This window comes from Sciurus vulgaris (genome assembly GCF_902686455.1).
Source record: "Sciurus vulgaris genome assembly, chromosome: 15".
NCBI classification, from domain to species: domain Eukaryota; kingdom Metazoa; phylum Chordata; class Mammalia; order Rodentia; family Sciuridae; genus Sciurus; species Sciurus vulgaris.
This window is the reverse complement of record NC_136476.1, coordinates 64788161-64860249: the sequence shown is the minus strand read 5'-3', so window position 1 is coordinate 64860249 and position 72089 is coordinate 64788161. Positions and strand designations below refer to the sequence as shown.

Genomic DNA, 72089 nt, shown 5'->3' with positions numbered 1-72089 from the left:
GTTCTAATTAGCTATACGTGATGGCAGAATGCATTTTGACGCATTGTACACAAATGGAACACAACTTTTTCTTTTCTGATTGTGTACCATTCATGCAATCATACATATACATAGGGTAATAATGACCATCTCATTCTATAAAAACTTATTTTCAGCTCCAGTTCTGCCTTTGCTTCTGGCAGGTAGAGGCCTAGACTCACAGATTTTTGGGTTTGGGGCTGTGTTTTGCACAGAACAGTTCACATCTGAGCTGAGGCCTGCAGGGTAAGCAGTCAAAGCAGCAGAGGCAGCCAAGACTGGCGAGAGCAAAGGACTGCAGGTATGAGCACACCTGGGGCTTTCCCCAGATGATGACTTCTCCCAGGAGCAGGTGTGGGGAGAGATAACTCTAGAGAGATAAAGAGGAACCAGACCTTTACAGAGGGTTAAATTGATAACATGATTGGCTCCTGGCTTGGAGGGGGGTAGAGTGCAGGCCTTGATGGGAATCAAACCAGAACCCCAAGTCTGAGGCTATTTTAGGCAGAATGGAGAGACACAGAATCTCCTTGGTATCTCCAGCTACCTCACAATGGACTGACAGCAAGAACTCAGTTGTTGCTTTGTCGTTGGATGAACTCATCTGTTTCTCTTCCCAGTTGTAAGTTTTCCTTATGGCTGATTCTGTTTTCCCTCCATTTACCAGTCTACCCTTCCCACTGCCAGGGCAACTTCAGATGAAGACAATCTCTTATGCATTTAAAGCGGGAGGCACTTCGGAATGTTGGATGGTAAAACCAGAAGAGTTCCAATTTGGGAAATAAAGGGGATCAGACAACAGTTAAAAACAAGGAAGCCATGAAAAGTCACCTCTTAGACTCTCTGCAGTATAGCAAAACATATTTCCTACCAGAACAGTGCGGAGGATAATTCTCTAAAGCCCATGTCAAACAAGACATGGTGGTACATAGAAAGTGACGAAGTGGCCCATGATTTCCAAATTCGTGTATGACATCACCAGCCCTGGCTTTGTTTGATATGCTTTCCTTTTTTTTTTTTTTTTTTAATTTTCATGAGACTAAAAATATTTCCAAGCATAACCTAGTTTCACCTCAATTCTTGTAGCCTTGGGTAGCACTGAACAGTGCTAACTTATTTTTTTTTTTTTTTTAGTCTATGCTTATGATAGGCAGAATAATGGATCACCAAAGATGTCCGTATCTCAATCCCTGTCACCTGCAAATCTGTTAGTCTATGGGGTAAAGGAGACTTCAGGTTGCTGCCCAGTGGACCCTGAAACAAGATTATCCTGGATTATGCGGGCAGGCCCAAATGTAAGCAGTCATGAAGGTCCTTAAAAGAGGGAGACGTGCCACACTGACGGAGATGTGGTGATGGATGCTGAGTGATGAAGCCACCAGTCGAGAAATGCAGGTGGCCTCTGGAGATGAGAAGATGCAAGGAAACGGGTCCTTCCCTGGAGGCTTCGGGAAGGAACCCAGCTCCACTGACACCTCGATTTTAGCCCAGTGAACCCATGTGGGACTTCTGACCTCCAGAACTACCAGTTATATTGGGGTTGGTTTGAGCCACTAAGTGTGCTTGTCTGCTGTAGAGGAAGTGGGAAGCCAGTCCAGTGCCCTGACTGGCTATGGGAATGTGGCCCTTCCTGCCCCCACCCTGCCCCCGTCTCGCTGTTCCTTCTGGACAGATGTCTCAAGGCTGCACCATGAAGACTCTCAAACACTCCTTCCATGTTCTGGCTCACTTCCATGTGAGGCCCACGTGGCCACAGCCCTTGCTTGGCCCTGCGACCCGTCGGGGAGGTCATCCTGCAGGACACACAGAGCTTCAAGTTCTGGGTTGCCATAGTCACCCTCGGGCCCTGCTGACCGCATCACTCCAAAGCCCACCCTCATTCACCAAGGAGCTGAGAGGAGCCGCCTTTGCCCACTTTGGGCTTCTGAGTCTCAAGGGAGTGCTGTCACATCCCTGATCCGTATCTTCAGGGCCCTCAGGGTACAGTGTCAGGAATGGATTAGGATCCATGCTTGAGACCCAGGCTGTCATCCCACCCCAGCCACCTGCCCCAGCTCTTCCCCGGGTCCTACCTGCAAGCTGCCTGCTCGTAACCAAATACCCTCGTGGAGATCAAGTGCTGTAGACAAGCCCATTCCTCCACCACATGCTCCCAGATCCATTTCTGCCCTGCCCTGACCACAGGGACTCCTTCTATGACTGCAAAAGAGCTTCAGAGCTTCCTGCTCCCTGACCCCTGCTTCTGGAATCTTGAGTTTCTCTACTGTGGCCTCATTTACTGCAGGGGTTTCCAGGACCTTAACTTGCCAGTAGGGAAGAGCCATAGAAATACCTCCCGCCCCCGACAAAAGTAAACAAATAAATAAGCAAATAAATATATCTCATCATCCCAGGGTCCCTGGAGGGCCACCAGCTGGGCAGTAGGCAAAGTGAAGTCATCACCTAAGCCAGGTTTGTGCCCTCAGAGACTTGTCAGGGCAACCTCTTTTGGAGAGAGATGAGGATGGAGGAGGAATTGAATTCAATTGCCTCTCCCCATTACTCCTCCTTCCCCTCCAGCTTTTTAATCTCTCACCACCTGCATGCATGTCAGTAGCAGGCAAGGTGACCCCCCGTCTTGTTCCAGCCCCAGGGTTGACCCAGCCTCTTTGGCAGGTCCTTGGCTGACAGATCAGCCAAAGCGAAGGGGAGGTCTCTTGCAAGCTGGGCCAGGGCCCACCAATCAGACCCTGTCTGTGCAGCTGAATCTCTTGTGAGAACTCATTTGCATAATTTGGTTCAATATTTACTGAGCCAACCTCATTTTCTGGGTTGTCTCCACGGCCGACAGCTGGCAAGGCTGCAATTATGGCATTACGTGCACGCGGGGAAGCCACTGGGAGCAGACACCCAGAGGCGGCTTCCAAACAAACCCAGCCTTAGGCAGCCCGGGCTGGGTCTCCCCGGGAATCTCCACAGCTGGAAGTCTGCCTGGGCCACGACTGCAAGCCAGGCGACACCCAGATGCAGCCAACAACAGCATGGGCAATAGTAATACCGCAGGAGCTGAGTTTTGTCAGGTGGATGTGCACAGGCACGAGACTAGGCACTCAGGAATTTCCAGCCCTCACAGCAGCTCTGGGAGGGAGGGAATCTGTTAGGACTGTTTTATCCAACTGTTTGAGGCAAAATGAAACTTTGTTAGCCAGGAAAATTCCTCGAGGGGCATTAGGTGAGCTTCAGGCAGCGCTAGATCGGGGACGTGAATGACGTCATCCAGAGTCCAGGGCGGACTTCACGCTCCAGCTCCGCGCAGAGTCTCCTGGCCAGGGCAGCTCAGGCTCCACGCTCACCTGGTTCTCGTGGTGGCAAGTCTGAGGCTGGTGCCAGAGACCTGAGGTTCACCTGAGTGGACGGTCTGGAGTGTCGCGATGGCTCCGCGCTGTAGCCAGGGACACAGTGATTGGCTTAGCTGACAGTTATGCGCCCTTCCCTCCCCCAGCGCCCAGACACCGCGGAAAGGGGAAGAGAAGACCCCTAGGGAAACAGTAGGAATTGATTTTGGATGAAGTGGAGGCAATGCACGTGCCTTACAGGTGGGGACTTGGTTGTCATGATTCCGAAGAGTAAACAGACCTAGAGCAGGAGGCTGTGTTCACTGAGAGAAAGCACAGGAGCCTCCTGCACCTGAGCCGGGATCCGTGTGACTGGGGAGGATGTGCCCTATTCCTAGAGTGCTACCTTGATCCCCCAAAACAGGAAGGAAGGCGATGTGGGTCCCCACACTTGGTGGGGCAGGGACAACTGAACTGGTCCCTACACTGGATTTAATGTTCCACTGTCTTGAACTTTGTTAGGTGTTTTTGGGGGGGTGGGGGATGGGTATCAGGGATTGAACTCAGGGGCACTCGACCACTGAGCCACATCCCCAGCCCTATCTTGTATTTTATTTAGAGACGGGGTCTCACTAAGTTGATGAGCACCTCACTGTTGCTGAGGCAGGCTTTGAACTCAAAATCCTCCTGCCTCAGCCTCCTGAGCCACTGGGATTATAGGCATGCACCACCTCACCTGGCTGGGATAGTTTTTGAGGAAAGGGACTCATGCTTTCATTGTGCACTGAGACCTACAAATTATGCATCTACTCCTGGGTGGGGTTAGGCAAAACTCTACTGCTCCTGAATAGACCTTGTCCCCGGGGTGCTGGAGTTTGGGAACCTTGCAGATTCCAGGTCAGGGCACTTGCTTTCCCTGGAGGTTGCATTGGGCTGGGCCTCTGATTTGTGTTCTTTGAGGAAATTTTCAGCTCCTCAGTCCAGATCCTGATTGAAACAGTGATCTTTTAATAGGCCTGCAGGGTCCAATTCTTGCCCCTGAGGACTGGGTCTCCTCCCGGTGACCTGATGCTTCTTAAGCAAGAATGAACCCTTCTGGCAATTTCCTAACTTCCCAGGATACCCCCTGGTTCTAGCTGCTGGCCACTGGCCTGTTTCAGGAATATCAGTGACTCAGAGCCCACTGCCTGGCTCTACCTGCCCTCACCTCCATCCACCTCTGGACTTCCAGTGTCTAGAGTTGTTTATCCTAATGCAACACATGACCACAGCCACAGTCACTGCATGGCACCTGCCATGTGCCACCTCTCCCCATGAGACCAGTGCTCTGCTACGCCCGATGAAATACTGTCCCAGGAATCCTAAGACCTTCTCCAAGAGCGCCACCTCACACTGTTTTTCAGATACCAGCAAAGAACCCTGTTCCACCCAGGGACATAAGGAAGTGCCTCTCCAGTGGTGTTAGGGTGTCTCCAGGCAGCTGCACTAGAGCTGAGTCCCCAAGAGTGCCTCTGAGACCACTCCCCTCGTTCTCTGCGAGCAATCATTGAGTTCCCAGCTATACCCAGGACCCTCGATAGTTTGGGGTCAAGGCACTTCCCAGATCTTTGATTTAGAAGTTGATATTCCTACTCAGTCCATTGCTCATTTACTCAACAACAGCTTGTTTTTCTGTTCCAGGCACTGAACTAGGTACCAATGTGCAAAGGATGCCATCTCAGAAAGAGGCTGACCATGGTCTTAGCTCAGGCTACAATTACAAAATACCAGGACTATGATGCTTAATTAAACCACAGATGCTCATTTCTCACGGTTCTGGAGGCTCCAAGATCAGTGTGCCAGCCCACTGGGGGCCCTACCCCTGAGCCACATCCCAAGGTTTCTCTTCCCTTTTCTGTAAGAACACTAAACCCATCACGTGACCTCCACCCTCGTGACCCCAGGAAAACCTAATCATATCCCCAATGCCCCACCTCCAAATACCAGCGCATTGGAGTAGGGCTTCAACACAGGAATGGTGGGGGACACCAACAGGCAGTCCAAAACAAGAACTTAGGGCACAGTCTCAAGTCAGACTTCCTGGATTCAAATGATGATCTGAAACTTAACAGCTCCATGACCTTGAGCGTTTGCATCTGAGTTTCATCACACGTAAAATGGGGGTGTACTTGTCAGTGTTCCCAAGGGAAACGAAACCAATAGAGTTGTGGGGGAAGGAATTGGCTCACACAGTCGAGAGGGCACAAGGACAGGCAGCAGGCTGGAGGCCCAGGGAAGACAGGGAGACGCAGTCGTCTGAGTCCAAACACTGCGGTTGGCTGCAGACTTCCCCCTTGCCTGCCTGGGGAGGTCAGTCATGGTTCCTGCCAGGTTTTCTACTGATTGGATAAGGCCCACCCACACTAGGGAGGGTAGTCTACTTACTCACAGTCCACCTTTTAAATGTGAATCTCATCCAAAAAACACCTTCACAGAAACATCCAGAACAATGCTTGACTAAATATGTGGTCATGTGGCCAGGCAAAGTCAACACACAATGAACCATCATGAGGTAAGAATAATACATCTTAAAGGATGTGGGCACTAAGTGGGTGAATAGAATAAAGATTTTAGGATATACCTAAATGAGTGCTAAGTCAGGGTTAGCAATTACTATTACTATTGAAAGGGTCAATTATACTTACAACAGGAACAGAATTTTTTTTAAATTTATTTTTATTGTAAACAAATGGGATACATGTTGTTTCTGTTTGTACATGGAGTAACAGCACACCATTTGCATATTCATACATTTACATGGGGTAATGATGTTTGATTCATTCCGTTATTTTTTCCTTCCCCCCACCCCTCCCACCTCTTTTCCCTCTATACAGTCCCTCCTTCCTCCATTCTTTCCTCCCTCCCACCCCCACCCCCCATTATGTGTCGTCATCCGCTAATCAGTGAGATCATTCGCCTTTTGGATTTTTGAGATTGGTTTATCTCACTTAACATGATATTCTCCAATTTCATCCATTTGCCTGCAAATGCCATAATTTTATTATTCTTTATAGCTGAGTAATATTCCATTGAGTATATATATCACAGTTTCTTTATCCATTCATCAATTGAAGGCCATCTAGGTTGGTTCCACAGTCTGGTTATTGTGAATTGAGCAGCTATGAACATTGATGTGGCTGTATCTCTGTAGTATGCTAATTTTAAGTCCTTTGGGTATAGGCTGAGGAGTGGGATAGCTGGGTCAAATGGTTGGTCCATTCCAAAGAATCTCCACACTGCTTTCCAGAGTGGCTGCACTAATTTGCAGCCCCACCAGCAATGTATGAGTGTACCTTTTTCCCCACATCCTCACCAACACCTTTTGTTGCTTGTATTCTTGATAATCGCCACTCTAATTGGAGTGAGATGGAATCTTAGGGTAGTTTTGATTTGCATTTCTCTTATTACTAGAGATGTTGAACATTTTTTCATGTTTGTTGATTGCTTGTAGATCTTCTGTGAAGCGTCCATTTCCTTAGCCCATTTGTTGATTGGGTTATTTGTATTCTTGGTGTAGTTTCTTGAGTTTTTTATATATTCTGGAAATTAGTGCTCTATCTGAAGCATGAGTGGCAAAGATATTTTCCCACTCTGTAGGCTCTCTCTTCCCATTGCTGATAGTTTCCTTTGCTGAGAGAAAGCTATTTAGTTTGAATCTATCCCAGTTATTGATTCTTGCTTTTGTTTCTTGTGCTATGGGAGTCCTGTTAAGGAAGTCTGATCCTAAGCCAACAAGGTGAAGATTTGGACCTACTTTTTCTTCTATAAGATGCAGGGTCTCTGGTCTGATTTCAAGGTCCTTGGTCCATTGTGAGTTGAGTTTTGTGCAGGGTGAGAGACAGGGGTTTAGTTTCATTCTGTTGCATATGGATTTCCAGTTTTCCCAGCACCATTTGTTGAAGAGGCCATCTTTTCTCCATTGCATATTTTTGGCCCCTTTGTCTAGTATTAGAAAATCGTATTTATTTGGGTTTGTGTCCGTGTCCTCTATTCTGTACCATTGATCTACCTGTCTATTTTGGTGCCAATACCATGCTGTTTTTGTTACTATTGCTTTGTAGTAGAGTTGAAGTTCTGGTATTGTGATACCCCCTGTTTCATTCTTCCTGCTAAGGATTGCTTTAGCTATTCTGGGTTTCTTATTCTTCCAGATGAATTTCATGATTGCTTGCTCTATTTCTGTAAGGTACATCATTGGGATTTTAATGGAATTGCATTGAATCTGTATAGCACTTTTGGTAGTATGGCCATTTTGACAATATTAATTCTTCCTATCCAAGAACATGGGAGATCTTTCCATCTTCTAAGGTCTTCCTTAATTTCTTTCTTCAATGTTTTGTAGTTTTCATTGTAGAGATCTTTTACCTCTTTGGTTAGATTGATACCCAAGTATTTTATTTTTTTGAGGCTATTGCAAATGGGGTTGTTTTCCTCATTTCCCTTTCAGCTGTTTCATCGCTTGTGTATAAAAATGCTGTAGATTTATGCATGTTGATTTTATAGCCTGCTATTTTGCTGAATTCATCGATGAGGTCTAGAAGTTTTCTGGAGGAGTTTTTTGGATCCTCTAAATATAGAATCATGTCATCCACAAATAGTGACAGCTTAAGTTCCTCTTTTCTTATTCGTATCCCTTTAATTTCTTTAGTCTGCCTAATTGCTCTGGCTAGAGTTTCGAGGACACTGTTGAATAGAAGTGGTGAAAGAGGACATCCCTGTCTTTGAACAGAATTTCTATATGGTTACACAAAGCAATTTTGAAGTCCCTTGGAATCACAGAAACTCAATAACCTTGGCGAAGACCTGATACTGTCAAATTCACCCAGAAAATCAATGCCAGCCTGGGCCCCTTTCCTTGGAGGAATGATCAGTCCAGCTCCTTCAGCCATGTGGCTGAGACGCCCAGGTAAGATCCTGTGCTCCAGGCCCAAGCTAAGCCAACCAGGGTTCTAGCTTGAGCTTTCAAACTAGAGGCACAGCAAGCCCCTACTCTCTGCTGGAAGATGGGACAAGTCAGGGCCAGGCTTTCAGGAGAAACCCAGGCAGAGCTGCTGGAACCAACAGTGAGAGGAGGGCGAGCTCTGGAGGCCAGCTGTACTGGTGGGCCTGTCTCCAGCAGGAGGCAGCTTTCTCTTGTTTGGTCACATGAACCAAAAAATTTCCTTTTGTCCAAGCAGGTCCCTGTTGGGCTTCTGTCTCTGCAGTCAGAAAGACAGACTCACCTGGTCTCCCTCTGCTGAATTTGGACTCTGCTTTGACTCTAAGTGGCCCATTCTGCTGGTGTGTGTAGCAGGGAAAGGAACTGCCAATCATTCAACATGTTTGATGGGAAGTCTATTCTGATTTGTCCCTGGATGGTCCCCCAAAAGCTCATGAAGACTCAGTCTCCAGTGCAACAGTGTTCAGAGATGGGGCTTTGGGGAAGTGATTAGATCATACTGAGATCTCTAACCTCATCAGTGGATTAATCCATTCATGGATTCATAGGTGAATTGGAGGTGGTGGAAACTGTAGAGGGTGGGACAATTTGAAGGGTGCGGGTCCCAGGGGTTGTGCCCTCGAGAGCCATACCTTGTTTCTAGCCTCATCCCCTTTCTTCCTCTCCTTCCTGGCTCCCATGAGCTGAGCAATCTCTCCACCACACCTGTCTGCCATGCTGTTCTGCCTCATCTCAGGCCTAAAGCAATGGAGCCAGCTGACCATAGACTAAAACCATGAGTCAAAACAAACCTTCCCTCCTTTAGGTAATTTTTCTCAGGTATTTTGTTATAGTGTCAGAAAGCTGATTAACTCAGGTGCCTAGACAATGCATGGTGCCAGCCTAACCAAAGTTCCATGCAATGAATGCAGAGTCCTTGCTTAGTGTCTCATGAGCTTTGTGAGGGAAAGCACATTTCCTAGTATGTTTTTCTCTGCTGCACAGTGTTTTCTTCACCCTCTGTGTGTGGTCAGCAGGTGGACTGTTTGCCTCACACAAGTTTGGAACAGGACTCGAAGGGCTGCAAGATCATTAGTGGTCATCTAGTCAACCTCTCCTTTCAGAGATGGGAAAAGTGATGCCCAAATAAAGGCAAGTGACCTCTCTTCTTGGGTAGGCTCTGGAAAAGTCCACCTCACTGGGGAGTTTCAGAGGTCTTGGATTGAAATAAACATGTAAAGGAAACTCAGGTGCTGCCCACAGACTACTGCAGAATAGATGACGTCATTAGAGAAAGCCTCATCAAATACGTTTCCTTATGAAAAAGGGAAGTTTGGACATTGAGATGCACACGGGGGAACCCTCATGAAGAAGAGGGCAGAGATCAGGGTGAACTGTTGAAGGCAGGGATCAAGGAACTCCACAGATCTCTGGCAAACCACCAGGAAATAGAGAAGAGGCATGCATGGGACATTCTTGCTCACTCTTTAAAAGCAATCAACCCTAGCTGGGCATGGTGGTACATACCTATAATTCTAGCTACTCAGGAGGCTGAGGCAGGAGGATTGGAAGTTCAAGGTCTGCCTCAGCATTTTAATGAGTCTCTAAGTAACTTAGTGAGGCCCTATCTCAAAATGAAAAATAAAATGGGTCAGGGATGTAGATGAAGCTCAGTGGTAAAACACCTCTAGGTTCAATCCTCAGTACCAAAAAAGGAGGAGGAGGAGGAGGAGGAGGAGAAAGAGAAGGAGAAGGAGGAGGAGGGGGAGGAAGGAAACAAACACTACTGACACCTTGACCTCAGACTTCTCATTTCCAGAACTGTGACAATAAATTTCTGTTGCTTGAGCCACTCACTTTGTGGCAACTCTAAGACATACTACACTTAAACTCTAGGGAGAAGCATATTCAGTAAAAGTTCAAAATCGAAACAGCTAGTTTTCTAGGACTTCTGTGGGCCCAGCTACCTGCAGGACAGCTCCAGTGTCATGAGCGTGCCCCCCCCCCCCCCCCCCCCCCGCCCAGAGATGGCCCAGCTTGGCATTGGCATATGTCCTGGAGAGGCTCCCAAAGGCACCAGCACCTCCAGAGCACCAGCAGCCAGCTCAGATTTATTGTGCTGTCACCAAAAAGGATACAGTACGCCAGAGAGCCAGTGGGGCATTGTCCTTCCTGGTTAGTGGAGGGAGAAACTGAGGCACTTGCGGCACCAGTAGATTGCCCCCAGACTCAGGCCCCTGCGCCTGGCTCTCCCTAGGCAGGCACTGCCTCTCCGGGCTCATCTCCTTCTGCTGACTCACACCCGCCCCTGGACGCTCACCAGCTGCTTCTCCTACTTCTGGTCTCACCTCTGCCCCAACTGTCTTGCTCGCTTACTGATCTGAACTCTTCTTCAGGGTCCAAGGGCACTTGGTGACCTTCCCCCCCCACCCCCGTTCCTGCTCCACCTGAGCCCTGTCTCCCCACCCCCACCCCGTTAGATGTAACAGCCCCCACCCATCCTTCCTTGGCAGGGGTACCCTGAACTTTCTCCAGCATTAGGTTCTCCTTGTATTAGAGTTGCTTAGTCACAAATTTTACCTCCCTGCCTTTTTTTCTGCCTCTTGAACGTACCCAGTTCACCCCCAGCTCAGTGCCTCTGTTCCTTCCACGTACAACACCCCTTCTACAGACCTTCATACATCTGCCTCCTCCTTCTCTTCCACAATCAAACAATCTTATTTTTCAGAGATGGATCCCCTTCCCCATTCTGTGATCTTCTTGTCACTGTCTGAGGTTACCTGATTCATCTGTGATATCAGTCAGGGTCCAGAGGGGACAAAAGCCCACTCCAAGTAATTCAACAGGAAGAATTTCATAAAGGGATTTAGTCATGGGGCATCAGAAGAGCAAACTGGGGAAGTGCACCCAACTGCCAGAGACCACCTCATCTGAAAGCTGGAGAAACAACAGAGGAGGCCAGGAGCCCCCTCTGTGATAGAGTGGAGCGAGGGGAGGGGAGGGGAGGATTCGAGGGCAAGCAGGCAGACAGCCCTAACCCTGACCCTCTCTCCCCTGGAAGGCAGGTTTCGCATGGGGCGGGGCCTGTCCTGTTTCCTCCCAGCACCTCCTCCTCTCTGAGCACAAGCGACTTTCAATAAATGAAGACTCTGGGGGATGGAAGCATACTTGAGCCTTAGACAGTCATGTGCAGATAAAAAGTCACCCTAAGTTGGACTGTGATGAGTAAATGAGAATATTTAGTAAGTACACACGCCTAAAATTTCAGGCAGCAACTGATAAGGACTCTGTAAAGGGCTGTGGAGTTGCTGGGCACGGTGGTGCACACCTGTGATCCCAGCAGCTTGGGAGGCTGAGGCAGGAGGATCTCTAGTTCAAAGCCAGCCTCAGCAATGGCGAGGTGCTAAGCTAATCAGTGAGATCCTGTCTCTAAATAAAATACAAAATAGGGCTGGAGATGAGGCTCAGTGGTTGAGTGCCCCTGAGTTCCATCCCTGATACCAAAACAATTAAATAAAATAAAAAATAAAAAGGATTGTAGACTTCATGAGCTCATCCACTTTCGGGTTGCACTTGGCCATGGCCATTAGACCCAGACAAGTAGTGAATTCCTGGGGGTCACTTGTGTCTCCTGATACAATAAAATGTCAGTTTTTTCATGTGACTTTCCACTTACAACCTTTACAAAAACGATTTCCAGGGATTCTCTAAACGTGAATTCAGTAATAATAGCTATTAATTACTGAGAGTTCATCACACCTGGCACTGTTCTAAAAACTTATCCCGTGGGTCACATAAACGCAAGCACGGGAACCTTTCCACACACTGGCAGGGAGACACTCAGGGGCTCCATAGTGACCCAGTCAGCAGGCTGCATTCTGGGGCTGCCCACACACACCTGGGGCAGCCAGCGGCACCTGAATGGTTTGTGGCCACCAAATTTTTGTGGGAACAGCAAGAGGTGAGGCAGACAGGTCAAAAGTTAACACTTGGGAGTCAAAAGCTCTGGAAGTCCAAATGCAAGATAGTATCTTGATTTGACGCTAGACCAGTAGAAGACATTAGTGGAGGAGCTGGGGATATAGCTCAGTTGGTAGAGTGCTTGCCTCACATGCACAAGACCCTGGGTTCAATCCCCAGCACCGCCAAAAAAAAAAAAAAAAAAAAGGCAAGACATTAGTGGAAATCCTCTGTTGTAAGCCCCAAAGCCAAAGCCATAGTGGCCAAACTTCAATGTTATCATCTCAGTTGTGATTAGTGGACCACGGCTCTGTCAAGTGTTAACGCTCCAGACACTGAAAGAGCAGGGGTACAGGAACGCTACCTTGCAACCTTTTCAGAAATCTTAAGTCATTCCAAGAGTGTTTTATTAATATATATTTTTTAAAATTCTCAGAGGGAATTCCAACTCCCTCATGTGCTATGTTCAGTCATAAAAACCCCTCTGTGCCTCAGCCCCAGGGCCTACCTATCCCTCTTCTCCCTTTGAGATTTCCTTTAAGAAATCTGTATGTACTCTGAGGGCAAAATAATATTCATATTTCATTTATGGGATTTTATAGTTTCATCTTTTACATGTAGGTCTTTAGTGAATAAACGATAACTAATGATACACATATAATGAAGTGATCTTCTTTTTGTGCAGATAGGAGCCGGTTTCCCCAACACCATTCAATTTTGTTTCCTTTTTGCAGTACTAGGGACGGAACCCAGGGGCACTCTACCACTAAGCTACATCCCAGCACCCCCCTCCCCCTTTTTATTTTTTGAGACAGGGTTTTGTTAAGTTGCTAAGATTGGCCACCATGACTGACTGTCCACTGAGGCTTGCCATCACTTCTACCCCACATCAAGCACTCGTGTATTTATAGGAGTGTTTTAGATGCACTATGTTGCTCCACATGTTTGCTTTGCCCTGTGTGGCTTCTTTGACTTCTTAACACACCAATAATTGGAAAGTGAGGTGGTTGAACCATAAATATCATCATTGCAGATGAGGACACGCAGGCTCAGAAAATTAAGGGAATGCTCTAAGACCGCACAACTTTAAGTGGGCAAAGCAGGATCTGAACTCAAGTCCTAGTTCCTTTAAAGACTGGGCTGTCCTGTGTCTGCTGTCTTTCCCAGGAAGGAAAAAGAAACAGGCTGACAAATTTGATTGCAGTGGCTTCTTTATCCAGTCTCAAAGAGGTCAGGTTTCTTTCCAGAAGAAACTTACATTTCCTTTCAATGCCTGGAACTAGACAGAGGAGCCACATGGTCAGCATTTCTAAGGAGCACCCAGCAGGGTAGAGAGAGCAGCACTAGCTCAGGACCCAGAGAGACAGCCCTGCTTTAGTGGGCTGCCTGCTTCCTGTTCGTGGCCATGGGAAGGGCTTGGAAGCCTCATAATCATCTTTATCTTTTGAAAACAGATCTAAACACATCTGCCCCCTACTAAAAGCAAAATAGACCACACTACCCACCTCTGGCGATAGTTCCCAACGAAGCAACAGGCTATAGACTTTTGCTTGTTTTGGTTTTAGTTTCTTTTTAGCCCATAAATCTCTTTTCCCCACAAGATTTATGTACAGAAGCCCAGATGTGAAATATTAGCTTGTAGCTTTGGAGGCCGATGGCCTGAAGCCCTCCTGTTCAATGTCTGTGCCAGGCGAATAGTAGGTCCTCAGCAGAATATTTGTAGAATCGATGAAGTAAGCCTTGGGCCTGTTCATGAATAAGTTGGCCAGTCACCAACCCAAGGGTGTAAACTGGGCCCCTGTTCTAACATAATCTTCCACCCCAATAACAATGCCCAAGCCACTCCAGTGATCTGTCTCTCTCCAGTGTGGTACTTTCTTGCATCTGTCCCTTACAAAGGCTGTAACCTCAGCCTGAAATGCCTTTCCTCCCACTTCTGTGAGCTCTTTCCAAACCCTCCCGCCCAGCTCACACATCTGTTCATGAGGCTTCCTCATTTCTTGCCAGTTCCCCTGTGGGCCCTGACTTCGTGCTGATTTTGCACCTGGTGGAGTATTCTTCAGGACATTGGAAAGGTCCATCTGTCATAGGACTCCTCAGGGTAGGGTCTGGGTCCCTTAGGCCTCGAGCTGGGCCTGGTACTTCGTGCTGTCACATAAACAACTCAATAAATGAATCAACAGCTCAACTCCAATACCTGCGCAGGGAGACAATGGCTGATGCAGTGGAAGTGTGTCATTGGAGGAGATGGCTCAGGACAGACTTCCTGGATGGAGCAGTGGTGGTGGACACCTGGCAACATCTGCACGTTGAAAGAAGGTGCCTTTATCTGTGTCAAAGTTGGGGAGGACTGAGTCTATGGGGTTGGGTTTCTGCCATCACAGCTGAGAACAGCAGTCAATCAACAGCCAGCTCCTGAAGTGAGGGCCTTCCTCCTGTCTGGGGACTCTTCTCATACCCAAGCCTCCCACTCTGCTCACTCACAGACCCAGGCCCTGGAGAAGTCTCTCCCACCTTCATGGCCCCTGCCAGGCTGGGGAAGAGCCCCTTACACATCCCAACTCCTGGGTTTCCTTTTGAATCCTGTAGCCAATTGTTCCACACCAAGAGCCCTGAATCCCTGAGAATTTTCCTGGGTTCCAGTCCCATATGGTGACCAGAGGGACCAAGGTCTGGAGGCCCAGACCTGTTTTCCTGACCCCGAAACAGGTAGACTGATGCTCATCTGTGTGTGTGTGTGTGTGTGTTCCAAGCTCACAGAGGGACACTGTGAGCTTTCCTGAGGGTGGTGTGAGTCCACCATTGCTCAGAATTGCATCGTGTAGCTTGAGATTCTGAGTTTGGTAAAGTTAAAAAGAAAGGAATACTGAAGAATGCAAAAGCAATCTGGGCCATAGAGAAAAAGGGCTCTCTGGAAACCTTCCCGGTTCACAACCCCCAGATGCCTCCCCGGCCCAGGGGCTGCAGAAACCACTCACTGAAGAATCCACGAGGGCAAGTGAGACCCGCTGCTGCGCCTGTACTGGGTCAGCAATGGATACTGGGGAGTAGGGAGCTACAGGAGGGGTTGCAGGCCAGACGGTGGATCCTGCAGTGACCCCGTGCATGCCTCACAGAGAGCTGGGAGACCCAGCCCTCTGGATGCAGGAGCTGCCTGCGTTCGGATGGCGTTTGAAGGTGAACAGGGCAATTCTCCTAAAGGGATGGATTTCTCTATCCCTGCGCCACTCTGGCTGCAGTAATATAAACCCTAGAGAGAAAATCCCATCTGAATCAGATCCTATCAGCTCTTCCTGTGCCCTCCCTCCAGGCTGGCCTTAGGAGGGCCAAGGGCCAAGACCATCCCTGAGATCTGTTGTCTTCTGGACCCCTGGCATGAAGCCAGGCCAGGGGAGACCTGGAGCCAGGTGTGAATCCCCACTTCCACCAGCCGTGTTCTAGTTCTGATAACGGGGGCCGACCGCTCAGTCCCTCTGAACCTCCGTCTCCTCATCTACACAGCAGTTCTTCCTGAGGATCGAGCGCACTACCTGCAGCCCTATAGGTTATTCCCTCTCTCCTTTCTCCTGTGGAGCCTGGGCAAGAGAGGTCACTATGGACTAGACTTTGTTACCCAGACACCCTCCCTTTCTCCTGCTCACCCGATTCTCCACGGGTGGCATCCACTCTCCCAATGTCCCAGAGAACCCAGCTCTTTCTCTCCTGCCTGGGACTTCTCACTTTGTGCTCCTTCCCGGGAGCCAACTCGGCGCTCCCTCACCACAAGGGGGCGCGTCAGGACACGGGGGGGCGGCGGCTTCCCTTGGCCTTTCCAGCCTGTTCTTGTCCAGTTCCGTATTTATCCCCCATCACTCACTTGGGTTTTCATTTTATTTTCTTTCTACAACGTCAGACGAGTCTCTCTCCTCCCCAACCTTGCGACCTCCGAAGACGTCAAAGCACAATTTCTCGCACTTGCCTGGTTAGCTCAGGCGCCGAGCTCCACGGGTGCAGCCCCAGAGAAATAACGGCGCGCACAGGTGGGCGCGGCCAGGCGAGCCCCGCCCTGCGCACGTGGAGCTCAGGGCGGAGCAAGGGGCGGGTCCTCTGCTGGCTGGCGGGAAGCCTCCGCCGCGTCTCGGGCTTGCAGGAGGGCAGGGCTGAGCGGGGGGTCGGTGGAGCGGAGGGGCCTGGAGGCTCTCTAGGCACAGGTGGGTAGCAGAGCCCTGGTCCGGGAAGAAGGTGTAGCCGGGAGCAGGTCCGCGAAGCGCTTTGAGCCAAGCCGGGGCGTTTAGAGGTTTATCCTGAAGGTGGGAACAGGGCGCAGCAGGGCAGAGGGGCTTCAGCCACCTCTCCAAACAGCGTCTCCCTTGTCACTCAACGAGTCGGGGGTGGGGAACCCATCACACAGCACGGGGACTCGCTAACCATTTTGGTTTAAGGACCTCTTTCCCCGCCTCTCAAGTATCATTAGGAAGAGTTTTGCTCCTGTGGATTTTACCTAACAACATTTACATGATAGAAATGGAGGCTGAGAAGTGATTGTTAGTAGTTCATGTATTTAAAGTAAACACGTTCCATTTTGGAATTTGTTTTGGTGGTGCCGAGGATTCGAACTCGGGGCCTTGTGCATGCTGGGCAAGCACTTCCCCTACTGAGCCACATCTTCACTTACCAACATCCTCAAGTTTAAAAAAAATCTTTTTTTCTTTTAATGAGAAGAATGGAATTGTATCTGAACTTGACTGGCTTCAATCCACCTGCTGGATTTCTGGCCCTGGGGACCTCTGGAAACCCACTGTGTCTACAGGTGGGCGTGAACGCCCCAGGGCATTTCCCCTATCTACAGCCATTCCCCGACCCGCCCAGTGTCATTTAAAGGCCCAGGGCTCAGCCTGAGGGAAGGCAGGAAGGGAAAACAGGAGAACACAGAACTCACACCTGACTGGCACTCACTCCCCACCTTGATGGATCAGCTGATCCCAATACAATAAACCCTAGAAACTTCCCTCCCTAGCCTCCTGTCCCGCCCTAATGGATCACCTGACCCTAGTAAACCGCAGGAACTACTTTCGAACTAAATGAAGGAACTAAATGAAGCCTATAAAACCCAGACCCTTGGCTTGGCCCTGGGTGGTTTTCTGCCCACCTCGGCTGTTTCATTGACTCATGGGCTGATCCCTGGTGGGCTCCCTACCTCAGTTCCCTACCTCGGTTCTTTGTGCTTATATTTTCGTATCCCTGACTGGGAACCCACTCTGTGCTTACAAACATGGCAAGAGGAATCCTGGTGTCACTGTGAAAGTAGTGTGGACCTTAGTGATTCCCTGAAGTGGTACTCGTGCCACACCCAAGGAACTGCTGGTGTGCAGCAGCTGGACATGGACCAGAGAAGCTAATGGCTGTCAAAGCAGCAGGAAGCACAGAGACCTCACAGGAGGGATGGAGACTGGGCTCAGGGAGTGTGAAGGGAGGCAGTGTCAGTAGTAGCTTTGCCCAATTGACCTCATTTTAACCTATCTGTAAGAATGGCAATAATGCCTTGTGTAAGGAAAGCCCTTAGCACAGGGTGAGGCACTGGACTTACACATTTCCTTGGGCCAGAATAGGACTTTACAAAAATAGTAGCATTTTAGTAGCTGGGAAGTGTGCATAAGCATGTGGTAGGCTGTGTCTGCTCTGTAACAAGGACCAGACATGAACCCCAAATGCATGAATGCCTTGCAAATTCTGGTACATTAGCACAACCACTTCATCTAAGTGTAATGTATCAAACCAGTGAGCTGAAATTGGGGAGGCATTAATAGAGGTACCATACACAGAACAAGGGAGGTGAGAGTTCCCCATCTTTCTAGCTTGTGTGTCAAGCTAGAAATACACAAGCTAGAAAGACATCTGCTGCCTCTGGGTACCGGAGGGTGCTGGAAATGACATCAGGGATGATGGGAGCCAGTTTTCTGAGAAACGGGGTTAGAAACATGTGAAGGGAGCCTGGCATAGTGGCACAGGCCTGTAATCCCAGTGGCTCAGGAGGCTGAGGCTGGAGGATTAAAGCTCAAAGCCAGCCTCAGCAAAAGCAAGGTGCTAAGCAACTCAGTAAGACCCTGTCTCCAAATAAAACACAAAATAGGGCTGGGGATGTGGCTTAGGGGTCAAGTACCCCTGAGTTCAATCCCCAGAAAAAAATATAGAAAGGGAGAAGTTAGAAAGCCTTGTGGTGCGGGATTAGAGTTAAAGGTACCAAAGTGAACTCTGAATTTTCACTACGTGTGTATGTGTCATTATTTTCTGCATCCACTGAGGGGCCTGGGAGCAGTGAACTCCAGCAGCAATGACTTCACCTAGCAAAATGTTTGGTTTCTTCCTTCCTGGGGATTGAACCCAGGGGTGCTCTACCACTGAACTATATCCCAGTCTTTCTGCTTTGAAACAGGGTCCTGCTAAGTTGCCTGGACTGACCTTGAACTTGTGATCCTCCTGCCTCAGCCTCCCAACTAGCTGGGATTATGGGTGTGTACCACGTTTTGGTTTCTAAATATAATGCCCAGGGAAGGGAAATGGAGCTGTTCCAGGGATTAAGGAAATACTCAGGCAAGGGCATGTCAAAATGAAGCGGCTTTAAGAAAGCACATGATGGCAAAACCTGGGCCAATTTGAGCAACAGAATAATTAGTTAAGGAATAAATATACCATCAAATAAAGTAGAAATCCAAGTCCACTCAGATACAAATAATGGGGAAAAAGAATGTAAGAATACGGAACATCAATACCTAGAGTGAAATTTGAAAATCATCACAGGCAACCATTATAGTAGTAATGAATGCCGAAAATCAGTGATGCTAAAATTAATGGGCGAAATTTTGATGAGGGCTGGGGATGTGGCTCAGTGGTTGAGCACCCCTGGGTTCATCACTGGTACCAGAAGGGGGAAAAAAAAGGATATGTACAAAGGCTCAAAATATCAGATATCACCAACTAACTAGTATTTGTTAAATATAAAGGGACAATAATCCAAGGGAACCACAGTGATGGGACAAATGGACAGACTGCCCGTGTCATCTCCCAGGATGCCGTGAGGGGCACAGCAGTGCTGCTTCGTTCTCTCCAGAAGCACGCGCGCACCCCGAGTCCAGGGCTGAGGGCCACTACTGAACATGGCTGGAGGGGTATTCCATGGCAACTGTCTTGGTCTCAAAAGATGGTAAGGTCATGAAGATCGAGGAAAGGGGACCAAGGGGCCATGTGTGATTACATGCAGTGTGTTAGCTAGAGCAGATCCTTTTGCTACAGAGGACATTAGCAGGGCAATTGAAAATTTAAAGACCTCTCCAAGGCGATGGTGGGTGAATAGGTGAATGGGAGCTCTCTGTGCAGTTCCTGTAAAGATCACTCAGCAACTAGGGAGGTGGAGGCAGGAGGATCCCAGGTACAAGGCAAGCCTGGGGAACTGAACGAGGCCCTAAGTAACTTGGAGAGAACCTGTCTCAAAACAAAAAATAAAAAGGGGTAGGGATATAGCTCAGCAGTAAAGTGCCCATGGATTCAATTCCCTGTACCAAAAAAAAAGGAAAGGAAAACCAAATTTTACAGTTAAAGTAATAAATAATACATTAGCAATATTTAACTTTGCTTTAGGATCATTTATTTCCCTAGCATTAGAAACTATAAAATCAGTCAGAATGCCACCAAACCAGAAGTAAATCTAATTAAAAAGAAATTTGAAAAAAACATGAACGCTGTAGACTAAAATCTCCCAAGTTTAAAAATCACTTATCCTCATGAAATCATTCAATAAATTAATGCCTCAACACCAAACTGTTTTAAGGCATTGTCCCAACACCAAGTATTCTCAGCAATTTTTCAATTAATTTTAAAGTAATACATTGTGTTCTTCGAAACAGCTGGTGAGTGCAAACACACAACTTTTACAATGTACAAGCAAGCAAGCGCCTCACCTTAAAAGCAGTTTTGAGACATTGCTGCACTTTTGTTATGGAGGTAGAAGCTGTCAATAACCTAATCCTGTATTTTTATCCATCATTCCTTGAACCTTAAGGTGGCAATTCAATTGGAACAATTTGTCTTCTTGAGCTGGACATCTTTTGCCCTTGGATACTGGCACTCCTGGTTCCCATTTTACACACCAGCGTCCCCCATCCTAGCTTTTCCAGGCCTTTGGCCTTCGGTTCTCCAGTTCTCCAGTTTGTAGACAGCAGCACATGGTGGGACTTCTAGGCCTCCATAACTGTAAGCCAATTTGATAATAAACTTCATACTTCTACAAGAAATTATCCTATTGGCTGTTTTTCTGGAGAAATCCATCTTATACAAAATCCCATCCAGAGAGCTAATTTAAAAAGTGTAGGATAGAGCTTCTCAATCTTTCCACCACGGTGAGTAGATAGCCCTCTATGTCTACGGTTCCACATCCATGGATCCAACCAACTGCAGCAAAACAAATTTTCTGAAAAGAAATTGTGCCTATTCTTAAATCTGTTCAGACTGTCATTCCCTAAATAGTGTGAAGTAACCTAGAGATGGTTTTATGTATACAGGGGATACGCACAGGTACACACAATGTCACTTCACGTAAGTGGCTTGAGCATCTGCAGATCTGGGTATCCCCCATGGATACCAAGGGTTGACCGTTCCTATGGAACACATTGAGGGACACAGGTGGAGCTGCTGGTGGTTGGGAGGATCACCTCTACCCAAGCTGGGCAGCTGTGGAAGAGGAAGATGAGGAAGGTCTATAGCAGTCAATGAGAATGAAAAAAATCAGTCTGGGATGGCTTATCTGTGTTCCTGGAAGGCACTGTTAGACCTATTCAATAGAAACTATTAAAATGGCCTGTTATTCCTCTACTCAGTGGAAGAGACCAAGCAAATGTGACTGTTTCACCCTCCCAAAGCCCTCTTAAGCAAAAAACCAAAAAACCTACTAGACCACTGTTTCTAATTACCCACAGGGAAGGCTTCCCAACCATCTGTCATTCTTTATTACTGTCCTCGCAGTTCCCCAAATGTTAATGTTTCTTCCCATCAAATCCAAGCTTTTGTTTCCTGACTTCTGGTCACTGGCCTTCCTATCCCTCAACTACACCCACAATCCTGACAATGACCATGCCATTCAAACAGGCCCAAGGTTGTACTCCTCCCTCCAGGGCTCCATCCACTCTTTTCCCATTGTGGTTGGTTCTGGGGCCATGGGATTTCCACACATATTCATGCAACTTTTTCACTATGCCAGGTGCTTCTGAAAGTATGCTCAGTGCTGAATGTCACTATCTTACTGTAAGAAGTGGAAGTAGAGAGCAATGGTGAAGACTAATCTGAGTAGTCACTTAGACACCAGGAGGCTAGTACATCAGGCATAGAATCCTCCTGAATGGAGATGCTGGGGATGATGTAGCTCCTCTGAGAAGTTGTAATGGTCACCAGAAATAAAACTATAGTGAAGACCTGAAGTCAGGAGTCCAAGAATGGCCAAGAAAGGAATAAAATGCATCATTCAATGTAATATACGATAGTCTACTTGGTTTAGAACCGGGCTGGCAAACTTTCTGTAATGGGCCAGGTAGGAATTCAATTTAGGTTTTGCAGGTCAGTGTCTTTGTTTCAAGTATTCAATAGCAATCCTTAGTAGAATGAAAGTAGCTATAGAGAAAATGTAAACAAATGGGCGTAATTGGTTCAAAAAACTACTACACTGAGACTGGATCATAAAATTTCATGTGATAAATTTCTTTCAAATACCATTAAAAAAAGTTCATTCCCAGCTCAGACTACAGGTGGTAAGTCAGAGTTGGCTCATGTGGCTATAGTTGGTCAGTTTTCTGGCTTAGAATAGCAAAATGGAAAATGGACAGAAGACAAATGAAAGTACACATACCCAAACCTCATGGTTAGGGAACCCCGTAGAAGAGATCTGGCAAGGAATCACTCATTCTTAAAAACTGAGCTCCATGTTTTACAGCAGCCTTAGGTTTGCTGCTCTAAGTATGGAAAAGGTGAATTCTGCAGCTTGCTAGCAGACTTCACGCACCTTGGCTTACATCCCCACCAAGCATCCTCTTTGTTGATGCATTGGTTGAGAAAAGAATCAGGAGACCCAACATCATGATGCCGGCCACCTATGTGTTACATTCACCAATTACTGAATAAAATACAAGTATCCATAACAGAGGTATTGTCAACTTTCACTCTCTAAGATTCTATGAGAATCATTTAAAAAATGAGAAATGCAATGTTGTATGTATTGAAAATACTTTATAATCAATTCTCTAGAATCCTAGCCATCTGGTACAGGAAAAAAAAATCATATGATGAAAAACTTCATTATTTTTAAACAAGGAAATATTTGATCAGAGGATGGCAAAAGAATTTTACAAACATAAACTCACGACTTCCTCACATTTTCCAGAGCAGCTAAACAATAGAAGTATTCAAGAAATAGTTGACAACATACCTCAAATGCAAAATTCCAAAATCAAACAGCCACTTACATTAAGAGAGTTACCAAAACTATTTGTAAATTAAACAATAAGAGCAAAAGGCACAAAAAGCCTATTTCATTTAGGGTGTTTCAGCTGATTCTTTAAGAAGTAGATAAACAAGTAATGTAAGGAATGGCCAAATCTTGGCCTGAGCTGTCTTCGGTAATTAAATCCTACTATCTGTAGTTGTCCAAGGATAAAAGCTCCGTGCCTCCAACTTCTGCTGTCACTTTCCAGAGGAAAGAAGCGGCTGCTGTTTTTCCCCCTTGCCAGTTTTTACTATGATTTGAGCAACAAGGTAGCAGAGTGTCCTAAAAAAGCGACAGTATTCCATTCTCCAACCAGAAATGCCACCCCTCTTCCAAACCCATTGTTCAACCTTGAAAGTTAAACATATTTATGAATCTTCTATTTTATTCTCCTGAGACATTATGCATGATCCATTATAAAACATACAGATAATACAAAGTCCAAAAGCCTATCATGTTTATGGAATAAACACAGGAAAATTAAACATGGTACATCATGAAGGAAAATCATGGTTTCATTTATTTTCATAAGACAGGTTATGAGTGCATGACGTTAAGAGCTTAAAAGAGTCATCATCCAACTGTGCTAAAGGTAAAGGACACTGCAAGAGATTACGCAGGGAGAAGTCTGTGCAAATTCATCTTCTTACTTTCAGATGGTAGGAAAAATATTATTTCTTTAAATAGTCTTGTTTCTATTCAGGAAAATAGATTTGATAAACTGAACAAGTAGACATCTGCCCCCTCTTTCTGATCAAATATCAATGTCAATGAAAGAGATTCCAAAGAAAAATATTGAGATGAAAAAATTCCAAATAAAAGCCAACACTGCTATCAAGGTTTTTCTTTTAATATGCCAAGAGTTATCTTGATTGTATATTTTCCAAAGTACTTTTCCAGACACGTTTCCCAACCCTTCCAAAAGACTTCCGAATCAGTCTTTTTAATGCAGTAAAAGTCACTGGATTATAGTTCTGTCCATCTCCTCTTTTTGAAAACAATATAATACTAATGACCTTAATGGTAATATATTCTTATCTAAAAAGGAAAAACATTTACAAATATCAGAAACCCAGTTTTGAAACATTTGCATTATTTTTGAACTGATTCAGCATTTTGTGGGTTTTAAAGAGACAGCAGGTTTGACTCACGACTTGCTGATAAGCACATTTTTGCTGAGGAAACGGGGAAGAGTGAATGCAGGATTTCTCTATTGGCCCCAAAAGTGCTAATTTCACAAAGGGATACATCAAAAGCAAACATGCAATGGTGGTTTTAAATTTTTTACTGCAATATAACAATGAAGTAAACAGTAATTAGACACCTACTAATTTTTCCCCAAAACAAACAAACAAAAAAATGTAAACAGGAAAATAACTCTGCCTATACTTGTACAGCTTCTCAAATCATGTTTGAAGGGTCTCACATTCAATGATCAAGAAATTTTAAAATAGCAGTAATTATTTTCAATTTAAGAAAAAGTTTCCCCTTTTCCTTCCCCCACCCCAAGTACTTAAGATGAAAGAATGGGCTTCCTAACACATTAATTTTATATTTTATGTGAAGCAGCAACAATAACCATCAATAATTTGGCATTTCTTTTTATAGTTGCTCCAAAATTATTTTCAATTTTAAAAAGCATTATCCAGTGTTGCCATGAAACAGAAACTGTAAATTCTAGGTAGCAAAGATCCTTTCAGAAACCAATATTAGGTCAAAGAAATATAAAGCAGGGCATTACACTAAATTTCTGGATCTAGTACACTAAAAAGAGTGAAACCTAGGAAAAGGTACCTACTGTTTTATAGAAGAAATAAAGACCTGCAAAAGCTGATTTTTGGTTGTATAATATTTTACACACTGTGTGGATTTGCGGCATCTGCTAACGGAAGCAGACATGCACTGTATTTATCCCTGCCCAATAATCTAGATCCCTCCCTCCCCACCCCAACAATCTACTACCATATACCAAGTACTGTGGATATGAGCCCAAGTCATCCCAGACAATCCAGTGAACAAAGTTAGTGTAATGCACTGGTGTGAAGTATGAGATACAAAAGAGTCCCTTTCAATCTTCATCAAAGTTCTGCTGTAGAAGAAAATTGGCAGCCAAATTCTCATTCTTCTCACAAGCAAAATATGCTTGTATCACAAGTCCTTCAGGAAATCCTAATGCCTTTAACTGGAAGAAAAAAAAAGGAAGAAAGTTAAGTGTAACCCACCAATTCTAGCCCTTTGAATTTTCTTCACTTACTCTGGATTTCAGCATAGCACTACTGACAGATCATTACCTGAAAACATAATACCCACAACAACAGCTCTTGAGAATTTTTGTGTGAATTCAGTCCTATCTGAATCTGGATTCATTGTCCAACCCAAGGGTTAGGAGGTAACCTATGTAAATAGGAGGTACTATGTAAATACTCTTTGGCACTAACACCAAAAACCAGAAAGCTAAATGTAATGGTTTAAAAATAATCAACCCCACAGCAATTTGTAAATCAAATGGCTTTTAGTACTTTAAGGGTGAAGATAAGGATGACAGCACTTGGAAAGACTTTTTCACAATGAATCAGTTGTAAATGTTTTATTTATTAATGAAACTTATGTCTTTCATTTGGATCAAATGTTACTCTCAATCTCCTTGCCTTATTTAATACTTCACACTAGAAAACCAGATGACTGATTATTTTGAAATCAAGACATATGGTGGCCTATTTTTTTTGAGGGGGGAAGGTACCAGGGATTGAACCCAGGGGCACTCAACACTGAGCCACATTCCCAGCCTTTTTTTATACTTTTTATTTTGAGACAGGATCTCACCAAGTTGCTAAGGCTAGATTTGAACTCATGATCTTCCTGCCTCAGCCTCCTGGTGTGCTGATATTACAGTATGTGCCACCATCTATTTTTCACTGCTGATCATGCAGAGCATTTTAAATGTTGTTACCAGCTACTTAATTTCCTTTTCCTATTCTATTAAAAAAAAAAAAAAAAATCACCTGTGACTTAATATGCACTGCTTCTAAGAGTTTTAAACACTCAAGGCAATTACCTAATTCATTAAGTACTATTATTTGTCAGCAAGATGCTATTTATGAACCTTCTTCTCAACTGTCTCAATCACCCTATGTTGGACTATTTTTAAAAATGACTTGTAAGAACTGGGCAAAACCCCAACTCAGTATAAGTATCTATTCATCCATGAAAGGATAACAAACTAAAAGAATGAGATGTTACCTAAGTCTTGTTCAGATTATAGCTGGGACAGCTGAAATAAAAGGCAGATCAGTCAATAGAGCACAATCAGACTAAATGTTTCTGTAAGAGACACACTTTAGAAGACATAAGAATGTTGAAAATAAAGGAACAGAAAAGATGAATTTTTTTTTTTTTAAAACTTCTACTCAATAATACATTGGAGGTTCTAGGTGGACAATCAGACAAGAAAAAAGGAAAATATTCATTTTTAAAGAGTATCTCTATTCACAGACTATATAATTTTGTATATAGAAAATTCCAAGGAACATGTATGTAAATTACTAGGACTAATGGATTCAGGAACATTTTAAGAAAAATTTAAAAAAAAGAGGGGGGTGTGCATAGCTCAGTGGTTAAGCATTGCCAGTACAGCAAAAACAAATAAACAAAGTAGTACAAAACTCACTGAAAAACTATAGAACACTAATAAAAAATTATAGAAAATCTATCAAATGGAAAGATACCATGTTCATGAGTTGGTCAGACTTATGATTAACAAGAAAATATTCCCCAAATTCATCTCCAGAATAAACATAAACACAAGTCCTGTTTAATTCAGGAAGCCTCATTCTTTTTTTTTTTTTTTTTGGTGGCAAAAATTGGGCAAGCTGGTCCTAAAATTGAAACAAATGCAAGGAATCCAGAATAACTAAGATAATCCTTGGAAATAACAAAAAAATTAGAGCACTCAACACTTGCCAATTTCAAAAATTACTAGAAAGACACAGTAATCAAGAAAATGAGGTAATGGCAAAAGAATAAACACATGTTCAATGGAACAGAACTGAGAGCCCAGAAATAAACCCTCGCATGTGGTCAACAGAGAGCCAAAACAATAAAATTGGGAAAAAAAGAGTCTTTTCAACAAACGGTGTGGAGGTAGCTAGATATCCATATGCAAAAGAATGAAAATACCCACAACTCACACCATTTTTAAAAAACAGCTCAAAATGAATCATAGATTCACATGTAAAAACTAATAATTAACAGAAAGGACAGATAAACAACTTTCTCTCAGAAGCACAAGCAAAATTAGAAAAACAAAACAAAGTAAACCCTACCAAACACCAAAATCAGAAACCAATAACCCTCACCTCAAAATAAAAATAGTTGCTATAAAATAATTTGAGCAAGCCCTGTTTATTCAATTGTATTATTGGGGGGTAGAAATTAGGTCAAGACATAAATTAAAAATATTTTAGCAGGGTGCAATGATCCATATCTAAATTGGTAGGCTGAGGCAGGATAATCTCAAGTTCAAAGTCAGTGAGACTCTGTCTCAAAATAAAGAAAATTAAAAGGGTTGGGAGTGTAGCAGAATTATAGAATGCTACTCCCAGTTCAGTGTGGTAGCAGGATGGGAAGATATATCTAGGAAATACCCAATTGCAAAACCTGAACACTCTTGTGTATAATAAATAAGGATAAATTACTATTGCCCAGATGACTTTTTAAGTATTAAAAAGTATTTAAGTATTTTTAAGTTATGCACTTTATCCGATTTACGTCTCAAAACCGTTGGGAAAATAAGGGCAAGTATGATGATTACCTGTTTACCATATTAAAAATGAGAGAGAAATTGAACAACTAGTCACAGCATCATAAAAACTAGGTTACTGCAGTGCCATGAGCTTTACTGGTAACCAGTGCAAAGGGTGGGGGGTGGGGGGGGGAAGGATGCAAAGAAAATCAGGATAGCTGGAATATGATATATACTGAACATAATTCTTATATAATTCACAAACATATTTATTTTATATTTTAGTGACAAAGCCAAGCAAAATGTGAAATAGAAATAATTCAGAATCAGGTATATATATATTCAGATTTTTTTCCTTGAATTTTAAAATATCAATGAAATTTGTAGTTTATTAATATATGTATACATGTTTCATGTAAGAAAAGCACTTTACTTGTAGTCCTATGACTTTACAAAGGACAAGGTGGGGGAACGGGGGTCTCCAGGGCTAGGTTCTATTTGGTTTTGTGTAAAAGAATTCTCTATCGTGAATGGAAATGCTCTAGCTGTGTTCTCTCCAGTAGTTATCTACTAGCCCCGTGTGTCTACTAAGCACCTGAAATATGGTTATTGTGAATAAGGAGCCACACTTTTATTTTTAGGGAAACTTACCCTTTCTATAGCTTCTTTTTCCTGAGGTGTTACTTGAATGTAGTTCATATGCCCACTTCCAGCTTCTGCAATTCCTCCACTGCCACTTCCACCTCCTCCTCCTTGACCCCCAGCTTCTTGAACTGGTTCATTTAACATCTGAATAAAATGTTCCTGGTGTTGGCTAATTTGCTGTGATTTGAAGGACAGAGGAAAATAATATCTTCAGGAAAACAGCAATATTTTATTTTAGAGTAATTTCTTACCTATTATTATTATTGTTATTATTAAAGGAGTCCAGCACTTTTGCATTAGGTAAACAGGGAAGAGAATTCAAATTATCTTTCATAAATGTTCCTCCCCTAAAATTAATGTTAAAAAGTTGTGGCAGCTGGAGCAGTCATGTATGCCTAAAATCCCAGCTACTTTGGAGGCTGAAGTAGGAGATCTCAAGATCTAGGCCAGCCTCAGCAGTTTAGTGAGGACCCCATCTCAAAATAAAATTTAATAAAGGGGTCGAGTGTAGCTCAGTGGTAGAGTGCTTGCCTAGCATGTGTGAAGCCCTGGTTCAATTCCTAGTACCACAAAAAATAAAAATTAAAGCAATTTAAAATTGAATAGCTTCTCTGATTCTCTAATGTTAATAATGTACACTGGGAATCTACAAAAGGAAGATATAAAATGTTTTAAAAACTTATTATCTGACAAACTGAAATTAATACAATTTCTATATCTCAACTTCTTTTCAATACATCTAATATAGAGCATAAGATTCTATTGAGTATAGTTTGGATCTAATCATTCTCAAGAATTGGTGAGGAGGGGGAAGGATGTTCATGGACTTTTTCAAAATGCAATACATTCTAAATCCACTTTGCAAATTAACACTGATTACATAATCACCTGCAGTAACTGAGGATTCTCTCGACCTATCTGTTGTAGCAATGCAGGAAGCAGGGAAGGATTCTGTTGAATAATTTGTCTCATCTGTTGAAACTGAGGCTGATTCCGTAAAAATTCAAGGGGATGCCCTGAAATACACACAGACATTTAAAAATAAAAGTAGTAAATATATAAAAGAGAGCTGGTTAAATTGTATTTATACAGCAAATACCATCAGTAAAAAATGAATTCTCAGATAAACTTCCTACAATTTCCCTGGGTACTACTACCAAAAAATAACTAAGAATCTGTGTTCTACCTGTAATCTCTCAGAATAAAAAGCATTAAAATTTGCTCCAATTGTTCAAAAGTTCCTATGGAAAATATATACCAAAACTAACAAAAACAAAAAGCCCATTCCTTTATTATATAGTTCTCATTTAAGGACAGGTATATAGTCTAAGAAATATGTGGTTAGGTGATTCTGTCACTGTATGAACATCACAGACTATACTGTACAAACTAAGGCAGCTATGATGTCACTAAGGAATGCAATCTTATGGGACCACTGGTGTTAAATGAAATGTTATGTGGCACTTGACTATATAATAAAAAATCCTTAAAAAACACAATCTAAACTCGAATTCTCAGGAAATACTAAGCCAGAGTGAGAAAGGTATTTAGTACTTCTGTGGGCCTACCACAGGCTCCAGGCTTTGCTCTGAAGTTAGATCTATGGCAATGGAAGGATGATACTGACCAGTAAGGAACCCTGACTTCAAGTTATGTTCTCTTTAGATAATTGGAGATTCTTAGGAATTGGTCAACTCTTAGGGTTTCATTTCCTAAGTTGTATGATAACTACTAAGATCCTGTCACAAGGTGAGCATTTTGAATGGTTTCAGAATGTAACCCTAAATGAAAACTGGGAAGCATCTTTTCCTTAGAACAAACTAAACAAATTATGCTCTTCTACAGCACTGATGGGCAAAACATGCAAAATTATCTTTTACACACACTTGGAAAAATTTCTTTTGGACCCCTCTTTAGTAAATAGAGAACTTATTTTCAGTTATCTAAATGCTTTGGAAATGATGCCCCTCTTAATCGATGACAACCATCTCCTTATCCAAGAGATTCCACTTTACCTCCAGAACTTGCTGTTGTAGTGGTTGCTGTCGTAGTTGCTGCAGCTGCAGCCACTGCTGAAGACTGAGGAGCCCCAGTACCAGTGGCCTGAGCAGGTTCAACCACAGCTTGACTTTCTCTATCTCCGGGGATTCCCTACAACACAATTTCCAAGCTTTAAGACATCCCATCATACCACATTAGCTAAATATTATTATACCAATGAAAGACTGATAGTCTATTAAATATCCCTGTCTAATTTCCAAAAAGCATAAAACAGATGTCTACTTCAATTAAAAGTAAAGGATTATTAAACTGCATGGATTTGAATTAGATTAGACATGGCCTGGGTGTGGTATAGTACTCACAATGCAATAGTAAAAGGCAGCACTGCCCAACAGAATTTTCCAAGACGATGGAAATTTCTCTATTTGCCCTGTCCAATAAGATACCCACCAGTCACATCTAATTATTTTAAATTTTAAAATATTGATATGTATTTTATTAACACTAAACCAAGGTTTTAAGCTGTACATTGCTCTAGTTGATTTTGAAATTCTTAGAAAATTTCAGCAACTATTGCTCAGTGACACAAAGAGCTAATTTGTAACTACAGCCTTAAGACCATCCAAAGATGACAGTTCTGAAATGACTCCTGGTGTGTGTGTGTGTGTTGGGGGGGAGGTCAACTCTCCCTCACTAGCTGCCAATGGCTTGCTTCACAATGTGCACTCTCTGCCAATACCCCACAGAAATGCTTTGATTACCCATAGTCCTTCACCAGGTGAGATCAGTGTCCAGGGCACTGACTCTTCATCTCACTGGGGCTTATACAAAAGAGTTAAAATTTGGTGCAGATGCCTGAGCCTTAATGTTTCAAGGTGAGGACCTTGTAGCAAAATAGCAGTTACAATGGGGTCAAAAGTAAAAACAATAATTATTCCACAGAGCTGGGGAAGTCTGAGACTAATGAAAGATGATGTGAATGTGGCTAGGTCAATCAATTTAAAGGATAAATACAAAAATACCAGAGGAAAATGGATGGAACTAGAAACTATCATGCTAAGTGAAATAAGCCAATCCCACAAAACCAAAGGCAGAATGTCCTTTCTGATATGCGATGCTAACCCAATGGGGGGGCAGGGGGAGGCATAGAATTTCCCTGGGTTAGAAAAAGGGGAAGGGGGGGGGGGATGGGAATAGGAAAGACAGTAGAATAAGTCAGAATCTTCCTACGTTCATATATTAATACATGCCCAGTGAAACTACACATCATGTAAAACTCCAAGAATGGGATCCTAATTAGTATAAGTTATACACTGTGTATGTATAATTTGTCATGGTTCCTACAATGACCATGCTAAGAATGCAGGTGTTAAATGATCTTTCATAGTTTAAAAAATCCTTCAAGATTGGAGATTTTGTGAATATGGTGGAAAACAAACTGATCAAACACAAGTTGTAAGAACTGCTTTAATGAATGTTGCTGAGGTGGGGTGGGGCTTCTGTTAGCTTTTTTTTTTTTTTTTTTAAGAACTTTTTTCACAATACATTTTCTTTGTTATTATGCAGTGCTGAGGATGGAACCCAGTGCTTTTGTGTGCTAGGCAAGTACTCTACCATTGAGCTACAACCCTAGCCCTTCCCTGTTAATTTAAAGCAAAAAAAGCTGTAGTCAGAGAAATTCCTGAGGAGATGGACTCTGGAATGAGTGTAATGGGAGATAATATGAGAGGCAATATGTTCTAACTCTCAAAAATAGTGCTTTACCATTATTAATGAACTGTGATAGGAAGTTCAACAAGGGCTTTTCACCAGTAACTTCAGTTGACAATATACAATGGTTTACTGCTGTCATTGTCTGCGATAATTTATTTTGTGTTTTTGAATAAAAAGACATTTGTATATTCCTGATACTGGGTGCAAGAACAAAGTACCAATGTACTGCTTTCACTTTAAATCACTGGGACATTTCTACTACAATTCTGCTAAAATCAGGATCTTAGTGCTTGCCATCACCAGAAGAGAAGTTAGAAGAAATCTTTCTATGAAGAATAACTGTGTACAAAGTAGAGAAATATCCAGTTATGTGACAACCTTTGTGTAATACAAACTGCTTAAAGTTAATAAAAAAAAAAAAAAAAAAAAAAAGTCAAATGGATACAGATCAGGTGACTAATACAGCCAAGTAGGACGGTATTTTTTTTTTTTTACTGATCCACAGTTCTAAGAAAGTGCCAGAAAGTACCACATATAAAGAATTATTTCCAAAAATCACAAAATTTAATATTCATAGATATTAAAGAAATTTAATTTAAATTTTAGTTGATGCTTTTTCTGTGTTTGAGGCATTTACCTTCTTGAGCTGTTATAGTTTAAAACTGCACTAACACTTTTGGGACAACCCGTTATGATACAGAATACTTATAGATTTTACCATTACTACTATTAAAAGGTCTTTATTAAATTCTTAGATTTTGAGTTGGATCTGGTGTTAAAAGCATAACCTTAGTTACTTGGAAGGCTAAGGCATGAGGATCACAAGTTTGAGGTCATCCTAGGAAACTTGGCAAGACCCTGTCTCAAAAAAAAAAAGACAAAAAGAAAAGAAAGGAAGAAAGAAAAAAAAAAATTTAAAAGAAATGAGCATTTTTGAGAGTGGCTGCCAATTCAAGCCCTCAATGAAGTCACTAAGTGCTAACAAACTATATATAGATTTAGGATCTAGAGTTTCCACCCAAATTCTCAGTTTTGTTAAATAAACAGGTTTGTTAAAATAAAAAGTAAATCAACACTGCTATAGCTTGTACTTCTCATACACCATATAACCTTTTATTAGGTAAGTGACCAATAATTCATATCTTCTTTCCACTCATTCTCACGTATATGTTAACTAGTAACAATTAAAGGTAGTCTTTTTTTAACCAACGATAAATATATTCAAACACTTTAAACTGTTTCATGAACTTATTTCATCCGTATACATACTTGCATTTAATTCTACATAGCAGTTTTAAAATTCAGTTGCTTTCGAAACAGTAATTCATTTTTTTACACCTCAAAATTCAACATATATTAGATCAAAACATCTGATACTGCTGGGTGCAGTAGTGCACACCTGTAATACCAGCGGCTTAGGAGGATCTACAGTTTGAGGTCAGCAGAGGTAACTTAGAAAAACCCTGTCTCAGAATAAAAAATTTAAAAGGTGGGAATGCAGCTCAGTGGTAGAGTTCTCCTGGGTTCAATCCCCCATACAGGGGAAATAATTGAGGCTTTCCTGAGGCTAGCTGGCTACTAGAAAGGAATTTCCAACAGAAGTGCAACCTAGGAACAAAGAAATGGGTTACATTGTGATATGTATTCCCCAGAGTTGTTATGATAGGAAATGGTCTTTGTGGCAATTCACTTAGATCAAAACCTCAGAACACCAAAGAAAATTACAGAATGAAAATTTAAGATTAATAATATAGTTAACCCAGCATCATTCCAAAATTCTGCATTATTTTAGACTGTAAAACACATCTATAAAACTGGTAGATATTCATGCCAATAAAATCTCAAGGGCTTCAAATATCCACAATAACCTATTTCTCAAAAACTTTTATCAAGAAACAACATGTATCCCATTTGTTTACAATTTAAAAAAAAAAAAAAAAAAAAAAAAAAAGGCAGGGACCTGTTCAAAAAGTCCCTTAACTGTTATTGACTGCAAACTAACTAGCAAATTCAAATGTCAACAGAACCAGGGCAGGGAATTTCACACATCAAAATGCAAGATGGGTATAAGAATGAATAAGATGGTGAATTAAAGGTTCCTAATCTAACACCTGTCCCTAATGGTTCAAAAGTCAGCTCATGGGGCATGGAGGCACGCATGTATAATCCCAACTCTGGAGGCTGAGGCAAAAGGATCCCAAGTCAGAGGGCAGCCTCAACAACTTAGCAAGACCCTGTCTCAAAATGAAAAATAAACAAAACCAAAATCCCCCCAAAACAAAGAAATAACCCCCCCTTAAAAAGCCCCAAACAAACCAAAGTGTATCCACATAAGCCCGAAATCTAAGTATTATATGAAATCTTCCAATTTTTCAAAGCTGGCAACTTTTTTTTTTCCTCTCTAAATAATTCATCCAAGATGATGCTAGGAATCAAAACACTATTAAAATGTGGCCCTATTGGATCAAAAACATGCTCCTTGTCCCCAACACATATTTAAGAATACAAAATATTACTCCAAATGGACAGCCAATTTTATAACTCATTTAACCACGTTTCTTCCTAATGAAAACTGTACCAGAATCTTTTAGAAAAGGCTCCTTTTTATTAACACAAAATGTTAACATTCTATGAAAAATAAAAGCATTAAGCAAATTATCTATCATACAGTATTCTCCTTTAGTGAATTGTTAACTTTTCCTTTAAAATCTTTTGAGATTTTGATCTCAAGCAAACAATGAAAAAAATAAATAAATAAAAAACAACTAAAATGTTTCTCACCATTAAAAGATACTCCACTGCTCTGTCAGGGTTGTTGAAGCTGGCTCTCAGGGCTGCAATTACTTGCTCTCGTTCATAACCCATTGACATTATCTCAGTTACCATATTCTCGTAAGATTGACCTGTCACTAAAAATCGGGAGTGGGGGTGGGGAGGAGAATGGAACATTTAATGAACATTCTCTATACATTTCTTAAGTGTATACATGTATACAGTGTATTGATAATACTGCTAGGATTACAAAAACAAATTAACAATACAAATTACAACATATATTAAGTACGCGGAATAATGATCCAGAATAATAATCCCCCAGAAATGTCCATGTTGCTGGACTAAGGATTAAAAAAACATGCCCTGGCAAAGGGCAAGTGAACCTGTAGGTAAAATTGAGGTTGCTTTATCAGCTGACTTTAAGATAAGGCATTCCCTGTGGACTTCCTGGGTGAGTAGAAGAGGGAGGCAGAGAGGTTAAGAGGGCAAAAGCAGGAGAGAAAAGCTATGCTGTTGCCTGTGAGGATGGAGAAAGGGACCATAAACTATAGGATGTAGGAAGTCTCCAGAAGATGAACAGGACAAAGAAGGAGTTCTTGCCCCATCTCCAGAAAGAACCCAAACCTGTGTCAGACTTATAACCTCCAATACTGTAAGATAGTAAGTCTGGGTTGTCTTATACCACTAAATTTGTGGTAACTTATTACAAAGCCAGTATAAAACTATAATATTTCCTAAGTACAAAGAAACATCAGGTACAAATTAAGAGAGAATTATCAGCAGACTGGGCGGCAAATGTAGCTCAGTGGTAAACACATGCTAGATTTAGTAGCAGGTTAGGGAAGACAACCTATGAGAAGAAACACATGAACTCAATTTTGAAAACGGGCATTTCAAGCAACTGACTCTAATGTAGCAAATTGGCAGTTTTCTTTTGATCTTTATTATCAAAAAAGTTGGGGAAAGGTGGTTAGTAACCAGAAAGTTAGAATCTCATATATTACCCAACACTGTTATTATTCCAGTAAGTCAATGCCCAAAGACTCTCTCCAATCTTCCCTTGCAGTTGACCTACCTCACATTTCATGAACAGCAGACAACACTTATCAAAATTATCAAATGAAAGCTGTTTCCCCACTAATATCACCTCACTTAAAATTATCTCCTCCTTTATTTGTGTTCTGGGAACTATTGCCATTATTGCCACCTCAAAGAATCAGATCTGGTTACCCTCTCCCTTCTCTATCTTCTACCCTTCACTCCCTGAGTAATCATCCTGATCAACTACAACAACTACATATGTCCTGTGTGTCTTCCTTACACAGCACCCCATGACTCCATCCCCATCTCTTTCAGCAACTGGTGCATCTGTCTGCTCTCTTCCTTCTATGCCACAGCTGTTCACACATGCTGTGTCCAATTCCTCACATTCCACTCATTCCTTAACTAATTCCAATAGAGATTTTCCCTTAAATGTGTCCCCCTCCACTGTCTGCCGATCCACCCAAGTGCTTGAACCAGAAAGCTTGATCATTTCAATTTCTTTACCCCCCTCTCCACATCTAATCTACCAGTGGATCTGGTCGCTCCCATCTTTAAATCATAACCCAAATCCATCTGGCTCCTTTTCCTACTGCCCTCACTCAAGATCAGCCCACAACAACCACTGGTCTGGATTACATTGTGTCACACCTACAACCCATTCTTTAGCCAGCTGCAAAAAACCAGTAATCCTCCTTTTTGTCACCAGAACCATCCTATCCGAGTTACTCAACAAGTCATTTTTCCCTGCCCAGAGCCTTCATGTGTATAGCCTTCTCTGGATAGCCATGTCCTTCATACACTCCAGTTCTAAAATCAAAAGTTACAGCATTAGAGAGGTATAGCCCAGCTATCCTAAGTAGAACTCTGTTTTCCACTGTAGAAGCTCTCTGTATTAATATCATTTATCATGATTCATAATTTTTTTTCCTCATCCCCTATCCAAACACAGGTTCAGATGCACAGGGTACAATGTCATTTTGCAGTGTCACTGACACTATCTAAAAATTTTTTTTTTCTACAGACTTCCAAAACCTAAAGATATTTCACAGCTAAAACAACCCTAAATATAAAGTTTGTCCCTCCAAGGATTCAAGTGTTAGAGGCTTAGTGCCCACTGTGACAGAATGAGAGATGGGGACCTTCGGTTATCTAAAAGTGAATTAAAAAGAGCCCCTCTGTGCTCTCTGGTTTCTTGTCTTGCCCACAGGATCTCTCCCTCTTAGACTTCTGCCATTGTGATGCCTCCATGGGGCCTTTAACAGAACAGAGATGAGCAGGTGCCAGCACCACATACTCCACACTTAAACCTTCAAAACTGTAAGCTAAATATACCTTTCTTTATAAAGCACACAATCTCAGGTATACAGTTAAACACAAACACACACATATGAATCCATGATCTTTATTTTCCCATCCCATAAACACTTTCTAACTGTGTGTGTCTGCACACACGCACGCACACACCAAGGATTGAACCCAGGAGTGCTTAACCACTAAGCACTTTTTAGTTTTTATTTTGAGAAAGGGTCTTGCTAAATTGCTTAGGACCTCACTAAACTGCTGAGGCTGGCCTTGAACTTGCAATCCTCCTGTCTCATTCTCTCGAGTCACTGGGATTACAGGTGTGTGCCACTGCTCCTGGCTACTTTTTAATGTTTTTTATTTTCCTAATCATCCACTGATGTAATTCTAGCACAAATCCACAGAAGGTGGCAAAATACTCTCCCCATCACCTAGTTTCCAGATAGAGAAATAGGTATCAGTATCAACAAAATTAAGACATGTGGAGGATTATAACTATATTATTTTAACATGGTACATTTCATTTAGTTCTCATGACAATCCAATGAGAAAGGTTTACTCTTATCTCCTTGTAAATACAAGGAAATTGAGGCTGAGAGATTACTAAGGTATCAATGGATGGTATGTCATAGTGCAAAGATACACACAGACTAAAAGAGTGCAGAGTCCCCCACACCCAGTCATTATACCACGCCCCCTGAAGTCTTGTTTTTCAATTAATCACGTTATTAAGAAGTAAAAAAAAAGAGTAGCCGCACCAATTTGCAACACCACCAGCAATGTAAAAGTGTGCCTTTCCCCCCACATCCATGCCAACATCTATTGTTTGTGTTCCGGATAGCAGCCATTCTACCTGGAGTAAGATGAAATCTTAGAGTTGTTTCAATTTGCATTTCTTTAATTACTAGAAATGTTGAACCCTTTTTCATATATTTATTAATCACCTGTATGTCTTCTTCTGTAAAGTGTCTGTCCAGTTCCTTGGCCCATTTATTGACTGGGTTCTTTATATTTTTGATGTAAAGTTTGTAAGTTCTTTATAAATTTGAGATAAGTGCTCAATCTGAAGTGCATGTGGAAAAGATTTTCTCCCACTCTATAGGCTCTCTTTTTACATTATTGACTGTATCCTTTGCTGAGAAAAAGCTTTTTAGTTTAACTCCATCCCATTTATTGATTCTTGCTTTGATTTCTTGATGCCCTTCAACAGATGAATGGATAAAGAAACTGTGGTATAAGATACACAATGGAATATTATTCAGCCATAACGAAGAATAATAATATGGTATTTGCAGATAAATGGATGGAATTGGAGAATATCATGCTAAATGAAATAAGCCAATCCCAAAAAAAAACCAAAGGTCAAATGTTTTCCCTGATAAGTGGATATTGATATATAATGGGGGTGGGGGGCGGTGAGAGAAGAATGGTGGAATTTTAGATTATGTAGAAGGAAATGCAGGGGGATGAAAAATGGTGAAATGTACCCTATGTACATGTATGATTACACAAACGATATGAATCTACATCGCGTACAAACACAGAAATGAAAAGTTGTACCCCATCTGTGTACAATGAATCAAAATGCAGTCTGTAAAAAATTTAAGAACAAAGAAAATAACAATGTTAGGAGTCTGGGTAAGAAACTGAACTACGGCAACTGAGTGGCAATGGAAACAAATATGCTGGAGACTTGAGACTCACTGGGCCAAGGTAAGCAGAGGACAATAGATGATGGTGTAAGCAAGTTAGGAAACAAAGGAAAAGAATTGATGAGGGGAATAAAAAGTTGAGTCAATCTGAAATATATTAATGAAGGACAAAGGCTTTCTAATTGACAGTTTAAACAAATGAATCTAGATGCTCAGAGGGAGGTCTGTATAATGCAGTTAAAACTTGGGGACACATTATGGTAAGTGCATGGTACTGGCCATCCCAAAGTGTAAACTCTGAACTCTGGTCTAGAAACAGAACCATAGAAAACCTACATATTTTAGGGTCAGGTAAAATAAAAATAATTAATTAGCAAGCCTGAGAAGGATGGTGTAAGGTATAGATCAGAAAAAGAACAGTGTCTGTCAATATCAAAGAAGGAAAGTTTGAAGAAGCAGGGAAGCAATCCAGAGACCAGGTAGATTAAAGATTATAGAACAAATGGCAGTGGCACACCCCTGAATCCTGGCTACTTGGGAGGCTGAAGCAGAAGAATCAAGAGTGCAAGGCTAGGCACTCTCAATATAAAAGTGCTGGGATGTAGCTCAGTGGTTGAGTGCTATGGGTTCAATCCTGAGACACAAGGGGAAAACAAGAACAAAGACCTCTGGGACCAGAAAGTTGAGAAGGGGTGCTCCAGGAGACAAAAAGATGCAAAAGTAAGACTCGCCAATGCCAGCAGAGGTTAGACGTAGCAGCAGCAGCCAGAGCTTTAAGCAGTTTTAGGGGCTTGTGCCGGGTGACTCCAGCTCTGAAACTACAGAACAGTTTACCATTTTCTGGGTAACTTCCTTTTACAGCTGTTCCAAAACCTTTGTAATAATTTCCTAAGATTCAGCCCTTCTATGTTTGAAGTAAAGCAATTTCTGTCTTCCTGACTAAATGTCAACTGCTATAGCACTTGGTGGTGAAGCAGTCCCAGTTAGCAGTCCCTCAAAGATGGAAATCTGGTTTTGATATATTCATGCAATGTTAGACTGCTGACTTAAACAACTGACTTGCCGCTATATAGAACATGAGGGCATCAGGGAGTTCAAGCCCAGTGAAGTCAGAGGACCAACCCTAGATCTCCATAGGCGCTACTGTTGGAATCCTACTGCTACAGGAGCCCCACTCCACTGAGGCTGCTGATTCCACCTGTTCCCAGACAATAAAACAATAATCAGCAGGAACAATACTACAGATCCCACAAGGGAGGAGGACAGGGCCTGAGGGAAGTGGATTTTGAAAAATTAGGAGTGAAAGAAGAGGGAAAGGCTGTATTCGGCAGGTAGAATTAAAAGAACAAAAAGGCATTTTTGCTATAAGTCAATAGAAGGGACAAGATATAAATGAGAATCACTAGGGTCAATAGGGAAGAAAGCTACAGGTGAATAAATGTGAAGAAGGGGAGCAGATGGAAGATTTTATATCCTTTCAAAAATACTTTGTAACAAATTCACATTAGAAAATAAAAATTACTTGCTTTAAGAAAAGGACTATGCTTAACATTAACTGTAAGAGTGAATTTTGAAAGACAAAATAAAAATATTGTAGTCTTTGGTGACATCCCTACTGAATAATTATTTAGATCAATTATTTTACAGCTAGACTATAAGAAACCATGAAAATTAACACATTATCATAATCTTACAAAGTGGTACTTAAACTTCTTCCTTATCTCTAAGGTGATATTCAAGGTAAATACTTACCAAGTGCACTTGTGGCATCTTCAAAAAGGTTTGACCGAGAAGCATCTCCTGATGTACTGTAAAAAGTTTTCAGAAAAACCACATTCACTAAGTATGTAAAATTTAATTTATATTAGTTTAGTAACTATCCCATTTGTAAAGAGATTCTTTGTCTTTAATATGAAAGTTCGTCTATAGTGCTTTAACAGTCTTTTCCAGGTTAAACCCCAAAATTTCACTGTTAACATTTTAAGTTTGAGAAAATTTTTCAATCTCAATCTTCCATTTTGAGAACTCATTTAAAAAGTCCAAAGTTACAAAATAATGTCTTTATAGACAGCTGATTCTAACTAAGGAATATGAAAAGATAATAATGGACAATTTAAAAAATTAATAAATCAAGTTGCAACAGAGAAATATCAAATGCAATACACTGGAAAATGGCACATGCAGGAAACAAATGAGGCTGGAAACTCCACACTGAAGTTTTACAGACAAACTCCAAATGATAACACATACATGTCAATGAATATAGCATGTGAAAAAAGAATGCAGATGTGGAATAGATTCAAGTTCCCTTTTTTTTGCGGTGCTGGGGATCGAACCCAGGGCCTTCAAGGCAAGCACTCTACCAACTGAGCTATCTCCCCAGCCCTCAAGTTCTAACCTAAAGGAAACCAACTGAAAAAGTAAGTTTCTCTGTTGCGGAATTCAAGATGAGTCTAGTATAAAAAATTAACAAGTTACACAAGACCATGAAGAAAAATAAACTAAGTTTACAAATGTGACAAAGGTAGTAATTAGAAGTTTAAATGAACACACATACACTCTTATACCTCCAATTCAATTTTAAAAACAAAAATATTGTATCTCAGAGTTCTGAGAAGGCCTCTGTAGCATAGCAAAAGTTAGGGAATACAAGTTTGATTCATAAATTACTTAAACTTTCTAAGGCCTCAGTTTCTCCATCAACACCATGAGGGCAACTATGATAGTAGCAAATAGTCCAAAGTGTTACAGGTATGGTTACTACTAATAAAGTGCTTAGGAAAGTACCCAGCAACATAATACCCAATATGATTATGATCACAACAATCTTTTGGTACATGTGAAGTTTCTTCAACAACTAGACAGTAAAAATAATGTGTGGAGCCAGGTGTGGTGGCACACACCTGTAATCCCAGGGGCTCGGGAAGTTGAGGCAGGAGCATCACAACTTCAAAGCCAGACTCAGTAACTCAGCAAGGCCCTAAGCAACTTCACAAGACCCTATCTCAAAATAAAAAACAAAAATGGGCTGGGGACGAGGCTTAGTGGTTAAACACCCCTAGGTTCAATCCCTGGTATCAAAACAAAACAAAAAACATGTTGAGAAGGTAACATTTCAAAAAGAATATTTAAAAACTAATTTTCCTGCCCAAGGTCCCTACGACAGAGACAATGACTAAAATGTCAGTTTGTTTTAAAGAATGACTTGTCTTGCTTGTGTTTGTGGTTTTCTCACCTAACAATGATTCCATGTTAATACAATCAGATCTACCTCAAATTTTTTGCTGCACACGTACAAAATATTCAATATAATGGACCAAAATCAAGCTTATTAAAGAATGGGTTTGTGGGTTTCCAATTTTTAGTCTTAAAAATTTTCTCTTGTTCTTCATTAGTCTATGGCTCCATTTTTTACATTAAATCTTTACTGATCTAAAATTTATTTTTGAGTATACAATGTGAGAGATAGATCCATCTTTTTTACCCTGATGGTGAGGCATTTAACCCAACAGCATTTTCCCCAAAATGGTCTCATGTTACATCTTTATTTAAATTCCTGGTTGGTTCTATTTCTAGTTTATTCCACCAATTTCCAATATGAGTCATTCCAGTTTTAATCATCACTGCACAACAGATTTTAGTACCTGCTAGAACTAATTTCCCGTAGAACAATTTACACTAGTTTCACAAATTGTCTTAAAAATTCCCTTTGAAAAATTAAAGACTAAGGTATACTTTAAAAACCACCATTCTTGCGGGCTGGGGATATAGCTCAGTTGGTAGAGTGTTCGCCTTGCAAGCACAAGGCCCTGGGTTCAATCCCCAGTACCAGGAAAAAAAAAAAAAAAAAACACCCCACCATTCTTCAATCTTGACTAAGCCCCAGTACTTTCCCCCTCCCCAACCACAGGGGAAACCACTCATGAGTTAGTGTGCCAGACCTTTGCTACTTTTTCTTAAATAGTAACAGGCCTATGCACAAAGAATGTACAGTGTTGTTTTATAGCTTTTGTATGGTTTATGGTTATTGACTACACTGTCTTACAATCTATTTCACTCAATAAAAACCCTTGAAATCACATTCATTTAATATGCCTACACATGATGTATTTTAACACTACTGTGGTATCAGTTATTAAGACTTCTCAAATTTTAGCAAGCCTAAGAATTCACCAGGAGAATACAGACTTCTGGGATCCATCCCTAGATAAGCCTGATTTAGAGGTATGGGGATTAAGAATTAATTTCAAACAAATTCCTAGTGATGCTGACTGCTGCCTACTGACTACTACACTGAGTAGCACTGTTCTCCAGTATGAATAAAACACTCATCAAGTTCTTCCCTTACTGATGGATATTTAAAAGTTAATTTTAATGTGTCCTCCACTACACACAATACAATCCTGTACAGTTCTCTAAAGCAGATTATCATCAAGTAGAATCTACACTAGAAGAGATGGCTTTCAAAGAGCAAAAGTAACCTAAAGAAATGTGTTCTTAAAAATGTCAGTTTAGCAGTGAAGGACAAACTTCCTGACACCCACACACTCAAAATTCTGTGCTTTAAAGGATTCTAGAGGTTTTACAGCACAGATGAAGGAACTAAAGCACATTAAAGTAGTTTGTTTTTTGAGTTTCTCTCATCCTTCCCATCCTGTATTATCCTCCTCTGAGATGTGTAGTTTTGAGACAAGAATAAGTAGCTAGTGTACAAAATCCAATTAAGTGAGGGACATGTCTGCTTTCCTGGACCATTGACCATTAACTCATTTATGCAATTCTCTGCAGATCTGATAAGGTAATCAAAACTCTTCAGAATAGGTAAACTGTACCCCCAGGAAAAAAAAAATAGAAATAAAAAGAAACAAATTTAAACCGATGACATCAGCATATTAAAATATGTTAACCAGTTATGAAAGTCTCACTGTGAGATTTTAAAGGAGCTTAAAGCAATTAGAAAATAAGACATACTATAATGACTCCACATATTTAAATTCACAATATTTACGTGGTTTGGGGAACCAGTGTATTAAGTTTGTACCTTCCTTTTCATACACAGATCAACACCCCTTTCATGTAACAGCTTAACTTGACTCTGGGTAGTTCCCACTATGTAAGAGAGCTGAATACATTACTAGTTCTGCAAAGGCAAGATGGTTCAAATCAGGCAATGGTGCCACACAATGCTGAAAGGAAAAACATTCTAGGCAAGCATAGGGAAAATATTATATTTCCTGAGCCCATACTGTCTTCTCAGCAAGGATCTATGTGACCCAGACTTCTCTAAACATGGCTGACTGGTTTATACACAGAAAACACAGTTTAAGGCAAAACGCTAAAATGAAGTAGTTTAGAGTTACCCACAGTGAACCATATCCTGAAAATATTATGTGAAATTTCGAGCAAGTTGTGCAGTATTCTGAGTGGATGGTGCAATCTTATACTGTCCATGCAAAAGTTCTGTATGGAACATGAATCATCCATACTGCATATGAGACCTACCTGTTAAGTCACTATTATGGTTTCGATATGAAGTGCCCCCCAAAGACTCATGTGTTAAAGTCTTGGCCCCTTACAGAACAAGGTGCAGAGGTGGTGCTGTTAGGAAGTGAGTGGACCATGAAGGCTCTAACCTCACAAGTGGATCAATACTGATAACTGAATGAACTCCTGGAGGTGGGAAAACAACAGGCAACGGGGCATAATTGGAGGACGCAGGTCACTGGGGGCATGACCTTTTGAAAAGGTTATTTCTTATCCCTGACCTATGCACCACCCCCTCTCCTGGTTGCATGAGTTGAGTAGCTTTCCTTTACCACACCCTGACTAACACAATCACTCAGCAGTCTCACTCTTCAGAGCAACTTTTGAGGTATCAGAGTGCTTGTGTTCTGATAACCTTTATACCTTTAAATAAAGGTTTTATTTTTTTAAATAATGGCCCCAAAATGCAAGAGTAGTGATGCTGAGAAATTGAATATTCCAAAGAAACTGTGAAGTGCTTCTATTAAGTAATAAGTGAAAGCTCTTATGAACAGAAGAAAGGAGAGGGGAGGGAAAAGGAAGTATTAACTAATTCACATACAGAGAATGCCAAGTTCTACAATACAGTGAGACATTCTGAGAAAGCCTACATTCACATGCAACTTTTATGACAGTATATTACTATGATTGTTTAAAATGTATTAGTTGCCATTAATATCTTATTAGACCTAATTTGTAAGTTAAACTTTATCACAAGAATGTTTGTATAGGGAAAAACATAATATGTAAGGTTTGATACTATGTGTGGCTTCAAGCATCCAGTGGGCATCTTGGAACACAGACCTTGTAGATAAAGGTGCACAACTATATATTCTTCATCAGCACTGTCAAATATATCATGAACACTTTCTATGTTAGCAAATATTTTCAGTCACTACAGTTTTCCACTGTGTCTGTTTCCAATTTCAAATTATCACAAATACTGCCACACTGAGTTTCACTAAGTCACAAAACACAGTTACAGTGCCAGTGAAGGTTGGCCATAATGTAACTCATCCTCTTAGATGAAGTAGCAGTTGTTATTTTACATAGTTGACACTATTTCATTTAAACCTTCTAACAACTTTATGAGACAGGTTCTATTGTCATTCACATTTTATAGATGAGGAAAAAACCCAAACTCACTTTTCTAAGGTTTTAAGAGCTAACAAATGTCAAAACCAAACAAAATGCCATGCAGCAACTGGAAATATTTACTGATCTATAAGGATGCTTATGATACACATGACAAGGATCACAAAGAACACAGCCAAATATAAACTCTGACTGTAGTGGCAATGTTATGTAATTTTTATAAATCTTGCTCTTCTTGGTGACTTGTACTTCATAACATTACTACTTGAAATGAAAATGAAAAATGACTTTGACTCCTCCCCTGCCCATCTCCTATTTACACGAAGCACAAAAATCTGAAGTATGGTAATATGTACCCATATCACCTATAGTAAACTATCAAAACAGATCCGAACATATGCTTTAGTCAAATTTCAAAGTTTAGGAAAAAACACAGTAGATAAGAAATCAGATTGATCAAAATTATATTAAAAATAAATACATGCAGAAATTCTTAATCCAGTTCTTACTTGTCAGTTGATGTTGGGCTGGTAGCCACTGGTGTCTCTGCTGCTGGTTTTTCTGAAGTTTTCTCTTGCTGAGTTGCACTAGTAGGTGCAGGTTCAGAAGATGCTGTCGTTGATGCTGGAGTGATAGATGCAGGTGTTGAAGTGGGAGCCAAAGCAGGGGTAGGTGCTGGGGCCTGAGTCACAGCTGTTGCTGTGGAGGAACTAACTGTGGTAGTAGTGGCAGAATTTGACTGCTGAGTTGTTGCTGGTGCTGGTGTTGTCACTGCTTTGGGCTAAACACATTAAAAAGAGAAATAATTATAAAAAAATACATTATTACATGAAAATACATCTTGTGAAGACTACATTCTCTCATGATGCTACAAACACCAATACAAAATTGCAACTTAAACATAATTTTGTATAAAATAAATTAGTATCAGCACTATGTTACTCTCCAAAGTTCCTGAAACCATTTAAGCTTATCTTATCAACTTCAATTAGATGTAGACAAAAATTTCAGCCTCCACATCTTAAAGGGGGGGGGGGATCAATATTTCAGAATTCACATAATTTTCCTGAAAAAACTTTTATGTACCTTGATTATGACTTTACTTATTGCTATTTAAAAGCATATTTAGCTGGGTGCTATTGTGCATGCCTGTAATCCCAGTGGCTAGGGAGGCTGAGGCAGGAGGATCATGAGTTCAAAGCCAACCTCAGCAAAAGCGAGGTGGCTAGGCAACTCAGTGAGACACTGTCTCTAAATAAAATACAAAAATAGGGTTGGGGATTTGGCTCAGTGGTTGAGTGTCCCAGAGTTCAATCCTTGGTGCCCCATTCCCCGCCACCCCCCCAAAAGTATATTCAATATAATTTCCTTAAAATGGAAATAAAAATAGAAGTATGATTATTAATAAATATTCTGCTACATTTTAAGAAAATACCCCCAATAATGACTGTAAATCAACAGGTACAAGTACAGAAAGGTTAACATTTTGAGATACATAAAAAAATTAAAGATCAAATAAGCACATGCTCAGCACTCTCTAAATTAGCAGTCATAAAGCTTCCCACAGAGCAAAAATGCAATTACACATGTATGAAAACATCATACTATATGAGTTTTATTCTTATACTGAGGCCCATCAATATTCACTATCTGTTTAGCTCATAACTTTCCTATGAACAAAAAGAGTTAACTGTTTTGGTGGAAGATGGGATTAAAATGCAACATAATTTGTCGCAAGCAAAAATCAACGAACTGCAAAAGCTATGAGCTGCCTTGTTGTGTTCAATTTGAGCTAACAGACAGTACTTTGGGAAAAAAAATGCCTAGTACAAGGTCAGGAGAGGGGGTTTTAAAAAACACCAGTAGCATTTACTCTTTTGTCCTATTCCAAGACTCTTATAGCTAGCTCTGTGACGTTCTTAATGGCCAATATAATACTTAAGATTATAAATTTTCTTAAAACTCCAATGTTAGTAGAAATCTTTAGGCAATGAGTTAATTCTGTATTATAATAAATAGGGCACCAAGTATCTATTCCTCAAAAATATGCACCTATTCTGAGATCTTTTCTGCTTAATTCTTACAGTCTGAATAGTGAAGGTGAATGTAATATCAAAGGAATATGTTAACAATAAAAAACATCTAAATGTGTGCCTATCACATTTCCCCTTATATAATATGTATGAAACTAGATGAGAAAAAATATTCAACTTTAGAAAGGAAGGAAATTATGGCACATGCTGCAACACAGATAAACCTTGAAGACATTATGCTTCAAGTCACAAAAGTACAAACACTGTAGGATTTGTCTTAAAAAGAGGAAACTAGAGTGGACAAATTCAGAGACAGGAAAGTAGAATGGTAGTTGCTGGAGGGTGAAGAGAAGAAGAATGAAAGTAATGAGTACAGAGTTTCAGTTTGGAAAAAATAAAATTTCTGAAGATGAATGGTGGTGATATTTGCAAAACAATGCTACTGAACTGTACACTTGGAAATAGTTAAACTGATAAATTTTGTTATGTATATTAAAACTAGACGATACAAGATTTCCTCACTTAGTTCCTTCTCTGTAGTTAAAGTTGAATATTTAATGAGTAAGTACTTTAAGTACAGCTAAATGGTCCTTCTTGGATTAAAAATTTTTCAGGTCTGTCTAAACCATTTAGCTGCTTTTTGTTTCGCAGTACTAATGTGTATAATAATTAAAAGTTATTTCAATTCGTTTTCTACTATCAATTATTTAGCTACTTTGAAAATAACCTTCATGAACTGGTTTTAAATTCACACTCAATGCTGTAACACTACTTGCTATTGTTTGGGTTACCTCACTTCCTCCCAACTCAAGTACTTTAATACCCAAGTTTTATTTTAAGGTATTAAGAGGGTGATTAATCGGTCTTTGGAAACTGATGATATCATTAGAGTGGAACCCTTATGACTGAATTCTGATCTAATGAACCTCTTTTTCTTGGAAAAATTAGCTGCACTAGGTATTTCATCATAATAACAAAAAGCTCTTCTTTCTCAGATCAAAACAATTCAGTCTTAAAATTAATGTCATAAATTACACTCCTGTATTAGTCTTAATTCTTCACTGCATGATTATGCATCCTTTAATATACAAGTTTATAAATTTAGCAGTCTCCTAAGGAATCCATGTTCATTCCCTGCTACAGAGATAATTTCACTATTATATAAATCATCCCAAATGTTTCAGTCCAATAAATCACAAAAAATTAACCTTCATCACAAAAATCATTCCAATAGCTGGGCATGGTGGTACATGCCTGTAAACCCAGTGACTCTAGGAGGCTGAAGCAGGAGTACGAAGACAATATTAGCAACTTAAAAAAACGGGGTGAGGGCTGAGTGTGCAGATCTGACTGACCCAAGGTTCAACACCAGGGATAGTATGGTGGAGGAATATTCCAAATTTCTTTAGCTGCCTTTTCTTTACTAAGAAATAGCAATCAAATAATGAGTTTACATTACACGCCTTTTCTGCCTTGAGGAGTTTGTCAGGTTTGGTATATAACTTCCATGTCCCTTTAAAAGAACCCTTATTAAAAGTCCCAGAATAACATTTACTAGATTTCTAAGTACAATTTTAATACATTTCATATTTCAATTGTTTTAAATTTATATAAAAATTACATTAAAATGTGTGAAACCATTAACTGTATGGTTGACTCAAGTAAATTAAAAAATGGCAGTTACATATGCAATCTATAGATATATGTAAACCGTGTCCACTGAGTGGAATTGGGTCATCTTGTTTGTTTTTAGTTGTAGATGGGCAAATGCCTTTATTTTATTTATTTATCTTTATGTGGTACTGAGGATCAAACCCAGTGATTCACACACACTAGGCAAGTGCTCTACTACTGAGCCACAACCCCAGCCCAGGAGCATTATTTTTAAAAAGACTCATGCATATATGGAGGAAGGAAGCACTGTATTGAGGGGTGGGAGGGGAGGGAGGGGTGGGGGGAAGGGGAAAAAAAAAAAAGAGAGAAGAATAAAGGAATATTTTAAAAACAGAAAAAAAAAAAAAAAAGACTCATGCATAAAGACACAAGAATGAGGCTGAAACTTACTTTTGTCACCATAACCACCACAAAGTTTTTCTCATCAATTTTGTATTCTTTGAGAGCAGTATCATCATTGAGGATTTTGCCTAATATATTCAGAGGAAAAAAATGTTATTTAAGGCACAGTGATCTTTGACACACAAATGAAGTCAAAACAACTTTCTTTTAATTAATCACCAATGTTAATTCCATCAATTAATTCTTTCCCCGAAGAAAACCATAATCATTCAAGATAAAGATGAATGGAAATACAATTAAAAAGGCATAAGCATTTGACTAAGTGATGTCAAATACATCTACTGTATACAGAATGCCAAGCAATTTTAAAACTATTATTAATTATATAAAAGACTTGCTGGGCAAGGAAATATGAAATAAACCTTGAGAAAGGGGAGATCATAATGATAAAGATAATTAAATATTTGATTGCTTAGGTATTTCTTAGAAAATAACCTATATTCTTTCTTGATGGAAGGGAAGAACAAAACTTCCTGCTCCTAAAATACCAGATATTTCACAAATTAGAAATATTCCAATGTAGAAGAGATACTAAAAAACACTGCAGAAAAATGACATGGTATACAAGAAAAAGGAAGATGGTACAGAACTCGGTAATGCACAAGTAAACAAAACTGCAGTTATATTGTCAGGACTCCTTGAAGTTTACTTTTCTTTAAATTTAGTTTCGCATTTTTAAAAAGTTATTGCACCAAAAGCTGCAATTATAAATCCAGAAAGAAACAGGGTCTCTACTCTTTACTGGAATTAGACAATAGGTTGACAGGACTGAAACTTGCAGTTTTATGCCTATCTCTTTAGGTTTGTTAATTCTGACCTATAAAAATATTGGGACTGGCTCACCAGGCTAGCATTTCTTTTAAACCATGTTATTTAAAGAAATACTACAAAATTTTATCCAGGAAAGATGAAGAATCTGCAGGCAATCAAAGACCAACTGTACTGATAACTACAACAGTGTTTAGTACTTCCTCTGAAGAACAAAGAGAATTTTTCTCAACTAAATTTGGCTATTGAGTCTACTTTTAACACATCTTGTCCTGGTTACCAGTGAGGCTAATTAAATTCACAATTTCCTATTCACATTCTTGGTTTTCTGTTGTTTTTTACATTGAACCATCCTTTCCTTACTGACTTATAAGAACCCTTGATATAAATTTAATTTTACAGGAATGATTTCAAGCACATCAACAAATACAATCAGTATAATTCCCATTTAACAGATTAAAAAACCCAAAATGCTGTTTGATTAAAAACACAACATCTGGTTACATGATGCTTAAAAAAGATCAAACTACGTAAAACTTACACACCATTCAATGGAAAAATGTAGGAAAAGTGTGAATAAAGAGAAGATTGAATATTAATGCCATATTCAAATGACTGCTCTCACTGCTTTTATCTATACGATCATGTTTCTGAATCAATTTGAATACTATAATTTGTAAGATAACATTTCTAAAACTAAAAGAATGTTACTATAAACAAGACACAGTATATTAATTTCAATATTTAATTCATACCTGCATAAATTAATTTTTGACCTGCCACTGGAAAGGCATCTTTCCCCTTTTCAGATTCAATCTTCTCTTTCAGTGCTTTCACCTATAGGAACAATAAAGACACTTTTTAAAAAGTCTAAACAAAAAGGACAATCTAGATCCTGAATAAATAATGCAAGATAAAATTTTTACATATTTTATTTATGACTGCTTCCAAAAACTTTGCTAGTATTATACCCAAACACTTCCCATTAACATGTACTAATTGATACAAAAGACATAAACTTTGCATTATACCATCTATTACATACAGAGTTGACTGTTACATACTAGTTGACTATTACACACTAGCTGACTTGACAAATCAAAGATTTGGTTTTGCATAAAAAGTTTATGGACTTATTTCCCAGAGTAGGAAAGTAAAAGTAAGTGTTCTAATCTTGTCTCATCCATAATAATTACTTTCACATTAAAGGCTAAATATGAATGTTAAAAGGCAAATGATTCATTTTAAAAGCGTAATATTTCATTATAATCAACCATGGGTTTTATAAAGGTAAATTAAAACAATCTGGGGAATCCAGTTACTTAAAAAAAAAACTTAACAGGTGGTTCAAAGTTGAACTAAGGCCGAGAACTACTGGAATACTCAGAATGATTTTAAACAAGTATCTTGGCTTCTCTGACCATCAGTCTCTTGTGAAGGAGAATAAGTTACAAATGACCTTTAAGGCCTCTTCATTAAGGATTTAGAAAATGTGTCTAGTGGATGTCTTATAGTAACTGACACGAAAGGGTGGTACAAGAGTAAAAGTCAAGGGAACTTGGCTTTTCCATGTGCCTTAATGGAACTGCATTTTTTTTTTTTTTTTTTTTTTCAGTGCTGGGACTTGAACCCATGGCCTTGTGCTTGTGAGGCAAGCACTCTACCAACTAAGCCATATCATCAGCCCCTATATTCTTTTCTGATAGTGGGAATTGAATTAAGGAACACTTTGATTACTCAGCTCTGTCCCTAATCCTTTTTAAAAGTTTTTTATTTTGAGACAGAGTCTTACCAAGTTGCTGAGATTGGCCTCAAACTTGATGATCCTCCTGCCTCAGCTTCCTGAGTTGCTAGGATTATAGGTGTGAAACACTGCACTAGGCTGGAACTACATTACCTTAAAAGCACAAGAATCAAGGGGGAAATTCCATTTCCTCCAATTTCCCAGACTAGTTTTGAAAAACTGTCTAAACTGTTCTGAGCTTTATGTTAAAAACTATTTGGCAGAAAGGGATACAAAGATAACTGTTTTATACAATTAAAAAAGAGAGGAATTTTTATTTAGCTTCAAATATGTTAACATAATCCTTAAAACTCTGGAACCAATAGAAATATCATCTACTCCATGTTACCAATGAAGAGATAAAAAATAAAGAGGTTAAATCACAAGTCTCATATCGCACTGCTCAGTGGTAGCTGGAACCCAAATCATCTATCTCTATGACTTCAAACTTTTAAAGCATTTTGCAAACGCCACAGTATGGGCCAGTAACATCACTGCTATCGACATTCCCCAATTTCCAGAAACCTCAACATATTTCTTTCCACGGTTCCACATTTCAAAGATAAACCTAACACAAGAACTTTAGAAAAGAATTCAGAAAATGGTCAGCAAACTCAAGAACACAAATTACATGCCATTTATCCAACGTGGTATACTTTTTTTTTATTAGATGATTAAAAGTCTATGCTAAGTGTGGTTAAGATGGATGCAGTATTTGCAAGTATGATCACTCAGAAAAGCCACAAACGAATTGAGACTACATAGGTCACTACAAGTAAATTCAGTTCTCAGAACAGCACATAGTGGTTTAGCACATAGTGAATGCTCATTTATTATATGTTGAATGGATAAATAACAAAAGAAATATGTGAAGGAAATATTTATATGTAAAAAAGAAACAGCGGAATGCTAACTGACAATATACAGTCATCCAACAGAAATGGATACAATAAAATTTTCCTTTATATTAGGAAAATCAGGACAAAAAAAATCCCAACCATTTTCTAAGTAACTTCTGCTTCAATTAAAAAAAAAAAAAAATTGATTGAAAAATATTAAAAACATAATAATGAGAAATCTACACACCCAAATATCTATGTGATTTGGCTAAAAATTATGTTCATCTTTAAACAAATTATATTGAAGAAAGTACCTGAACCAGATTTTGGAATGGGTTCAATGAGCTGTCCAAAATTTATTTATTATTTCTTCATCTCACATAACAATGATATTTACTTCCAATCCATTTAAGTCACCTCAGGCCACAGGCTAAAGTCTGTCATCCATAAAACTACTCTATCTTTGAAATTACAAGTGAACAATCATCTATTCCTGCTGGCTCTCAACAACTGTTCACTACACATGCTCCAGAGCCTCACAGATACTTTGGTCCCTAGTCTCTACTTTCACGTCCATCTTCACTACCACTCTCTTAGACAACACTGCAAATCCTCCTATCACCTTCTTCCTAATATTACAGACCCCCTTATCTTTCTGCAGCTTCTGTTAGACAAAATTCTCTATGAACCAACACGACATAATTTCCAGCAGTATTCAACTCACTCTTCCACCTCATTTAGCTAATCTGAACCTTCTATGTGACTCCATCCACACTTACATCCAGTCTTGTAAATGCTTCTGTTCAAAAAGGGAAATACTCGTTATCGGTTATCCTGGCCAGCCCTCTCCTCCAGATCTGATGGCCACACCACCGCCCCGTCTACTTTCCATTTTATTTTAAACAGAAAACATCAGACGAACTCATCCTCAACTTCCTGCCACTGAACTGACATACTTTGTCACAACCACTTTGTCACAACCACATCTATCTTATCACCTTTCCACCCATTAACAAAAGTGCTATCCCTTCTTTTCAAACCTAATTCCTTCTACTAGTTCTGACTCCTCGAGTAGCCTGCTCACTCTCGTCACCCCAGCTTTATAGTCAACCTCTCCCTCAAAGTCAGTTCATTTCCATTCACATATCTTCTCTCTTATTGCAACACGTTTTGGCCAACAGTGGACCTCAGACCTTCCAAGTGGTCCTGTAAGATTGAAATGGAGCTAAAACTAATTCCTAACACAGTGACATCACAGCCATCATAACACTGGGCAACACATTACCCATGCACTTGTGGTAATGGTGGCATAAACAAATTAACTGTGCTGCCAGTCATGAAAGCAAAGCACATATGTGCAGTACATACCAGTTGTTAATAACAACTGTCATTTTTTGTTATTTTAGTGTGAATGCTATCTACTTTAAGTTTTCTGTGAACCACTACAATGTTGCACCAGCACAGCCTCATACATTTTATTCTCACCCCATCACTGGACTGCATTAAGAAGCCACAATGAATGATTGAACCATACCATCCTGGTTTGCCTAAGTACACTCTAAGATGTTCTCACAAACATCTAGGACAAACTCATAGATGTATTTCTCGGAATGCATACGCGTCATTAAGTAATGCATGAGTGTTGTCACTTCTGGTCAATAAATTTAGGTTGTATGCTTGATATAATAAAAATAATAGCTGATAATTATATTCTTATAATAATAGTGTAACATACTGCCATATCAATCTTCGTATACAGCACTTTGCATAACATTTCTAGGACTACTGATTGTTGACTGAATCATTAATTGAATATTCACGTAACTCAGTTTCCTAATGTTACAATATATCTTTCCTTATTAGTTTTGTAGCCCTGTCATTTAAAGCCCAAAGTAGTCAACCATCCACATCCCCAGTTTCTGTATTCAAAGATTAAACCAATTGTGATTGAAAATATTTGGGGAGGGGGGAATCCAACTATGTTCAGGAACCTAATTGTGTTCTGAGAACATACAGACTTTTTCCATGCAATTATGCCCTAAACAATATACCATAACCACTCTTTATAGATCATTCACATTGTATTACATTATTAGAAGTAATCTAGAGAAGATATAAAGTATATGGAAGAATATACATAGGTCTTACAAAAATACTGTGCCATTTATATAAGGCACTGAACATAGACAACTGCCTGCTGATACCCAGGTACAACCATGATTAGCTCTTTTAATCTATACACTGCATCTCCAGGAGGTTGACTAGAAGACTTCCAAGATGGCTCCCAATGACACCTCCCCTTCTGGAATTCATGGGTTTTGGTACACCCACCCCACACTAAATTGTGACTAGTCCACAAGAACTGCCAAAATCAAAGTATGTGAAGTCCAAGGCTGATTTATAATAAAAGCCACTACTTCTATCTTGTTCGTTGAGTCACTTAGATCACTTCCTTTGGAAGAAGTCAGCCTGCATGTCATGAGGACACTCAAGCAGCTGCAGAGAGGCCTATGTGGAGAGAAACTGAGGCCTCCAAAGTCGTCACTTTAGAAGGGAATCCTCCAGCCACAGGTAAGCCTTTAGGTGACTATAGCCCTTAATGCAATTTCATGAAAACTCTAAATTAAGAACCACTGCTAAGCTGCCCCTGAATTTCTTGACTTGCAGAAACTATAATGTTTATTGTTTTAAATACTAAGTTTTGAGGTAATTTGTTACACAGTGATAGGTAATGAGTACACAGATAGGCAATACTATCCTTATTTTCTGATGAGGACACTAAAACACATGAAGAGGAAAGGTTTAATGACACAGGCTCTAGAGGCAGACTATATAAATTTGAATCCTCACTAGTTAGCCAATACACCAAATACTGGTGTACTGGGAACACTGATTCAGGCATTTTTAAGTCTGTCTGCCTTTGATCCAATTAATTCCTCACACACAAAGTTATGTGCCACTGTAACACTAAAAACTGAAAACAAATCTAACATCCTTCAAGGTGAAATGGTGAACATTGCACATTCATTTGAAAATTATGCAATATTAATGAATGAAATATCTAAAGTTATCTTTAAAGTCAATGGCTAAGCAATTATTTAAAAACAAGTATAGCTGTGCTTAATTTATTACATGTGGATATATTTTAAAAAGGACTGGAAGGACACAAAGTATACAATGGTTATTACTTAACAGGGGCAAAGCCTTTTACCTTTTACTTCATTTACTATGCCAAAGCCTAGATAATTTAACCATTTTAAAGGAAAACTAGAGTTTAAAAGAAAAAAGTTGCATCATATTCCCCATCAATATTTATTCATGTTATATAATACATGCAATTTTGAGAGATTAAAAAGGGAGGGGGAGTTCAAGGCAGTTCTACTACTACATAATCAATTAATCAAAAATAACAGCAATCAAATTTTGGCAGTTAACTATCAGTAAAAGAGAAAAAGATTCCAAAAGTGAAATATGTTTACAAAGGAATTTCAAAGATTTATACTATATACGAAACTTTCTTTTTTGGTTTCTTGGTTGGTATCCTTCCATTTGAAAAACTGGCACAGGCACCAAGAAGTTCCTAAATTTCTTCTCCAAAGTAGGTTCGGGGTAATTTTAAAAAGAATTGATTATATAAATACATCTGCTGACTTAAACAGAAATGGAAAAGATTTCCCCTCTGGATCCAAGGAATTTTTAAAAATGTAAAACAGGAAAGGAGATTTTCTTTTTATTTAAAGAATAAATGAGCAGAGACAGTATGTGAGCAGAGACAGTAACAAAGGTAATCCTCAAATTGGAGTTATCATTCAAAAGTTTATTATTTTAAATCTAGAATCTATTTTCCCAATAGAAGTCACGTAAAATGGCATTTAGGCTCCTAAGTAAACTACACATGCCAACTTAGTCACATCTAAAATATATTACTGACAGCATGATTTCAACAAGACCAAAACAGACACAGGAAATCGGAAATTGAGAAAGCAGAACTCCAAGATACCTACAGCTCCTAGAGTATCTAGAGAGAAGCTGGTCACGGTGGTGCACACCTGTAAATCTTATCAACTAGGGAGACTGAAGCAGAAAGATTGCAAATTTGAAGTCAGTTTCAGCAACTCAGTGAAACAGTCTTTCAAAAGAATAATGAAAGGGCTGGGGGGGTGGGGCAGGTTGCAGCTCAGTGCCCATGGCTTCAATTTCCAGTTCTGAATAATAATAATAATAATAATATTTCCATAGAAGCAAAAAAGTGAATCCAGCACATTAAAAAAGAAAAGGGAAAAAAGTTGCCTACCTAATGCAACCAGTGGCTGACAATTTTATCTACTTCTTTAAGTATCTAGGACTTGTTCACGTGCATCAGTCATTTGAAGTTGATCTACTTCCTATGCTGAACAGGTTTACATAATGTCTAAAGTGATTATAAAGTTCATTTGGCTTTAAAACTGAATTTGAGACACTACACAAGGAAATTTATTTACCTAATCCTACAGGGAATAGATGGTTTAGTGTCCTTTGGGAGGATCCACCGTGCTATAGCAGGTTTAAATTTAGCACTTTTCTTTCAAAATGGAACAGAAATTTTACATATCATCCATCAAAAAAAAGTCTCAATTTTCAAGTCAAAACAACAGGACTTTATTCACTGTTCTTATACGCTGTTCAAAACTGTTGATGTGTCACACTGAGGGAATGAAAATACCTCATTCACACAAACCTTTTTAAAAAAAAATCATAGTGACAGGACTGATCAAAATAACGGAAAACTGATAAAAGCAGAATTTGCATAAAAAATAGCACGATTTATTTCTAATTTCACAATTTGCTATAACTTTTAGACTCCTGATTTCACCTGATTTTCACATCAACTTTAAGGAAGACAGGTCAATTATTACTACTTCCATTTTTACAAATAAGGAAAGATTTTTTAAAGTATTGTGCTCAAGAACAAAAGACAAATAAGTGGGGGGGAACTCTCTTCTAGGAGCATTATGGTATATTTGAAAGAGAGCAAAATGTGGAAAAACCGTAAACAGTATTAAGATACTCTATTTGTGAAGGGCAAGGAAATCGGGCAGAGGTATGTAGACAAGCACTTTATTAAGATGGGAAAAGATGTTTATGCACTCTAGAAGTGGAAAAACCAATGATGCAGAAGAGAAAAGGAGATATGTTATAGTGATGCCTTTTACAGATATTAAAGTGGAGGGATTGGTCTTAGATAAGTACCAGCCACAATTAAGAGACTAGCATATATATAGGCTGTAATAGGACCTTGTAGAAGTTCTGTCTCAACTGCTTTTGAAAGTTTCGAAAAAATAAAAATGGATTATTAATAGTTGAAAATAAGGAGAAGCGAAAATATGAAATGTCCCTATAGCAATGAAGAGCAAATAGACTAGTGAAATGCAGACTGTAAGACGTACACTGCAGGTCCAATTAATTTTTATGTTCATGAATTCAAATAAGACAAGTCCAAGTCCATATAGCTATATATTTTTCTTTGGTTGCACTAATGTAAGCACAAAATCCAGCTGAATTACATTTGGGGTTTCCCAAACAAGAACAATGGTGTAAGAGTGGGACCATGTTGCCAAGCACTGTAACTATCCTTAAGCACTATATACATATTATCTCAAACTCACAAAACCTTCAAAATCCTATTTACTTTCACAACTATTGTTCTCATCTTACAGTAAGGAAATGGACACTAATTGGGTAATCTGACCAAGTTCACAAATCAAGTGGCTCAGGCAGGACTTAAACTTTGGCAGCCCAGTCACAGTCATGTCACTCCAACTCTTCTAAGGAGTGTGTATACTCACTGCCTCTATTTTAGTTGGACCAAAGTGGAAGTGTGAGGGTCAATGAAAAAAAGTAACGGATTAGAAATCTCATTATAGATGGAATCAGAGGGAGTGTAGTGTGGGATGCTAAAGTTTATTGGTAATGGAGGAAGAGCTACAGTACTAGGAATGGAGAGGGATAGTTCCTAGTCCTGAGACTAAACAGTTGAAGTAGAGTGAAAGGAAAGATCAATGGATAAGAAGAGATTAAAGAACAGAAGGCCAAAGATCTAGGCAAGAATATCTTTTGTAGAAAACGAAACTATCAAAACCATTTACTGTTGATTTATTTTAATTTCCTTTTTAAAAAGTATATACTACTACATACTTTTCACAACATTGTTATGGTTTGGATGTGAGGTGTCCCCCAAAAGTTCACATGTGAGACAATGCAGGAAGGTTTAGAGGAGAAATGACTGGGTTGTGAGAGTGTTAATCCATCAGGGATTAATTGAAGTGGTAGGGTGTGGCGAGAGGAGACTGGAATTGGGGCGTGGTTTTGAGATATATATTTAGTATCTGGAGAGTGGAGACAAAGGGGACACTCTTTCTCTCTCTGCTTCCTGATGATGCAAGCTTTCCCTCTGCACACTCTCTTCTGCCATGTTCTGCCTTACCTTGAGCCCCAAGGAACGGATTCGGCCTTCTATAGACTAAGACCTCTCAAACCATGAGCCCTCAAATAAACCTTTTTCCTCTTCTATAATTGTGCTGGTCAGATCATTTAGTCAGAGCAGCAAAACAGTTGACTAAAAAAACACGTTTTTTTTTTTTTTTCTCTTAAAACAATATCTATCACACACTATTAAGCTTAGAATTACTGTATTCAATTTCACATTTATTTCAAATGACAAATAAAATTGGTACATCAGGAAAAAGAATAATGTCAAGGATAATTAACACTATATGTCCATACCTACTATTTCCACTTCCTCACCTACTGCTCCTTACTCAATTCACTTGAATCTAGCTTCCAGCAACACCTCTAACCAAGAGAAAGCAGGTCACAAATGACCTCCAGCTTGCCAAAATCAAAGCTCTCATTTCTGCTTTCATCTTACTATTAATTGCTCAAGCATTAGATACATTTGACCCTTTTTCCTGCTCCAAACTTTTTTTTTTAATTCATCCTATCTCAAAGGTTGCTCCATGAATGACCTCTGTTCATCTCCACATATCAGAGTAGCTCAGGATTCAGCCCTAACTAAATCCAACCTCCTAGCAACATTCCCACCAAAGTCCCACAATTGTAAAAAACACAAAAGTAAATCAATTACATACAAAGAATAACTTAGGCATTAGAGATCAATTTTCTCAAGGAATAGGCACTGAAAAAGACTGCTGGAGATTTCATCCTGTCCCATGGCTTGAAGTTAACCACATATGCTGGCTATTTTCACGTCTCTTATCTCCAGTTCAAACTTCTCTCTAATCCACTCTCATAACAAAAGTAATCTCCACTTAAATGTTTAATATTTAACAAGCACCTTAAATATGAGTTCTTACCCCAACTTCCAATCCTCCTCTTCTCTTAGCCTTTACATTTCAGGAAAGAACACAAGTATTCATACAATATGTATAATCAAAATTTAAGTGTAATCTTAGATTTCTCAATTTGCCTTGCTCCAACCCATCAAAGAAATTATCACTACTCTACCTCCCCAAACATATCCCCAATCCATTGCCACTCCTACCCTAATCCAAGATGCAACTGCTTAAAACTATTGTGCAAGCCTCCTAATACGTCTCACTGTTTTCCTTCTTGCCCACCCTACATCCATTCTCCATATAGCATCAAGGTAACCTTCTACAATTATAAACGAAATTCCCCACCGCTGATGAAGGCTTCCCATTTTACCATGAAAAACCCTAGCCTACAACACGTGCTTTGGTCCTTTGCCTAACTCTAACCTCCTCTTTACCTCAGCAATTCAGGTCTTTTTTGATTTCCAAAATACTCTTAAAGGTCTCTGCCCCAGCAGTCACCTAAAGAAAACACTCCCCTCATCTCTGAATGCTCATTATTCAGATCTCAGTTTAAATGTCGCCTTACCCAGAAAGGCCTTCTGTGACTAGTCTACTTAAAGGACAAGCACTATCCCATCACCTCTCCTTATTCAGTTCTCTATACAGCACTTATCATTACCTAATTCATTATATTTGCTTTTTGAGTATCTTATCCCTCTAAAATGTACATACACACCATGAGTGTACGGCCTAATATCTAGTAAGTACTCAACAAATATTTGTTAAATAAGTGAATCAACATGCAAACACATTACATTCAAGGAGCACTGACTTGACAGTCCACCAAAAGAATGTATTCAATTCATTAAAAAGATTTTCACTACATGCCTACTAGTGCCAGACTTTTGGGGGGGGGGGGGGGAATCAACTCTGGCAGAAACCATATAAGACTCTCTAGTTTCTTCACAGATCCATTCTACCAATATGCCAAGAACCATTCATTTCACCTCTGCAATATGGTACTTTATGTACTACTCAATGTTGAAGGCACTGTAGCTACCGTGACTATATTGAAAATACAATAAATCATAAACAGAAACAATCTTAGTAAATGGCTAGCAAATACTATATACCGAATACTAAAGAAATTATTTTATAACAATATTTATAGCAATCACAATCATCACAGAAATAAAATAAAAAGTGAGGTAATTGTAGATTATTGTACAGCATATTAAATACTAAATCAAAACATTCTAAGTCTCTTATCAAAATATCCAATGCATAGTTTTAGTGTCACTTATACAGTAACATAACCTCATTTCAGCTCCTGCATTTAAAGTTTACTGGTCTCCGACCCCCAATTATTTAAAACACATAACCAGTATCAGGGGTTAGCAGACTATAGGATAATTGTGCATACCACATACTACGATTGCAATGACCTCAACATTTTTATTCTTGAATCTGCCTGTTCTTAATTAATGGCTTTAAGCAGCATCAACAAAAAATTAAGTGACTTTGGATCAAAGCTTAAAACCTGTGTGCATTCCATTCTCTGCTAAATGTCCATCACACCAACAAACTGTAGAATTTTTAATCTTTTAGAAGTAGTAGAATATGAGACATCTCAGAATGCTTTGGTATGTAGGTTAAATATCTTCCATATTTTTAGAGTAAATCACCTATTTAAAATAAAACATCACATAATGAAAGAAATTTATCTGCCTCTCACATGTAACATATCTCACTTTGCTCCTTATTGCTTGAAAGTTTTATAAAAGATGCACTACACTATTGTAAAAATAAAAGGATCTTTGCAAAGGTTAACGATAAAGGCAGTGCATGATAATGGTCATGCAGAGGTACAACATAATTAGTAAGGGAGAGATTTCCAACTTTCAAAAACTAGAGCAAATAAAAACACCTTAAAAACAAATTATCATGCCTTTTCCATTTTGTACTTCCCTTTTTAGCCACAGAGCACCAGTTAGATCAATAAAGCTCCCAGAAGACCAAATCATGTCTTCCTACAAGTCCCTGTACTCCTCCAGTCCTGCCAGCAGAGCTCACTAAACATTTACTTATTCAACAAATGAATCTTTAATTCCTACTACCTCTCAATCTTTTTCCCCCTCATGCTCATCTTGAACCCCGGAAGTTTCTACGCTAGGTACCTTAAATTATTTAATTTCCCTAGTTCCTTCCAAGTACAAATTGAACCAAATTAAACCTTGAACTACCAAAATACAGGTCTGAGAAGCCTAAATCTGTCAAATTGTTGATATACCTATATTTCTCACGAAAAATCCTTTTCTTAATTTTAGTATTATTTCTAAAACCCTTGGTTACACAGTTTCACAACAAACTAAAAACAGGACACCGAAAATGATTTTCATTGTTTCCTTTTTAAAGGAATCTTAAAGCACTATATCAAAAATAGACACTAATTTCAATTCCCTATGAAGCTAAAATAAGAGCGGGGGTATGGAACAGTGGTAGAGCCTTTGCGTAGTATGCATGAGGCCAAGTTGATTCCCACCAAAGGAGGGGCGGGGGAGATGAAATGGAATTAGTTAGAACAGTTGTCTGGAAAAACATTTTTGAAGTATTAGGTTTTACATTTAAATTAATAGCAACAATTTATATAAATAATAACAAAAAGTTAAGGAAGCCACTGTAACAATGAGCTTACTGAAAATATACTTATGCAATATACTAATTACATTCCCTGCAAATAAAGTGGAAGATAAATGCAGTTGAAAATTTATACAAATGTTACTGACTCTAAGATAATCATCCATATAAAGTGCTTGAGGAGTAGTATAAATCTTTCAGAGCACAAGTACTGCAGTGGAGTGTGGAGTCACTGCACAATTTCAACAGACCACAGACATTTAAAAAAAAAAAATCAAATCTTAGGTTTTGGTAATTCTAATATTAATTCTGAATATGATGCTGATGTCATAGTGGCAAAATGACACCAAAATTTATCACTACAAAGAATCAAAGACAAAGAGACATTTTATGTAGTTTGGTCTAAAAATCATTCAACAGTTGACTGTACTTTAACTTTCATCCTCCAACTTACTAGTACACAAACAGTAAGGGAATATTCAAAAAGAATTCGATTCTATTAGTAGTTATCAATCCACCCAATGTTGACTATTACTTTTGAGCACACTGAAAAGTTCCTCATACCACATGATTTACCTTCCATACCTTCCAGAATTTATTACATACCATACATATGTTTACAATGAAATGTACTGATATCAAGTCAATTTGTTTCACAACTGTAAAAAGGTTAGGAACTCTCCGTTTAAGAAAGTAAAGATGGAAAACTTTATGAGATAAACTTAATACCTTCCATTGATTAAATAACTGATTTCATTTACAGACCTCGAACAAACTACCATAATCTTCACACCTCTGCAGGTATTACTGCTATTAAGAGGATGAGACTAAGTTGCCCAAAGTCTTAGGAAATGAGTTAGAGCCACAAAAGGAAAGCAGTTCTATTTAACAGCAAGGCCTCAGCTTAAAAAATGTATTTGTGTGTGTGTGTGTACACACACAGAGATATACAGAGATATACAGAGATGGGCAGTAAACCTCGCATTATAAACCATCTTAACAGTGTACAGCAGTCCAGTTCCAGAACAAACAAATTTACACTCATGACATTTTCAAGATTCTTGATATAAAGTTGAATTAACTTCAACAGCGTCACTTTTTGCAGTCAGAAATAGGGAAGACGGTATTAGAATTTATCACGTGAACTTGTGAAGTATTTAAGACTTCACCAGCTGAAGCGATTTGCAGTTTTTTATATATTTCTCCCTTTGAAAGCTACTATTCGAAGAGTCATGGAGGTTGCAGGGTTACAAAACTTCTGAAGCAGAACCCGTTAAATCTGGAGCTGAGTTTTGAGCCTGGATTTGAAGGGCTCTCAGGCCAAAAAAGAAAAAAACAAAACAAAACAAAAAAACTTCACTAACAGGCCTCAGCATAATGTGTGTGGGTGTGGGTTTGGTGGCTGCAGAACAGCAGTAAAATGACCTGTGATAACACATTCTAAAGAGACGGGGCGAAGAATTCCTTTCCACTACCCCTCACCACTCACCTCTGGCAGGCTGCAGACAGAACCTGATACTGTTTTAAGGCTCATCATCTCGGGTTACCAACTCCTAGACCTTAGCGCCTAACCAGGTCCCCGCAGGGGTGGTGACGACGCCTACATCGCCCTCCCCCACCTGTGCACCACACCAGCAGGCCAAGCTCCACCGCCCGGGCGGCCCCGTCGGCCCCGGCCTCCCCTCCCCCTCCCGCCCCACGACCACGCGCTCCGGCCGAGGCCTCCCGTGCCCGCGGGCGTGTGCTCCACACCATCTGCCTCCAGGCGTCCGGCCTCCGCTTCCCCATTCTGGGACCACAAAGCCCGCGGAGCCTCGGGAGGGTCGGTCCGCCGCATGCCGCCAGGGCCCAGCCGCGCCCTCCCGAGGTCCCGGCTGCAGGCCCGCGCGCCGCCCCCCGCCCAGGCCCGGCGGGCGCCTGGGGCTCTCGCACGCGGCCGCCCCCGCCGGGCTCGCGGCCTCGCCGCGCGTACCGTCTCCTCCGGGTCGATGTCGATCTTGAAGGTCTGCTGCTGGAGGGTCTTCAGGGTGACCTGCATGGTGCCGCCGCAGCTCCGCTGCCGGGCCTGCGCCGGGTGGGGGCCTCTGGGCGGGGTCTGTGGCCTGGCCGCCCCGGGGTCGCCCGCGCTCCTCGCGCTCTCAGGAGGAAGGCGGTGGGGGTGGGGGCTTGTCACATTCGCCCAGCGGAGCGGCCTCTCCCCCAGCCCGTGCCCGAGGCCGCGCCGCTGCTCCCGCGACTGCGGCCTTCCCCGCGAGCTCGGGCCGCGTGCTTCCTCACGCGCCGGCCGCTGAGTCCACAGGAGAAGCGAGGGGGTCCTCGAGAGCAGCTGAGAATCCGCTACCTCACCACAGGATGGTGGCCGCCATCATCGTGACTCGCCGAGACGTGCCCCCTCCCCCACCAGAAAAACCTGGGGGATGGGGCCGGGTCGGCTAAACGCGCAGGCGTAGGGTGCGGCGAGCCTGTGCGCAAGCGCAGCCAGAAACTCCGCCCCGGAACTGGGGGCGGAGCCTCTGGCGGCCCTGGAATGTGGGCGGCCGGGATCGGGTGTGCGCAGACGCACACCGCGGGCGTCGGCGGCCCTTGGGGCTCCCTTGTCGCGTCTGCAGCCGGGAGCTCAGGCCACCCGTCTCCCTTCGTCGCTCCGCCTACGTCCAGGCTCCGCCCGGCTGCGCGAGTTGCGCAATCCGTCGCCGGGGAAGCGCTACGTGGAGGCACACAGCTGAGAGTGGATGCTGAACCTGGACCCGGGGACCTAGAGGGCGGTAGTTGGGGCGGAGTGTAAGTGAAATGATTGCGGTAACCACAGAGGTGGGCCAGCACTGCGGGGCGCGGGCGCAGTGTGAGCTTTTGTGGTGTCGACTAATTTTTAAATCCCGGAGTAGATTACAACGCCAGACTGCCCGGCTTCAGACTTTGTGTTCTCTTTCTAGCCTTGGTACCTTGGACTTAAACAGAAGGACGGATTTAAAACGGAGGTCAATTTATGTCACTTCTTTGGAGCTAACAGGTCTCTTGTTCCCCATCTTATCCAGAGGAAAAGTCAGAGTTCTTACAGCTGAGTTCATCAGCTCCTCCCCATTCACCGCATCCGTTGCTCTATCCCACATGGTATTGTCGGTGGATAGTGGGCAAATGTGCTCCCCAAGTGCCTTATTTGCACTTGCTGTTCTATCTCCTACTTTCTAATGCTTTGCTCAAATTTCGCTGCCTCAGTGAAGTCTACTGTGGTTACGTCACTCAAAATTGCAACTTCTCTAGTTCCTTTGTCCTGCTTTTTTTCCCTATAACATTTATCATCTTCTGATTACCATATAATATACATGTTAATTAAGTTTATCATCCCTCCTCCTTTAAACCCCAAGCTGAAACTGCATAAAAGCAAGGTGTGTGTGTGTGTTTGTGTGTGTGTTTTGCTGCTAATCCCCAAACACCTAAGAATAATGCTTGGCATATTGCAGGCACACAGCAGATATTAGTGGAATGGATGAATGTTCTCCCATTTCATTAGCAGTAATTTGGAGATAAGGTCACTCAGCTTATTGATTGTTGGAGAGGGGAATGGAACAATGCATGTAAAACTTCAGGACCAAAACATAACAGTCTGTAAGTGGTTAGCTGTTAGTAGTATGCCCATTTACTGATGAGAAGACTAAAATAACAGATGTTGAATAATGTGCTTAGAGTCACCAAACTAGTAAGTGGTAGATCCAGACGCTGAACTCAGGCAGATGACTTCAGAGCTGGTATTCCTAGGTACCTGACTGAGCTGTCTCTTAATAGCCCCTTCCCCCATGACATTTGACTTGAAGTGTTCAAGTATCAAACAGTTACAGTCAGACTACCATTAGCTGTATGACCAATTGCAAGTCACCACTCTGGGCCAGCAGCTTTGTGGGCATACTGTCACTGTGGTTTTCCATAGACTCTTGAAACTTGGATATAAGTCTTTCATGAAATTCCTGAGTAGTCTTCCTCTCCACTTACACGGTATTTCTCCTCTCACAGCATCTATTTCCCTATACTGTGATTCAATTTCTAATTCTCTGCCCTCTGTCTTCCTCTATATCTTAGTCACTAGATGATCTCTGTATGATCTGACTACTATCAAATTCTCCAAATGCACCTCTTTCTTCTCTCTCCCTCTCATGCAGTCATCCTTCTGTACTACCTTTCTTACATTCCTCAAACAGGCAAAGTTGTTTTCTGGTTTTGCAATGCTGAGGATTGAACCCAGGGCCTGGGCATACTAAAATACTTTACCACTGAGCTACATTCCCAGATGCGTGTCGGGGTGGTTCTGTCCTCAGGACCATTGCATTGAGGTTCCTTCAGCTTGAACTCTGTCTTTCCAAATAATTGTATGACTCTTTTTTTATTGTAGATTTTTCTCTGTGATTTGAATGTCTCCTTTCACACTGATGTTGCCTTTTTCCCCCACAGCACTGGGAATTGAACTTAGGAGTGTTCTTACTGCTGAGCTACATCCCCAGTCCTTTTTAAAATTTAATTTTGAGGCAGAGTCCTGCTAAATTGTTGAGGCTGGCATCAAGCTTGCCGTCCTCTTACTTCAGAATCCACTGCACCCGGATTCATGTGAAATTTTACTGCCATTTTAATAGTATTAAGAGATGAAAACGTTAAGAGGTGATTAGGCTCTTCCCTTATGAATAGAGTAATGTTATTATCATTGGAGTGGGTTAGTTATCTCAGGAGTGGCTTCCTAATAAAAGTGACTTGGATTCCCTCTGTCTAGTGCATGTTCACTTGCCTTTCCACCATGTTGTGATGCAACTGAAAGTGCCTCCCTCACCAGATGCTAGTGTCTGCTCTTGGACTTCCCAGACTGCAGAACTATGAGCCACATAAACTTCTATCATTGTGAACTATCCAATCTGTAATATTCTTTTAAAGCAGCAGAAAATGGACTCCTACAAACTCCAAGTCAAATTTTACTTCCTCAGAGAGGACCTCTCTAACAAATTTAAACAATATAGAAGAAACACAAGTAAGTGTCTCTTATCTAATAACCTTAGGACAAGAAATGTTTCAAATTTCAAGTGTTTCAGATTTTAGAATATTTGTATAGATTTTACTGATTGAGGATCCCTCATCCAAAAATCTGAAATTCAAACTCTCCAAAATCCAAAGCTTTTTGAGCACTGGTAGGTTGCTCAACCTACATTGAACCTCTTCTCTTGGCCAGGCCCTTGCTTCTTGGGGAGGTGAACTCACTGTCATTCGTGGCTATTCTAACACCTAGTACAGTGCCTGGAGCACAGTAGGTGCTCAGTATGTGAAAATATTTTAAAAACTAATATATGGGGGCTGGGGATATAGCTCAGTTGGTAGAGTGCCTGCCTCGCAAGCACAAGGCCCTAGGTTCAATCCCCAGCACCGCCAAAAAAAAAAACTAAATATATGGTGTACAAAGTTATAATATTAAATTCATCCTCTACAAATACTACTGTCTACAAAAGAAAAGGGAAGGGAGAGATTCCATATATAATGTATGTTTAAAAACAAAACAAATATTCTGCTTGTGGCTGAAAAAAAAAGAAAAACAGCAACGTAGGAAAGAACTGATTGAAAAGTCCTCCTTCCTCCTTCTTAGAAGTAAGCATTGTTTTGAGTGTGTTTAGAAACTTTCTAGAAATATTCCGCCAAATAGCTGTGGTAACAGTAGATTAAGAGTCAATTAGTTAAAAGGTTCACCCATAATATTTTCTAAAGCATAGTGTTATGATAAAATCGCTGTTTTATTTCTAGAAAAACTGCATGCTAGACAGTCATTTTTGACCCAGTAAAACTGGTTGGATAGTCTGTATACACCCTTGTTTGTTTTTTGTTTGTTTGCAGTGCTGGGGCTGGGATTGAACCCAGGGCCTTGTGCTTGTGAGGCAGACACTGTACCAACTGAGCTATATCCCCAGCCCTGTATGGGACCCCCCTGTAGAATGAGTTGCCTGAGCCCAAAGTCCTACAGGCTAGATAAGGTCTTACCCCTGTGCCACAATACAAAGGCTTGTCAACAACATCTCCAGCCTCCCTTCTGCAGTTGACAGGCCAAGATAAAATGATGGAAGGAGTCATTGGTTCCTAAGAATTTTGCTTGTATTTTTGGAAAGCAGTCAGATGGTTTCAGGGAAGAGGATGAGTAAGAAGATATGCAGCAGCTGCTGATCTAGAAAATACTAGGTGTATTAGTCCATTTTGTATTACCATAGTGAAATGTCTGAGTGACTTCATAAAGAAAAGAGATGTTTTGGTTCCTAATTATGGAGGTGCATAAAGGAAAGAAGTTTATCTCTGCTCAAATCTCTGTTCGTGGCCTTCTTTCTGGTAGAGTCCAAGGTATCACGAGCATCACATGGAGCATGCAAGTGCATCTGTGTATGCCTGCTCTCTCACTTTTCTTATAAAGCCATGGGTATTCGGTCGCAGGGGCTCCACTATATGGCCTTATCTAATCCTGATCGCTTCCCAAAGGCCCCAGCCCTAAATGCAATAGTCAGATCAGGTTTCTACTCTCTTAAAAATATCCCACTGTGGGGATTACAACCCTGGGGGCACACAGTCACACATTCATCACATATCCAAACCATAGCTCCAAGGTGAGATACCACACTTCCAACAATTCATTCATTAAACAGTGTTTGAGACTGTCCACATCAGGAAGTGTTCAGGCTGAAGATAAGTAGTATCCCTCAAACTTCACTGCCCTCGTGAAGTTTGTATTCTAGTAGGATAATAATTAAATAAACATAAGGAACTAAAAATTGAAAGGTATATGTATTATATCAGATGATAAGTACTATTTTTCTTAAAAAAGCACCTGAAAAGAATCAATAGTGCTCAGGAAAAGGAATGTTACTACAGAGAATGTTTCAGACAGGTTTCATTCCCACTCCATGTCCCGCATCGTTTTCCCTTTGTCACCTAGTAGTTAGCCCCGACAAGGCTGACCTCTCCGGACTACAGCAGTTGGCTTCCTGGGGAGTCTGAGCAGAAGCGGGGAGGGAGGAAAGTGAATTTAGGGAATTCCTTCCTTCTTGTGGTTGGCAGTGCACTTGATATGAGGTCATTGTTTCTGCAGGGTGACTCCTCTTCAGGTGACACTCTTCCAGATTCTGATAACTATGCTCGACCTCGTCCCTTCAGGCCTTCAGGGCCTTATTTCTTACTCCAGGGTCCTGGAGTCTCCTTCCAGTTTTCCCTATACTTACTGTTGTAAAGAGTCCCTTTATCAGATCTTTCTGGAATATACCTCCTGAGAGTTTCCTGGGGCTGCCATAACAAAGTACCATAAACTAAATGACTTAAAACAACTGAAATTTATCGTTTAGCAGTTCTGGAGGTTGGAAGTTCCAAATCAGGACGTTGGCAAGACTCTGCTCCCTCTGAATTTGTCAGGGAGAGTTCTTTACCTCCTCCTGGATCCTGGTAGTTGTATGGTCCTCACTGTTCCTTGGCCTGCAGCTTTAGCACTTCAATCTCCACCTCCATCATTAAATGGCACTCTCCCTTTCTATGTCTTGTGTTTTTGTGTCTCTTCTTACAAGGTGTAGGGACTCAGTGTAGCATGACTACTGCCATCTGGTCATAACTGCCATTTCCCACCAAGTGAGCCCTACAGGATAAAAACTGTCATTAAGATAGTCAGTTGAGGGGTTAGGGGTTTAGCTCAGTGGCAGAGTGCTTGCCGAGCACACACAGGCCCTGAGTTCGGTTCTTGGCCCTGGAAAAAAAAAAAAAAGAGAGAGAGTTGAGCATTTTATGTCATACCTCTGAATTGTTTCTTTGCTGATGTTTGATATGTTGGTAGTTTTGAGAAAGCCCAGGTATACTAAGCTTGGCTGAGTCTCGCCTGGTATAAAACCCTTCCTTCTGCCTTTAGGTGCAGGGAGCCTCCTGTTTTGCTGCCACTCAAGACACTTCTGTTCATAAATCCCTAATAAATTTCATTTTGTGCAATCCTGGTTTCATCGGCTTCTTTCTTGGGTCTTATGGTGCCTTCCAACTTTGGTGACAGGTTCTTATCCACTGAACTTTTCTGAAATAAGTCAGATTAGGAGCCCACCCTTATAACGTTACATAATGAATTGCATCATAATGACCCCAAGACTCCCTGGTACTGTTTGTTGTTGTTGTTTTTTGTTTTATGAAGAGGAGAAGGTCACAATTCAACCCAAAAAAATACCTAATTTGAATGTGACATCTGTTTTTCTGCTGAGGTCCAGATTGACATACAGGTTAATTAAGAAAAGTTCCCTTCTGGGTTGATACTAGTACAGAAAGTAGAAAAGAAACCAGCCATGCAGTTACCACAGAAAATTAGAGGGAACCAACAATGATAGCCAGGAACGTTCACACTCACATTGTATTCATGTGCAGACAGGTGTAAGGCCATGAGGTAGAAGCATGCTTGGCATATAGAAGGAATTCTGAGGTCAGTTAAAGGAGAGGTGAGCCTATCGGCAAAGACCTCAGCTTTAATTCTGAATAAACTGGAGAGTCATCGGAGGATGAAGGCAGAGAAGTGACATGTTGTGACTTTTGTTTTGAAAGAATTGCTTTGATTTCTGCATGGAGAACTTCCTAGGGCAGGTTAAGGATACAAACAGAGTAGTTACAGGCTATTGCAGTAGTTCAGTTGAGAGCGGTGACGTGTCGGTGTGGAAGCCACACAGTGAGAAGTGGTTGGTTTCTGGATTCATTGACATTAGAGCTGGCAGGCTTTGCTGGAGCTGATGTGTGGTGGGAGAGACTCACCAGGCATAGCTTCATGTTAGCGAACTCCCTCAGAGTGCTCTAGTCCTTAGGAGTAACTACACTTACCGATGGTGTTCTACAGGATTCTAGTCTATCCATCTTCTGGATAGACCTACTCTGTACCATCAGTGTGTTGGAAATACAATGATGGACAAAGTCCAAGTATGGTTCCTATTAAGAAAAATAGCAGCATTTCATTTAAGCCTTTCCGTAGGCAGAGCACATGCTGTCATGATTTTTTTAATATAGTTGCTGCCATGCATCCATTATTAAGTCCAAAGTTATTTGAACCCAGTTGTACCCTGTCACCGTTGGCCCAGTTAAAAGTTTCCCCTTTCCATATGGTTGTTTGAAATATAGCTTGTGTGTTCTTCATTCCAGTGACTCAAAACCCATGTGCCACAGCCGTGACCACAATAAAACCTAATGGCTAACACTAGAGTCATTCAAACAAATACCCTCTCCCTTCACATGTAACCAGTCTTCCACCCTAGGCCCTTCATGGGGAAAACACTCATAGACTTTTATAAAGGCCTCACTCCACAGATCCCCAATCCCACTTTCCACCTGCTAGTTGAGCTTTTCGATATCCCCAGACTTCCCATGGGCCTCCTGTTACCATTC

The 72089-nt window shown here is 40.6% G+C and overlaps 1 protein-coding gene across 1 annotated transcript; it reads right to left on the bottom strand.

Annotated features, from left to right (window-relative positions):
* Positions 1-23120: 23120 nt before the first annotated feature.
* RAD23B (RAD23 homolog B, nucleotide excision repair protein) lies at positions 23121-65162 on the bottom strand. Its single transcript, XM_079112268.1, has 10 exons — positions 64666-65162; positions 50877-50958; positions 49342-49421; positions 45754-46025; positions 40379-40434; positions 34635-34762; positions 30155-30290; positions 29028-29155; positions 28146-28316; positions 23121-24935 (listed from the first exon to the last, which is right to left on the bottom strand). The coding sequence occupies exons 1-10, from the start codon at positions 64729-64731 to the stop codon at positions 24822-24824; spliced, it is 1233 nt and encodes a 410-aa protein (XP_078968394.1). The 5' UTR covers positions 64732-65162; the 3' UTR covers positions 23121-24821.
* Between the last annotated feature and the right edge of the window lie 6927 nt (positions 65163-72089).

Coding starts and splice junctions, on each gene's coding strand:
- RAD23B (XM_079112268.1), bottom strand. CDS start 64,731: ATGCAGGTCACCCTGAAGACCCTCCAGCAGCAGACCTTCAAGATCGAC. Junction 40,435..45,753: donor AGCCCAACATCAACTGACAA/GTAAGAACTGGA, acceptor AACTTTTTACAG/TACATCAGGAGATGCTTCTC. Junction 24,936..28,145: donor AAAAAGAAGCTATAGAAAGG/GTAAGTTTCCCT, acceptor TTTTTCTTCCAG/TTAAAGGCATTAGGATTTCC.